This window comes from Lepidochelys olivacea (genome assembly GCF_965140295.1).
Source record: "Lepidochelys olivacea isolate rLepOli2 genome assembly, chromosome: 11".
Classification (NCBI taxonomy): domain Eukaryota; kingdom Metazoa; phylum Chordata; order Testudines; family Cheloniidae; genus Lepidochelys; species Lepidochelys olivacea.
Genome location: NC_140421.1, coordinates 69,169,570 through 69,230,517, shown reverse-complemented (window position 1 = coordinate 69,230,517; position 60,948 = coordinate 69,169,570). Strand labels below are relative to the sequence as shown.

Sequence of the window (60,948 nt, the reverse complement as noted above, 5' to 3'; positions counted from 1 at the left end):
CAGAGCGGGGGATCAGAAATGCGGTTCTGAACACCAGCAATATGCCTCTGGGACATGGGACCACAGACAGGCATTCCCTGTCATCCTGAGCCACATCAGCCCGTCACTTGCAATGGCAAGTATCAGGGCAGGCAAAACTGCCTTGTTACACCCATCTCTGGGGCTTAGCCCTATTCCCCTTGGGGAAGTGATAATGAAAACGCCCTCCCTCACATGGCCTCTGGCTTCAATGCTACAGTTGGGTGGAGATGCCCTGTCCGTGAAAATGAGCCAAGGCGCTCCCACAGCCCACAGATCTATCGCACTGCCCACACCTCACAAACAGCAGCCAGTTCTCAGCACTGGAAGAAGGGAGGAATGTAACATGCTGGGGGCATCTCTTCCAGATTCCTGAAGAGGATTTCAGAACAAGGAGGGAATGCCCAGGTTTTACACAGAGCCCAGAGCATGCAGGGACTGGACTATGGTAATTCAGTGAGCACTAAGCTTATATTCGTACAGAGCAGCCATTGGTAGTAATGCTCAGAGTTCCCCACCTCAGTCTTCAGTCTCCCAGAAAACCTTGATTTAAGGAGCTCCTGGGAACGACAGACATAACAGAGCACCCTATCAATAATCTGTCTGGATGATAGGATGACCATTGTCTATCAACGCTATTATGGACCAGATCTTCACTCAGCTGATGTAAGCCAATGTTGCTCCATGACTTCAATGGAACCACGTTGGTTTGCACCAGATGAGCTTTATGTCTTCTAACAAGGCCTCGCTATTTCTGTCGTTCCTGCAGGTCATCTGGGGTAACGAACACCTGCAAGAGATGGCAGGAGGGCCGAGGGCATTGCTGGGGGAAATCACAGTAGGAATTTGACTGGGGGATAAGGGACCTTTGAAACTTCACACTATCTGTCAGGGGGTGACATTTTCCCTCCCCGTCCCCCAGAATGTGTGATGTTGCAGTCAGTAGAGCGGATTGCTTGGTGGACAGCTCAGTGAATCTGGGCAGTCTTGTCTGCAAAATAAATCGAGACCTCCTCAGACAGGGCTGGCCATCTTCATGATAACAGATCAATTCCAGAAAGGATTCTGGAATACCAGGTCTTCTAAGTCTCTCCCAGTTTTGCTCAGTGAGGTATTGGAGGTGCCATAACCTGCTGGTTAGACCCAGGGGTCTCTAGAAAGGAGATGTTGGGTGCATTGTTCATGTAGATTATCTGCACAGGGTCATATACCATGCTCATCACCGTAGTGCAGGGGTCGGCAACCTATGGCAGGCAGCAGCGAGCCATTAAAAATCCTGCCCGTCCCGGCCCGCTCTTCTCCGCCCTCCCTCCCCTCCCCCGGGGCAGGGTGAAGAAGCTTGGTCCTGCCGGCTGCTGCAGGGCAGGCAAGTTCCTCCCTCCCACCTCTTCCCCCAGTGCGCTGGGTTCCTGCCCCTCCCCCTCTCCCTCCCTGTCGCCAATCAGCTGATGCGCCTTGCACGGGAGCGGGAGAAGCGGAGCCGCAGCGCGCTCGCTGCTCCTGGGAGGAGGCGGAGAAGAGGGGGGGATGGAGCCGTGGGGACGGGGGGGTGGAATCAGGGCATATCCCCTCCAGCCCCCTGCTGTGAGCTGCTCTGGGCAGGGGGCTGGGAGCACCCCCACGACCCCAGCCCACACCCCCAGCCCTCTGCCCTCACACCTGCACCTCCCCACACACCCTCCCAGCCCTCTGCTCTCACTCCTGCATCCTCCCTCACACCCCCCAGCCCTCTGCCCTGACCCCTGCACCCCCCTCACACACCCCCCAGCCTCCTGCCCTGACCCCTGAACCCCCCACGACCCCAGTCCTGACTCCAGCACCCCCCCACATACCCAGCCCCCCACACCCCATGTCCTGACTCTTGCACCTCCTACATTCCCACCCTCATCCCTCGCCCCAAATGGGAGCTGCCCAGGTAAGCACTCCACCCCAAAACCTCCTGCCCCAACCCTGAACCCCCTCCCTCATTCTAGCTCCTGGCCAGACCCTACACCCCAACCCTCAGCCTGCTCCTTCGCCCCCAGCCCTGTGCTCAGTGCACTCCCACCCTCAGCTCAGTGCAGAGAGAGAGGAAGAGACTGGGCTAGAACCAGGGAGAAGGTAGGTACCCACTCTATGTGGGCAGGGCTGGGATCCCAGACCGGCAGCGGGCTGAGCGGGGCCAGCAGCCGGGACCCTGGCTGGCAGGAGCCGGCAGACGGAACCCCAGATCGGTAGCAGGCTGAGCAGCAGCAGGCTGAGCCGCTCAACCCACTGCTGGTCTGGGGTCCTGGCCGCCGGCCCCTTGCCAGCCAGGGCCCTGCTCAGCCTGTTGCCGGCCAAGGTGAAGGGAACCCCAGGCTGGCAGCGGGCTGAGCGGGCCGGCGGCGTAAGATCAGCATTTTAATTTAATTTTAAATGAAGCTTCTTAAACATTTTGAAAAACCTTGTTTGCTTTACATACGACAATAGGTTAGTTATGTAATATATAGACGTAGAGCGAGACCTTCTGAAAAACGTTAAAACGTATCACTGGCATGCGAAATGAAAGTGAATAAATGAAGACTCGGCCCACCACTTCTGAAAGGTTGCCGATCTGCTGTAGTGTCTCTCTCTTAGCGAGAAGAAAGACCCAGTTTCTGATAGAGGAGGGGCTCAGATGGAGTAAAGGACTCACACTTATACCACGTGGCTGACTGAGAGTGCGCACACCGTTTGCTTGCAGCTGGAGAATTACTGTGTGACAGTTTGGGAATCTGTCTGTCTATGTGACCTTATGAATTCCAGATTGATTTAACGAGTTCTCTGTATATTTACACCCTTAGAGGTGTCCTTCACTGTGTCCTTGCATCATCCCACTTGTGTTAAGGTGAGAGGGCTTGGTACCTGAATGGGACAGGTATTGAGGACCATCAACAACTGAATAACCTTGCCCAAGCAGGACAATGGAGACGACCAGCCAAAGGCTACTGACTTGCTCATGGCTGATCTGTCGCAGCACACTGAAGATCAAGGAATGGAAAAAACCTCAGAGGAAGAACAGGAAGAGACAAAGGCTTTAGAATGTGCTATTAGAAGGGGGTTTTCTCTTGCAAAGTAGAGATGAGAGCCACAGAGCAAGACTGGGCCGGTGGAAAGAGAAGTGCGTTTGCAAAGTCTGTGTGTCCCTTGCTTTAATTGTCACGTCATCCCCAAAGGGTGAAACAGTAGCACACAGGGTCCAAGGCTTTGGTGGAACTCTGGGGAACGTGCAGTAGTGACTGGGGAGGTCTGGGAGAGCTGGCACTGGTTTCAGGGCCTAGGCAGAGGCACTGCAGAATCCCATATCTCAGAAAGGGGCTAGACAGAGAATATGCACGCTGGGTACATGAGCCTAAAAGCCCAGAGCTTGCGACAATGAGTGGACTCTACCCAGACCCGGCGCACAGGAGATCGATTGGGTGGATCCAAACAGAGCAGCCTGGGGACTGTCCACTAGGGGGAGCTCAGCCAAGGCTCTCACCTATTGCATTAGAGGGCCATTACTCAAAAGAACAAACAGGATCGATGTTCCAGGTTCTCCTTACCTCCTTGTCCTGGCGAACGGGCATTCGGATACACGGGAGCAGGGTGGGAAGTGACAATTCGCCCTTCGTGGCTGTTTTCATAGTGCTGACTCAGTAACGAACGTAATTCATAGTTCTCCCGGAGCAATCTAACCTGATCTTTCAGGTATTCATTTTCATTCTGAATTGTCTTCATCCACTCATTATCCTCTGTCATTGTCATCCTCCTTGCCCTTGGAGGAGTCAGTTGTAGCAGACAGCCTCAGCGGGGCAAGAGTCACCTGTCCCAGCGCTCGGAAAGGCCCACAGGAAACCATAGAATGTTCCCACACCATTGTGATATCACTTCCTCTTAAAGGAACAGCTGGGATTTTAGCCCTGAAGGTCATTTCGTGGTGCAGGACGTCCCACGGAGCTCATCGCACTGGATGGGGCTGAGCACACGACAGATCACTCACAATGCTGTGCGCTGCAGTAGAGCTCTTTACCCACAGGTTATCTGCAAGTCTTGCTTCAGACAGACAGGCACACGGAGTGCGGCCTGGGCTCCTACTCAGAGATGACCAGTCCACTCACCTTTCTAGGGCATAGATGAGTGGAACAGATGCTCTTGGTACATGGAAATGGTAGAGGAACCTGTTTGTCTGGTCTCAGACCACTAGGGTGTGCTGTGCGGCTGTCGGTGATACCCCAACGACTACACCTCTTCCTCTGGGCACAGAAGAGCCTGCAGAGGAATGGAAGGGAAGGGATAGGACTGGAATTACAGGGGTTGGGGCTCATGAATAGAAGGGGACAGACATTCAAGGGATGTTCATATAGCTAATTTTCCAGCACCCTTCCAGCACAGATGGTGGTTTAGCCAGGGCGGAGAATGCCTCCCCTGTGACACTGCTAAACCCCAGCACCCTCCCCATTTCTGGAAAGCAGAATGGCAGCATTGCTCACACAGAGCCCACACCTGATTGGGGGAGGGGCAGATACTTCTTGCACCCTCAGTGAGTCTTTGGGTACAACCACACACCCCTCTCCCAGAGCACAGGTCAGCTGGATATCCCGTCACTGTCTCACAACATGTAGAACTAACCAAGCCCTGCTGGAAGAATTCCCTGCGTCCTTGCCCTTCTCCCCAGGGCTGTTTCTGTGCTGAGCAGCCATGGGCTGTCACTCGTTTTGAAGATGCCATGGATGGGGTTGTGAGATCTGCGCAGTTTGAAGTGATATCCTGGGGAAAGCCATTCCTCACATTCCTCACAAATAGGTGGGAGAACTGAGGAACTGGCCATATCTCTACTACTGTCTAGAGGAATATTAAAGCATAAATGCCCGTTTTGATTTACCAACCAAGCAATTTAAAAATAAAACTAACTTCTGGTAAAAATTCAAACATGAGCCAAAACACGAGTGAGCTTTTTTCAACATTTTGTTTTTCCAATAATCACAGGCTTATTTGAATATCTCTTCACCCTCAGTACCAATTCCCCTGTCTAACGCATGTGTAGCCTGTGATGTTCTATGGAATATGTGCAATGCTTTACATTATTATTAAACCAATATTGTAAAATTGCAATAAATTGTGCCAAATATGCCTTGTAAGGTGCCAGTGAAAATGTTACGATTTGCCAAGTATGATAATCTTGTTTATATGTTTGTATCACCCTTGTATTAGTTATAGATATGGATGGTATATCTGTATTTCAAACTTGTGCTGTGCATCTGGGTGACACCCCCACATAGATTGGCATCAGCACTGCCTAGCCTGTTCGATGGCCCATCGAGGGTTATCAACCGTACAATGAACCCATTGAAAGGAATCAAGGACTACACCTGATGAGTCAGCAAGACTCCTGGAGTAAGCGAGGGGCCACAGACAGTGAAAAAGACAGCACGGCAGAGTGAATCCCCAGAATGGCCTGGAGGGGGCACCATCTGCAGTGAGTAGAGTGCCCCATCACACTGCCCATAAATGGCACAGTGGGAGTTGAGCACTTCTGAAAATCTGGTCCCAACTGTGGGTGCTGAGCACCTACAAAATCTGGGCATGGCAGAAGCTGGGCATGCCTGCAGAGCAGAGCACCAGCAACATCTGCATGGCTTACATCAGACCAACCTCAAGCCCAAGACAGAAATGAAAATGGGCCAAGAGGATGAAAACAAGAGCCATGAATGGAGCAGAGACTGATTACATCAATCAGGGATAATAGGTCATGTGTCAAAGAACCAGCCTAAACCTTCACAGGCAGGAGATCGGCAGATATGCATCTACAGACACAGGCCCCATGGTACTGGAACCCTGTATGTGGACAATGGAAGGGAAGCTGGCACCTTACAGGGCATTGGTATGGAACAACGCAGGGACCAGAGGTCACTCTGCTGCTGTTATGCACAGAGGGTAGTTTAGGAGGATCCATCTCAGCAGGGACATTCACTAAGAACATAAGAATGGCCATACTGCGGTTCCTGGCCAATGGGAACTGCACAGCTGGTGCTTGACTTGTGGCGGGAGCAGCACACGCAGCCCCTGGCCCCTCCGTGGCCTATGAGCTGCAGGGACACGCGGAGCTGGGTAGGGAGCCCCTGCCAGCCTCACCAACCCTTCCCCTGCAGCACCAGCGGGGTCCCGGGCCATCTCCCCCAGCACCCATGGTGCCCCTGACCATTCCCCGCCAGAGCACCAGTGGCCACCTGCCCAAGTTCTAGTTAGGAGAATATAATAAAAGTCATGGACAGATCAAGGGCCGTGAATTTTTGTTTACTGCCCGTGACCTGTCCATGACTTTTACTAGAAATACCTGTGACTAAAGCATAGCCTTAATGATGAATTAGTTGATGTTCTGCACTGTGGTTCTCAGTCTTGGGATCGGGATCTCAAGGTACATCCTGAAGCTGGCTGAAGTGTTGTGGCCTTAGTCTCTTCCTTCCCCCCACAAATTTTCATTGAACTTGTCTGGCAGCTCATGGTCCAGGTCCAAAACTTGTAATCGCAAGTACTAATAACCTGCTGCCTAGCCTTACAAACGTCAACTATTGTACATTGTTGTACACAATACCACAGTGATACACATCTCTTAATCTATGTGCTATGAACAAAATAGAATTAAGTTTTCTTGAAGGAATAGATCAGATACAATGAACTAAAGACTCACCTGAGAATATCCCTTGCTGAGACTGAGCAGGACACTGTAGTCTCTGAACTCTACTTCATTATTGCAGTAAATATCCTGGTTATCCAAGTCCTGGTATCTCTCCTTCAGGATCTGGAGGCATTTAGTCATGTTCTCAAAACTGATCTTGGCATCAAAGCAGGACATGGGCTCCTCACACAAGCGGTGGGCATAATGGATGTGAAGGCGAGTGCACTTCTCAACCATGGACACAGTCAATCAAACACACTGCTGGGTTATATCCTGGCCAAAACAATCAGCAAAGTGTTAGTTACGTATTTACTGACAGTGCATAAAACAGAACCAGATATAGTGCATTTAAAGGATGTGTGGTCTCCATGCACACTGATGCTGGAAGTGCTGAAGAACCAGGGTGTTTGATGGAAGTAGGTAGGTTGGTTTTTTATGAACGAAAAAAATATCTGAGACTGACACACCACAGCACCATCAAAGACTCTGGAGGGAGGACAAAGCCTCACTAAGCCAGGAAGATGTGAAGCTGAAGAATCATCCTCAATCCCAAAGATTGCCAATGGCATTCAGAAAGCCTAGCTACTTCAGTAGGGTCAAGGTAAAGTGCACCCTGCTAGGACTAATGGCTCAGAGCTATGAGCTGGGGGCCGGTGGGGGTTCCTGCCAGTTCCATATGCAAGAGTGGGTCTCTTTGGTGAATGAGATTTTCTTCAGCTACAAGCAGGTTCAAATAGATGTTTAATGCACAAAAAGGGGGTTATCCTCTCCTTTGCCAACTCTCAATTTTTCTCACAACAACATTTGATGTTCTCCTTAAAGCCGCTGCTCCTGGAAACATGTGATTACATGAGAACTTACTGTACCCCTTTTCTTTGGCAGGGAGAAAGCTTAATGATGGACCCTTGACAAACATAGGTTCCAGTTTTCAGAGTAGCAGCCGTGTTAGTCTGTATTCGCAAAAAGAAAAGGAGTACTTGTGGTACCTTAGAGACTAACCAATTTATTTGAGCATAAGCATAAGGTTCCAGTGTGACACAGAGACCCATTGGTGGTTTACTACTTTGTGTCAACAAATCTTGGCAGGCCTGACATACTCACCAAAAATAACACATGCCACCTGTCCGTATATATCATAACAAAAGTGTAATATATCATTGGAAAATATAACTCCCCAATCTTTAATATTCTTGTGTGATGTATGTATAGGATATGTACTAGAATCATGTTCTTAAAATGTCTTGGTCAAGCAATGCATAAGCCCAGTCCTCCCTAAAGAAAGAATGTGTACTTGCTTGTTGTCAGGCACAGATAATGAAGGCACATTTAAATAAAAGGTAAACCAACCAATCAACCTAATGAGTAAGTGGGGGAGATGTTAGAGAGCTTATTCCTTCACTCTCCCACTTCCCTGGTCCTTCTCACATGAACAGAGAGCAATAATACCCGAAGTCCGAAGGTGCAAACAATTTGATGTTTCTTGGGGTGAACTTCCAGCAAGCTTAAATACAAGTTCCTTTTTCCTTATTTTCAAATCCCAACTTACTTCCTGTTTGCCCCTAATTTATATAGTATTATTCTTAGCTATACCTTAACCAATCATTCTACTGAAATTTAACTAACCAATCCTAACATATTGTAACATGATTAGCTAACCAATTATATCCCACCACCTTAATTAGTTTACACCCAGCAAAATTAATTATACAGCAGACAGAAACAATCACAGAACCAGACAGAGATTATACAGACAAACAATAGCAAAGTGGGAACTATAATGACAAAACAATACAGAAATGAGGATTTCACATCCCAGCTATTGATAAGTGAGTTCTTGCCAGACAGGATGCTATCAAACTAAGTTTCCTTTTACATTTTCTAGGCACTTCCCTTTCTCTGGAGGTGATAGGAATACAATCCTGTCCTGATAATGCCTGACAGCCCAATAGCACCTTATTTCAATGTGACTAGTTTGGAATGTGAGGATGTGACCGTTCGCTTCCCAGCTTATGGCTGCCTCTGCTGCTTAGCCAAAGGCCTTAGCCTAAGAACAGGGCCTCAGACTGTCACAGTAAGAGAAGGCCCTTACACCGGCAGACAGTGATTTTGATTCTTTCTTTTATACCTCTAGAACTAGCCAAGTGATAAGAATACCCCTAAATTCTTAAAGTACAGGCCTTTGCAGACAGGCCTGAATATCTATATCCTAACAGGAGACATCATTTGAGGTTCAGACCTCTGCAAGAGGCTAAGTAATTGAATCAACTGATTGTCTGCAGTATCAAGTAAGGTCATTTATGAAAGGTAACGTCACACTGGTGACAAATATAATTGTAAAATGTATGTATTAACTCTATATGAGGAATTATGAATAATCACGGATGGGCTTTAAAGTCTGTGACCAAACAAAGAGAAAAAGGTTTTATCATAGACAGGAGAGAAGGCAGCTATTTACCTGTCTCCAATTAAATTAAATAAGGTGTGACCAAAACAATGGAAACCTCACTAACATATGAATAATCAGAGGGATGGACAGTCCACAGGAAGGGAAGACTAGCATGAGGTCATCCTGAGTCTGGGGACAAAACAGTAAGTTTGGGAAGATATAAGGAGAGAGGCTGCCATTTTGGCATTTATCACTGGGTGGACACAAGGAAAACTTCATTTTCCTGCTGAAAACTGTTTAGCTGAAATTTTTGCAACCAGCTCTACTCTTATGTTTTGTGAGACAATAATTGTGTTACTAATTATGGTAGTGCAGGCTATGTGCCTAGCACTTCCCAAACACTGAAGGACAGTCCCAGCTTTAGAGGCTCACAGACACATACACAGAGGCTAAGGGAAAGGAGAGAATGACAATATGCAAAATGATTTACAATTTGCATTCGGGTCTGCTCAATTCCCCGTAAGCAGCGCAGCAGAAGTAGGTCTTTGAATGTAGACTGACTAGGAGCTTTGCAGATAAGCTGAAGGAGGTTGTGCCTAGAGTGGGGTGAAGTTTTTCAGCTGATTAGTTTATTCAATGAAAAATGTAGCTTCAGTCAACCTGACGTTAGTCAGAACAGTTTCGGCCACGCAGAAAACGGAGGCGGAAGATGTCGTTGGGGTGCTCCCACTGCCCCGCCCAGTCACCTTTAGCCAGTCGTTAGGGCACCGACTCCTGGTGTGGGATCCTCACTTTTGAATCCCTGCTCTAGAACAGACATTTTTAAATTCACACACACACACAAAACAGATCTGGTTTGACTTTAGCCAAATATTTTTTTCCTGATTGTTTGGAAGTGCCACTGAACAAAAATGAGTTATTCACCCAGCTCTAATCCTACCATGCATAGTGGCTCAACCCAGGAAGGCCCAGAGTTGATTGTGTGAGAAACAGACAATCAGGCAGACAAAGCTGGGAGCTCTGGCAGAACAGAAGGTTTTGGGGGGTGGGGGAGTAAAGCAAAGATCAACAAGGGAGAATATGTAGGAAGAGGCAGAGTTACATGGAGCATTGATAACGGTGACAAGAAGCTTACAATTTTATGCTATGGTGGATGGGGAGTTGATGCCATAGCAAATGGAGGGATGCAGAGGGGAGTTACATGATCAGATCAACAGGCAAGGAAACTGGCTTTAGTGGCTAAATTTTGTAGGGACTGAAAGACAGTGATGCGATAATCAAATTCCTGAGTGGACAAATTGCAAGGCCAAACTTTAGCGCAGAAGGACTTTGATGTTTGTCCGAGAAAACAGGAATGGCAATGACAGTATTGCTATTATAATACACATTAGGGCTTGTCTACACTTAACCGTACAGCCGCTGCACTGGTGCAGCTGAGGCGCTTAGCGAAGATGCTACCTACACCAACGGGAGACCTTCTTCCATTGGCGTAGGTATTCCGCCCCTCTGAGAGGCAGTGACTACGTCAATTGGAGACCTTCTTCCATTGGCGTAGGTATTCCACCCCTCTGAGAGGCAGTGACTACATCAACAGGAGAAGCTCTCTTGTCGACATAGCTCTGTCTACACCGGGAGTTCGGTTGGTATAACTGTCGCTCAAGAGTGTGGATTTTCACAGCCCTGAGCAACGTAGTTATACCAACTTAAGATTGTAGTGCAGACCACGGCTTAGTAAGCATTGTTTGTTCTGAACTGTAAAGGCTCAAATCTAGACCAGGCCTGTTCTAACCAACAAGCCCATGAGGTCTAGGCTCAGGGCACAGTGATTTGGGAGGCAGTAAGATTTTATTTATTATTGGAAAATAAATGAAAAATGGTAGATAAGAATCCTATGAAAATGCAAACCAATCTCAGACAGACATCAGCAGAGTTATTGGCCCACCACTGCCTGTACGTTGTCTCAGCTTTATGCTGTGCTTTAAGAACATAAAGGATGGAGACCAATTATATTTGAGGGCCTGAGGGGTGCTTTAACTCTGCTCCTGATCTTCCACTGTTATCTGTCCACCCATCAGTCACAACATCCCCAGCCAGGTTCCTTTTTCTTATACTTGCCTGCCAGTGGGCTCTTGGCTCTTCTGCTGATCACTTCCTCAAGTCATATAGATCTTCTGTGTCCCTGGGGCCACATCTGCATCTCCATTCTATACTTTTTTACAGTCACTGTTTACTGCTTGAAATGTGAACCTCCCCTCCCATAAAAGTAGGGTCCTGGAGTTAGAACTATGGGATATCGGTGTGTTGCTATGGTCACCTGGGAGAGGGTCAGGAGACTGGTTTTTCCTCCCCATCCACACTAATTTCTGTGGAGGACAGGAAGGGAAGTATCCATAGCCTCCATTTTGAGTTGGTAAGTGTAGCAGTTCAGGCCATCTGGAATTTTCCAGAGCTTGCAGATCTGGCACCACTCAGTCAATTGTGCTAAGTGTCATTTTATCCCAGGAGAAACTGGCAGTTACCTTGCATCCAAAAGTATGAAAAGGGCCCATTTGTACTATCATATACCTTTATCAATTTGAGAATATATGCCATTAAAATCCTACTGCTATTTAGGCTTCCTTTGACCTCCTGCAATGTACATTATGCACACACCATTTGTAGTTATTCCGATAACAGTAAAGACATTTTAAGCGTAATGGTGTCATGTCCATCCAGTCATACTGCTTGAATGGCTCAACATTCCAAGCCCACTAATCGAGAGCTGATGGTGCTTTGTGCAACGGAATGTTAAACCACAATAACGATTTATTCAGAGCCATAGGAAGAGACAGGAAGATGGTCTGCTAGCCAGTCACCTAAAGGCTCTAACCGCACTTCATTGTGGGTTATTCATTATTTATAGAATACACCTTTGAGACGTTAATGGAACACTTTTCTAGAATTTTCTGGTTTTGTCTTGCCCACCAGATACAAATCAAAATTATTCGGATAAATAGGAAATCCTTGACAACAGGAAAAATATCTAACAGCCATGACTCTTATGAAGGCGAACATACCTCTTACTACTCAGGCTGTGGATATTATTAAAGATCTGCAAGGAAAGGAATGTGGATAGCTTTGCTCTTCATTGTGTTGCCTCCATTCACTTTCACGTGCCTTCTTCTGCTTCAGTGAAAATTCTCTCTCATCAGGACCTGAAGCTTATGCCAAGTGAGGTCAAGAACTTGTAGATCCATGACCCACATAGTACTGTCTTGTAATTCACAATGAAATACAAAAATGCCTTTGAAGATCTAGGCCCACATGTTTGCGATTCAGGAAGTATCATGAACACCTGTGGTCTCAGGGTGCAAGACAGGAAAGTTGAGTGGTTCTTTCATAGACTGACTATGAATGGGATACTCTACAGCTAAACTATTAAAATATTTACTAAATTATTTAAATAAAATATTTTCTATTTAAAATATATATATAAAAGTTGAACAATCTATTATCTCTAAAGCATGAAGCTGGTCTCTTCTATAGACAGAAGAGCATTAGAAATTTACACCAAGATCCAGCCACTGACGGCCAGTTTAGTCAGTGCTATATTAGAAAGTGTTATAATCGGTGCTGTATTATAAAGTATTTTGCTCTCATCTGATGGTCAGATAAGATTCAATATTAGAGTTTAACCCTTAAATCTGATCCAAAGTCCAATGAAATCAATTGGAGTCTTCCATTCACTTCATTGTACTTTGGGTCAGGACCTAAGGCAGTTTTGAGGTGAGCAGGGATCACCGCAATAGTTAAACAATATGCTTTTGGGAGGGTACCATTACACTATCATGATGCCCTGATGAGCCGTGTTTGAGCACTTCAGAAGGCTAAGAGTTAGCAGTCACCCTCTGACCAGATACTGTCCATGTGGGCATAGTATGTGCTTGGCTGTTACGATCAAAGAGAGAGAAGAAAATTACACCTCACAGTTTAATATTTCCACTTTTCTTTCTGGAAGACTGCAGGAGTGGGGTGGGTGGGAAGAGAGAGACATTCTTCTTGGCAGGCCAGCAGAGGCCTGAAAGATAGCATGTGATACCAGAGATACCCAACTCATATAATCAATTTGTCCTCCTAATAACCTGCAAGGCCCCTTATATTGACTAACTGCTCAGGCCAAAGCAGCAACAACACGAAAGACTACATAGCATGTAAAATATGAGCAGTTTCATTTCACTGGCTGTACAGCAGGCTCCTGCCTTTTGACAGCTCTCTAGCTGCCACGTTTGCCTAAAGACACATTGATACTTCCCTAAAACCTGATATTTCAAAGTATTCAACACTCTTTATGAACTGCTTTGAAACACGTGTCTGCTTGCTGACTTCACTGATCTCTAGATCGGGTTCTAAATGCATTAAAGCAAGGAAAGTCTTAGCTAAGGCTTTCACAATACCTCACTTCCAGCATCGCTTCCTCGGTGTATTTCAGTACATTAAGCATGATTCACCTGCTGGCTGCCTGATGGAAAATAAGAGACTGTGTGTTCTGCAGTGCTAAGCACAACGGTATTTCAAGAGCGGGGACTCTTATTTTCACTGGCCTTCGCCTACCAAGAAGCAACGAGGCAAAGAGTTCTATGAGTTCTGGAGCGTAAATAACAGAAAGCTGCCCTGTTGGATTGAGTCACAAACTTTCTGAGCTTAAAATGCAAGCAGAAATTGGGACTGTAAAGAAATAAAATCCAAAGTCCAACCTATTCAGACTCCTCAGAGGGGAGGGAGGGGAAGTAAGATAAGTTGCAACACAGAGATTTAATTCTCCTTAGTAGAATGCCCTCCCTTCCTCATTCCACAAAGCCCTCCCAGGGTGCAAAAGTAACAAGCAGTTTCCAACAGGTGGCAGACTTACTTTTTACAGGATAGTCTGTAGGACCCTACAGCGAAACCCAGGGTCTGCCAGTGTAATCAGCTGGTAGTGATGAATAACTGAGTAGGCCAGGCAGTTACTGAATTACACAATTCAGTAACCAATGCCCTAGCCCAGGGGTGGCCAACCTGAGCCTGAGAAGGAGCCAGAATTTACCAATGGACACTGCCAAAGAGCCACAGTAATAGGTCAGCAGCCCCCCATCTGCTCCTTCGCCCCCAGCACCTCCCACTCACCTGATCAGCCCTTCCCCTCCCTCCCTGGACCGCCTGATCAGCTGTTCCCTGGCATGCAGGAGGCTCTGGAGGGCAGGGGGAGGAGCGAGGGCACGGCAGGCTCAGGGGAGGGGGCGGGAAGGGGTGGGTGGGGGCAGGGCCCGTGGCAGAGCCGGGGGTTGAGCCGTGAGCACCCCCCGGCACCTTGGAAAGTTGGCCCCTGTAGCTCCAGCCCTGGAGTCGGTGCCTATGCAAGGAGCTGCAGGGCTCCGGAGCCACGGGTTGGGCACCCCTGAGCTAGCCAGAAACCAGTGAAGAGCAACCAGCTCACTCATACCATATGCCATATCAATGAAATTAGTGAACAGATGGGGAAAGAGAAAGTGTTAGAGATGCTGAGAATGTGTGAAAGCAGAGGCTGGTTTCATACATCTAGGAAGAGGTGCAAAGCGGAGTAGGTACAAAGGGGGCATACCTTGTACCTTGAATACTACCTGTGACTCCAAATCCTCTCTCTTCCCCCCCACGCCTCCCGCTTTCTGGTGGTGTAGGGGGAGCCCTATGCATTCTGTGGGGGCAAAATCTATGCATTGCAAAAAGAAAACAAAAATGTAATTTGTTCTAAGATGGTGGGGGCTTATTAACCTCCTCCGTCTTTCCCTGACTGCGGGGGGACCAGCTCTCACAGCTGCTGTACCTCAAAGAGGATCCATTTCCATTTTTCTCATGGCAACAACAGACAGGGATGGCCACGTGCTCAGAGTTCAGCTGATTGCCATATTTGGGGTTGGGAAGGAATTTTCCTCCAGGGCAGATTGGAAGAGGCCCCGGGGTTTTTTCGCCTTCCTCTTTAGCATGGGGCATGGGTCACTTGCTGGAGGATCCTCTGCACCTTGAAGTCTTTAAACCATGATTTGAGGACTTCAATAGCTCAGACATAGATGAGAGGTTTATGCAGGAGTGGGTGGGTGAGATTCTGTGGCCTGCATTGTGCAGGAGGTCAGACTAGAAGATAATAATGGTCCCTTCTGACCTTAATGTCTATGAGTCTATGAGGAATTACATGGCTGTACAGGCTGCTACAAGACACTGAACAGGGTGGACAAACCCACCAGGAACTTATGCCCTCCCAAAGACTGGCACCAACTGGGGACAATAGGGCAAACACCCAGGAATCTCCTCTCCAGAGACAGCAATTAAACAGGGATGAATTTGTACTCATCCCCCTCCCACAAGAAATGCAGAGACAGGTGGGGACCAAGCTCAGATCCATCTGTCTGACAGGTGGTCTGTGGAGGAGGGGAGAAGAGGGGGGAGTGAATCTGGGAAGAGCCATGCAGTGTGAGACCACTGATCTTGCTCCTAATCCTCATTACTCAGTCACACAGCTGCCTTTGTACTCCTCATTAAGGCAACCCTTGATCTGCCATTGGAAGGGGAAAGGGAGGTGGCTATATAAAAGAAGGAAACCTATTAAGAGAAAAACAAACTCTCTCAATGTTTAGAGGATGCTGGTAACAAGAGCAAATGAGGCCATGCATCTTTCTTTTGGGCAGAAGTGAAGGATTAGCAAATGTAGCAGGTGCAATTACAGATCTTGATTTTAGTATCTGACGCAACTGTTCACAAATATGTATTTTGCAAAGTTAATTCCAGATGGATCTGATACACGCACTGCCATGTAGATTGTAAACTAGCCAATGGCCATAAAGATAAACGGTAGTGCCTCCATTTAGGAGAAATCGTCTAATGGGGTGTCTTAAGACACTGTCTTAAGCCAGTGCATTGGGGTCACTAAGCAGGAATATTCCCTCCCTCCAACATATTCTAATAATTCAGCAGTTCTCAAACGTCATTGCACCATGACCCCCTTCTGATAAAAAAAATTACTACACAACCTCGGGATGGGGAGTGGGGGAGGAACCGAAGACAGAGCCCGCCTGAGCCTTGCCACCCCGGGCGGGGGCGGGGAGGTGTCAAAGCTGAAGCCCAAGGGCTTCTGCTCTGGGCAGGGGAACCTGTAACCTTAAACCTGGCCAGTGGGGCTTGGGCTTCAGCCCTGGGAGGTGGGGCTTGGGCTTCGGCCCTGGGCCCCAGCAAGTCTAACAGCAGCCTTGGGAGTCCTGACCCACAGTTTGAGAACCCCTGTAATAATTAATAGGGGTCCCCCTTGAGTTGCTCAGGGCCCTAAGCAATTGCTCAGGGCCCTAAGCAATTGCTCAGTCTGCTTATGCCTAGCGTCAGCTCTGTCTTAAGAATCAGTGGAAGATTGAAACCTTGTTTAACATCTTCATTATTGATAGAGAAAAAGGGAGGAAGTAGTATATTAACAAAATCTGCAGCTATTAAACAAAGAAGAGCTGTGAAAACTAGTGAGGACAAAGACATAATACAAATGGCCCTAGAGAGAATAGAGATTTGAGTAGGAAGTAAACTGGGATTCAATTTTTTGAAATGCAAGCTATACACATCTAGGGACAACTCGAGTGAAATACTAATATTCAACTGGAAAAGAGAGACTTGGAAAGAAGCAATCTGAAAAGTGACCCAAGGGTGATAGCAGGCAGCAAACTGGATTCAAGTCTGCAATGCGGTACAGCAGTGAAAGAGAGGCCAATTTGAGTTTGTCCTATTTATATCAAGGTATTACATCACTGAGCAGAGTTGATCATTGGTGAGACCTAACCTGGACTACTGCGTTCACTTCCAGGAACCCTGTGGCCAGAAAGGTTGTAGACAAAGGGATGAATGAACACAGAAGAACAATGAATATTAGTAAGGACCTAAAGGAGACTGATTGACAATCTACCATTAAGAGTTAGAGACATATAGCTTAGCTAAGCAACAGCTTGGGGGAGATATGACAGCCATCTACAAATATATGGAGGCTATAAACTCCAAGGATGGAGAGGAATTACTGAGCATCATGCAAGTGTGTATGACTGAGCGTTAAGTACCAAGAGGAAATTTAGAAGAGGAATATTTAGGCTAAATATATAGGAAAATATCTGAAAATCAGATGAAATGGAAGCCTCAATCCAAAAGATGTTCAGCTGGTCTGGTTTAAGACCAGAAGATATATTTTAGGATACGGATAGGGAGATGTATTAAGGGGCTGATCCTGCACCCTCTGAAGGCTTTTCTATTTGTAAACTATGAGCTATTTTGTGCTCATGAGATTGCGGGACAAATAGCACTGATAGGGTCAGGCAAAGTTGAGACCTGAGCTGTGCCAGTTACACACAGCTGTGGCAATACATCTGCATTTGGATCTGTAAACATGTCTGATTTTCCAGTTTTGGGCCTGTCCGAATATGAGACTGACCATTCTGTCATGGTTTGTAACACAAACTTTCTCGTCTGACTAAAATGAGACCACCTTTGCAAACTCATTTGCAGGTACAATCTAGTCAGGCCTGTCAAAAGTGGAAGTTTAGAGCAGTAGACTTTTTTGGTCCTATAATTATACGCAGTAGATATATTTTTGAAGATTCCAGTCTTGAATACTCTCATGGTCCGAGAAGTACACAATTGCCAGAGTTTTTCCCGTGTGTGCAATAAGTCTGCTCCACTTGCCCAAACTTTTCAAGACACTTCTCCAGGATATTCTTCCTGTTCAGGTTGGTGGGAACATTTTTGCATTTGACCATTGTGATTTTTTCTGCAGATAAGCACCAGGCACTCAGGCCCCGATTCAGCAAAGAACATAGCATGTACTTAAATTCATGGGCTACCCTCAAAAAGGAGGTGGAAAAAACAAAACAAGCAGAGCCATGGTTCTACCCCTAAATGCAGGATATGTTGTATCCCCTTAAGAGGGCTGTAGCAAATTACTTCTTCACCACCTCCCCACATAACCAGCAAAATCCAGGAGAAAATGTGCTTCTTGCAAACCAAATGCCTTTTGACGCCTCCCCTTTAGGGCAAAGTTACTCAGCACGGCCACTAATGCAGGGCTGTGGCTAAATGCCACCTTTTAACTTAATATACACAGTGGATATGAATTTCCATTATGCTGATGCAATATTGTGATATATTACATCAAAGATGAGTATTGATTATTTTTAAGTCCAGACCCCACTTTTTACATGGCCTTCGAAGACATTTTAATTGTGTGTGTTTGTGTATGTGTGTGGGTGTCTTTCCTAGAGAGAGAGAGAACTGATTTACATAGTGTGTGTCTTTTAGACTGGACATGGCTATGAATTACAGGATGTTCCTGGACGATACACAGATTTAATGAATATTATGCTCCAAATTCATAATGAATCTAGGAAGCTTTAAGGGAATCTAAGCTGGGATAATATGTGTCCTCCTCTGGCCCCCTCAGTATACAAGATACAGACAAAGCTTAGGGCTTGGCTACACTTGCAAGTTAGAGTGCATTAAAGCAGCCCCAGGCACCCTAACTCACGACCTGTCCACACTGGCAAGGCACTTAGAGTGCCTGGACTCTGCGGCTGGAGCGCTCCTGGTACTCCACCTCCATGAGAAGCATAACGCTTGCTGCACCTTGGCTGAAATGCCCCGGCGTCAGTGTGAACGAGGTGTTGCATGACTGCGCTGTGATCGGCCTCCGGAAACGTCCCATAATCCCCTTAAATCAAGTGGCCACTCTTGTCCTTGTTTTGAACTCAGCTGTAGGAATGTGGCTATGCCCTTTCAAAGCGCCGTTTCTTATCTGCTCCGGGACAAAGCAACAATTCGTGTGGAATGTTGCTGCTGGGAGTGTGTGAGAAAGAGAGGCAGTGGGGAGGGGGAGTCTGCTGCTGTCTGAACTTACAAGACAGCATGCTGACATGTTCTCAGTCCCCCAAAACCCCACTCTCTCTCCCCCCACATACACACAACACACTCCCTGTCACTTCCCACCATTTGAAAAGCACGTTGCAGCCACTTGCATGCTGGGATAGCGACCACAATGCACTGCTCTCTGGGGCGTTGCAAGAGCTGCTAATGTGGCCACGCCAGTGGGCTTGTAGCTATCAGTGTGCACACGCTTTCCCTATTGCGCTCTCCGAGGGCTGGTTTAACTTCCAGCACTCTACATCTGCAAGTGTAGCCATGCCCTTAGACTCAGACTCCCTGAGACCCAGCTGGATTCACAGTTGGCTAGAAATGTGTAATTTGCATTCCCTTACATAGCACCTTGAATTTGGACCACTGTCTCCAGATGGCTCAAAGAGAGTCTATAGCCCAGTCACCATTGCCCTGCACCTTCTGTTGTCAGTTACACCAGTGCAACACTACCATTATGATTTGGTAGCATTTACACCCACTTTGCGCAGGTGTAGATCTCTACTCAAGGTATAGGGCAACAGAGTTCAGAGCAAGCGCTGGTATAACACACATGACAAGGGGCCCACGGAGAGTCCATTTATATAATATAATATAAATTTATATAATAGTGTATATAATAATATTAATAATACCCTGCTCTTACATAGTGTTTTTTACTGGTAGTTCTCAAAGCACTTTACCAAGGAATTCGGTATCAGTATTCCCATTTTACAGATGGTACAGAGCAGAGACGTGACTTGCCCAACATCATCCACCACTCCAGCGGGTCAGTGGCAGAGCTGGGAATAGAATCCAGGTTTCCCGAGTGCCAATCCCCAGTATCTATCCCCCTCAGACAAAAACAGGGCAAATTGCAGCCACGATGTACTCTGCAAGAGCAGTTGAATAGTTTGCCCAGACCTGTGTCTTCACACAGATATCAATGCGTACAAATAAAAAGGAAGCAAAAAGCAATACATGTTACAATCAGGCTCCAGTTAAAACAGCAGCATTTTACTCTAGAAGAGTGTGTCACATATATTGTGATAAGTATAGGATAGTAATTATAGTCCGTGCTTTTTGCCCAATTTAAAGGCCCCATAATAGTCAGTCCTGCCACCAAGAGTTCCCCGGGATTTGCTATCGTGGGAAGATACCTATAACTTTAGACTTTTCATTATTTTAAGTATCTCTGTTATGTCCCCTCTCACCATCCAGCTAATCAATTTCTCCTCATCGGGAAGTACTTCCCTGCCTTTAATGACTTTTGCTATTTTCTGTTTTTTGGAGGTGATGAGATCAGAACATAATGCAGTCAGCAAGTAGAGGGTCAATCATCAATTTATATCATTTCAGTTTTAATTTTACATCTTCCATTTTTACATTAAATATTACAAAAATAGCCCATTTGATAAATATGCACATAAAAATGATAGATACAATAAATAACTTAAATACAAATCAGATTTGTTGAAATAAGGATCGCATCAGATGGCATAACATTATGTCAGCCAGTAAAACAAAAATAGATTCTCGGAATCTGTCTAATACAGCAACACCTTCCATGCATCAACATTATTGCATTTTCCAGCATCTTTCTAAGACAATAATGAAATAGTCACTAGTCCGTAAATCAAACAAACGGTGGGAAAAACTAGACCTTTAAATTAAAATAAATAACAGCAACACAACATACTATTGGCAAATATTTTTGCGTAGCAATCAACCAATACAATAAATAATACTATCCTCTAGGGCCAAATTTTAATCCCACTGAAATCAATGGCCAATCTCCCACTGATTTCTGTGGGAACAGGCCTTACACTTTAGCTGCACTTAAGGAATTGGCCTACAACCAATCAGGTACTGGCAATTGGAGTTGGAGAGATCTCTTCCTGAAGATCAGCTGTATCGGAATCTTTTGTTCAGAGATCATGGGTGATGGGTATCCGTGGTAAGATGCCAAGTCAGAAAGAGCATCGTGCCTCGTTAAAATACAGTATCCTGTAGGAAGGATTCAGGGTTCCCATTCGCTGGGCTCTCCAGTGTCTGATTAGACGCATGAGGTGAGACAGTGTAAAGACTTTGCGTTTAGGTGCAGAACTCCATGTAGGCTGCGCACTTCAAGTCTTCGTTCAGAAGTCGGAAGAGATTGAAGATCACAGATGCTTCCAGGCACCCCGGAGTTTCCTGGGACAGGAGAGAGGGAGTGAACACATTGTAACAGAGAATGGCTGGCTCACACTGGGCGAGGGAAAGCTACTGCACAAAGGCCTGATGGAAGGGGGTGTATATAGATAGGGAGCACAGAGCATGCAGAAAAAGGGTGAACAGAGCAGTGTCTACACAGGGACATCCAGGAAAGCTAATCTGAACAAACTGTGTGAATTTGAAGTGGGTTAGTTAATGGCATTAGATCCCTGTGTGAACACCCTCATTCAAAATTAAAGTGGTCTTAATTTGGTTACTTTACTTCACTTCCAGAGATTGCTTTAACTCTGAATAACAGCATCCATACAGGGATTTAATGCAGTTTAACTAATCCTCTTCAAACTCACATCTTTAGTTAATTCAGATTAGTTTTTCTGGATGTCCCTGCGTAGACAAGACCTTACAAACACTCGAACCTAAGTAAATACTCATTTACACGGTGCTCTAATGTTCTGTAATTCTAAATATATAACAATGCGTGCTGTAGTCTATTACATTAAGCAGTGAGTCTGAATGAAACAAAAGGCACAAAGATCTGGGGTAACAGTCAACTTGATGGGTATTATCTTTGTCTCGATCCGATTCCTAAGAAGGCCTGGGCTTTGGCAGATCTGTACGAATGAATGATCTCTGGGCCTCTTTTCCCATTGCCCAGCCCAGCATCTCCACCTCTTCAAAGCGAACAGGAAGTTGGTGTAAAGCTCTGCCAGCAGTGTGAGGGAGGGGGGATTTCAGAGTCAGCAGCATTTTGCACAAATATAAATGATTCCACAAGGTACAAGGTACAGAGCAATGGAGGATCAGATGCCACATGTTTATTCTGCTATTTGCATCCTATGGGAGGACCCAAACTAGGCCACAAGGTAAAGGGTGTTTTCTGGATGCCTGGTCTGTTACTGTCTGACAGCAGATGTAACAACCCTTCCTGATGTGAGAGATTTACCAGCTTTTTTCTGAACTAATTCAGTCTCAGGACACCTAGACTGCTGAAGGTCCTGGACAATATACAGGACACCATCCTGCACTGGCCCCATGGGAACGGAATGGAGCTGGTGATCCAGTATGGATTTGTTCCACTAACATGTCATGAAAGTTCGTCTTGTGTGTTTGCCAAATGTACTCACCATTTTCTTGGCGGCATGGAATTTTAGGAGCCAGCTAATCAGCATCTGGGAGTGTTGATGGCCGTGAGGCTGATGTCTGGCCTGAAAAGAAAATCAATCCATGAAGCAGACTGGCACATGAGTCGAGATTTCAAGAACAGTGGCTGAGCCTCCTTCCTCTCGGTACAAGCCCAAGGCAGATCTTGGTTTGATTGAGTTTATCTAGTTCTCTACGCTTGTGGATTCCATGTTAACCTTCCATGTTCTATTAATAATACCAAGCATTTGTATGATATTGTTCTACTTCAGAAGTGTTTGAAGCATTAACTCAGGGGTTTACTGACACTGTGGGAATGGCCCTGTGTAGGGGGAGGTATGCCTTGTGCTCCCCAGAGGAGCTCTGGGAGGAACTCCACCTAGTAGAAACTGAATATGCTCTGGAGCTGAGCAGGAGTGCAGCATACTCCCTCAGTGTATGCAGCCACCCATGGGTCTGCCTCCTCCCAGTTCCTCCCCACCTCCACTGCGATGTTCTGGGGGGCACATGGAAACAACAGTAGCTGTGCGAAAGAGATCACAGTGTCTGCAGTAGAACCAAACTATAGCCCAGGAGCCGACGGTGGGGACATAGCTACTTGCACAGTAGAGAGCAGCCAGGCATCATCTGTCCCTAACTAGTTAATCAAGATAATTAGCTAATTAGATCATATATATGAGCAAGGCATACAGCAACTAAGTAATCCGGACACTTTCATTGTTATAAATGGTGGTGGAAACCAAAGTCCACAATTACTGGCAAACAGTACCGGCTCTAGGCACCAGCAAAGCAAGCACGTGCTTGGGGCGGCATTCCAGCCAGTTGCCAGTTGCACTCTCGGAACTTGGGGCAGCAAAAAACCTGGAGCTGGCCCTGCTGGCTCAAGGATTCCTAGATCCTGGATCCACGTAAGAAATTAGTGCTGTTTGGAGTTCAATACACAACTCCCAGACACACTGTGTGAAGAGACATTTGCAATCCAGTACTCACACAGCTCTTCAAGTCCTCTCTGATGTGCCTCAGGATTTCTAATGGCTTCACAAGCTGCTCAGACAGACTGGGATCCCCAAAGTTCTCCAGCACGTCAATAACGAGGTGCAGCTCCGTCTCTACCAGGATCACTCTGTCGTGCACCTAGGGAGAGAATGTGCTGGTAAAACAGTGTGTCCAGGGGAGTTGCAGACAGGGAGATAAGGAATGTCTGTGTTAGCAGCAGGTAGGAGTAGCCTGCTTCAGGAGACTTTCCAAAGGCGTGGCCATTGGGAAGAGACCTAAGACGCAGGGGAGGTGTGAATCCACTCTGTACACAGAGCCTGCTAATCACGAACCTTTGGACTCTGTTGCTTACACCTTCCTTCCTTGGAATCCAACAACATTTTGTGCTTCAGATCAATCTCAAACCTTTTTTACGTTACTACAATCTGAAGACATAGTCGGGCAGTGCAAGTATTTTTTTATTTTTATTTTTGCTGGTGATTTGGGGAACGTTTTCTGGATCTTCAGACTGGCTGTACATTGATGTGGATATGGTTTTAGAGAACTAAAATATTCTCTCGTGGAAAACCAAGATACAGAAACTAAGGATTTCCTGCCACATGACCTGGAGCTGCGTATGTGAGGGAGGTTAACCAAGTTCAGTCTGGAAATAGTTGGTAAAGACAGGTGTGGATGAGTTGGCGGTGACAAAGCCTTTGGTTTTTGAGCACTGAGGATAAGGTTAGTATCATGCCTTGTATTAACAGGGAACAGTGATTTCAATTTGTCAGGGCTAAACTAGAGATGCTGAGATGTAAATTGTTCCCTGGCTCAATTATTTGATGCCATCTGAAGCCAGGCAATATATTGTTCTGTCTCCTGCCCCTGTTTTTCAGTGGCTTGCCTTACCATGTGCTAAATATTCTGCTGCAATATTTAAATTGATCCACAGTCTCAACATTTGTCTGGCTTCCCAGCCCTAAGGATGTACAAAATATAGATATAGAAAAAGGGCCAGATTCCAGCCTCAGATGATACCTGTGTCATTTGGGAATAAATTCCCTCTCCATGTTACTCTACAAAAGGATCACGTGAAATCAGCATCCAGCTTAGAAAGAGACAGTACTGCAACTTTGGAAAGAAGCAAGTGCTGTTTTGTAACTTTGTCTCTCTTGGCAGAGGTCTTTCTTACCGACAGCTCTTTGACTTTCCAGTTCCGGTGGAAAATCTTGGTGTTGCATTTTCGGTCTGACAACAGCATGATGTCCTCCTGGAGGCACAAAATAAGAACACAGGGAAATGTGTAAAGGAAGCAAAGCAGGGGAGAAAGTGCCAAATTCAGCCCTCAGTTACATCATATAACCCCATTCAGCCATGCAAAGGTGCAAAATCCTGGCACAATTTGACTCAACACCTCGATCCCCTAAGAATGCTGCTGTACTAGAGTCCTGGCTCTTCCCGAGAAGGTGCCAAATATGGCACAGAAGTCAACAACACGCGCTTGTCATATTGCTTTGCTGGTTTCAGGTTGTGAACTGCATTTGTGCAGGAGTTTAACTGAGAAGCGGCATCCTTTAACTCTTGACCACTCATCTGAGTGGTGCACTTCCTCCGCTTCAGCATTGGTTAACGTGGAATGTTTGCACAACTGAAAAATAAATGACTTGATCTCTCTAATGCTGCTTGATGGCATGAGATGAATTTGGGTTCCTCAGATTGTCTGTTTAAAGGACTAGACTCAGTTTTCTTTGGAAGGGAAAGATCGCCTATAGTTAAAAACTGGGTCTCATTCTCTAGGTTTGATTGTAACTCAGGACAGAGTTTGAACCCCTGTTAAAACTTTCTGGGATTTAAGATTAAGAACGGTTGACTCTGTAAGAAATCCGAGCTGGCCAGGCCCTAACCTCCTTAGACTGACTCGAATCAGGAACACCCACTTAGACAGGTTGCCCCTTCTTTCTCTCCTAGCTCCTTTCTAATAGTAAGAATGCCATTCTCCCCTTGCTATTGTCTAATCTGTGATTCTGCTTTAGATCAGTTCCCACCTTCCTGCCCTGTCCATGACTCTGCCTCTCTCTGACTCTTGCCGGAGCTGAACATTCTGAGCTTTGCCCTTTCTTAACTAAGACTGGGTGGGGGATCACCAACAAAGAAGATTCAGACAGAGAGACTTCTCTCTATTTCGTCTGCAACCCTACACCCCAAACTTACCGAAGCATATTTCATCTGCCCACAGTAATATGCCGAGAAGGCTGCGGTTGAAACTACAGCCTAGCACCCACATTGCCATTATTGCCCTACTAGTGTGTCTTCTTTGCACTTACAAATCTGTCCTTGACATTCTTGAAGGTCTCCAGTTCCCAGGGTGGCAGGGACTTGTATTTTGAGAGGTGGCATGTCTTCCTCTGAGCCCCTTTGGGAAAGGCCTCCGTAGACATTGTCCATAGGGTCAGGACAAGGAGCAATTTGCAAGCCATCATTTTTTCTAATTGAATCAGAAAGGGGAAATACACACATCACTCCATTTCCAGGTTACAAGGATTATAAACTGTATTTTTGACAGTCTGACAAGGCGGGGAAAAAAGGGGTGCAGGAAGATGAGGGCTACAATCAAATATATACATTGGTGGCTTGACCCCAAAGATCACAGCTGAGCAAACTCAACTCTTCTATTCACAAATGTTTTCAGATCAGGCCCCTTAATTTACGGCCCCCAGCACTAATAATAAAAAATAAACTGGTAAGAGACTTAGAGGGACGGATAATGTTTGATCCTTACTCTTTAGAGTAGATCACAGCAGATCAGTCTAGTAAGCCCATGTGCTAGACAGACACCCCAGACCTCGTGGCACGTACCTTGGAGCATGTTTGCTGGGAAATGGCTTTGGTCTCTTCTTCTTCCTCAGGGTTACTTGGCCTCCCTCTGGTCTGTGAATGTAGCCTCTCTTTTCCATTGCTCTTGCTTTTATACTCTTTAGGAAAAAATAAAATGAAATCTTGTTTTCCTTTTGTCGAAGGAGAAAAACCCACGCTCTAATGCGGCTGGAATCAATGGAAACCGGAAAGTGAAAGTACGGCAGGTGCATCTAGCTCATAACCCTCTGCCCTCCTGAGCTGCGTGTGCCACTACCAGGGATTCCCAGGGGAGGGAAACTCGGCATGACATCATGACCAAACGATGCAAGATTTCCCTGCCTAGAGTAGGCGAGTTCTGTTTCTAATCTTAGCATTGCCCAGTTTCCGGATTTGCTGTGTTACCGTAATGATCCACCGAGCAGCCCTTTCATTCATTTTTTCCCCCGCCCTCAGGAGTGACTCTGCGAGTCATCACTGATGAGCGAAGGGCGAAAGGACAGTGGTCTCAGTACTCTCACAATGGGCAGAGAGGGACTGTTCCCAGAAGGGAGCCTTCCCTCGCAGTCTTGATAACACCCAGGTTAAGGATCCACGTTTGTGATTTACCTGGGAAGCAAGGGCTGGGGGAAGGAAAACCTGGGAAGCACTTTTGGCGATGGTCCAGGGGGGAAGAGCCAGCCACAGGCTGTCTGAGCGCTGGGCCAGGCTGAATGGGAGTGTGGCAGGGGAGCAGGCTGGGGCTGGCAGGAGGTGAGCGGGAGCTGCAGAAATAGTGCGATACAGCCTGGGGGGAACAGCAGAGACTGGAGGGGGGAGGCACGGAGGTAGCAGCTTTCCAAGGTACTCCAGACCCAGGGCACTGGTCTAGAGAAGGACTCCTTTTTGCCGCTGGGGAGGGGCTGTGTGCTCTCAGAGGCACCGACATAAATAAGGACCGTGTGTCAAGAGGGGATTGTAAGCAGGTAGCTTGCAACAGAGGCTCCGACAGGTGGCCAATAGGAAGACAACCCCTCACAGAGACTCCCAGTTAAAGCACCAGCAACAAGCCTGAACTGTGGCCAGTGGGACTGGGACCTAGAAGCCAATATTAATTTCCCTCCAAAAAGGGATGGCTTACCAAGGGCAGGCCGAGGCCTCGGCCTGACTCACCCCTAGGGCAAGGATACTCTGGCATTCAGCATGAGGAGTGGCTGTAGTTAGGAACTAGCACATGTATCTTTGGTTGTAACCGTTCAAACCACTGTGGTGAGGGAACTCGCACCCTTTCCTTCGTCCAGACCTCGTAAGGAATCGTTGCAGCTGAGCTGTGAGTGCATGGGCCTGTTCGGTAGAGAAGCTGGTTGACAAAGACTCTGCAGAATTCTTCTCTCTTCTGCCTTACAGCCTATTCTGTTGTTCTTTCATACCAGTCACATCTCTGACCGTTTCTGGCTGCATCTAGTTGGGGCTGTAGATGAAATGGATCAAAGAGAAATCTAGGAGGCCATCAGATCTGATAACTGGAACGGAGGTTAACAATGAGGTGGGCCTGAGCTCAACCCTGATGCAACCTACGCTTTGATGGCATATGAACTCTGAATCCAAGACTCTGTGTGAACATGGGGCTGGTGGAAGAGTTAGTGATCTTTCCTCCTTTTCTGCCTTTGACTTTTTGTTGTTTTACTAACTCTCCAGCCATCTCTGCTGCTCAGGCAGGTGACCAGCTGTCCCAGTTCTGAGGGCCAGGCTGAGCTGATTCAACTAATACTAGAATTTATGCTGCTGTGACTAGAACCAGCTCGGCCATCTTGTTAGCTTTTTGCTGCTGTCAGTTCCAGCTGGGCCGGTGGGCATGGGCTCTCCTGGCTGGTTCATGGAACCAGGCCTGTGTAAGAGAGTGACTTGCTGGTAGGGTTGCCAACTTTGACTGGACATATTCCCAGAGGATCCATCAGATGACATCATGGGGTTAATTAAAGATTAATCTTTAATTCCTGGAGACTCCAGGAAAATCCTGGAGGGTTGGCAACACTACTTCCTGGCCAGTGTACCCCCCCTACTCATTAGGCATAGCACAGCAAGCTCATCTCTCCTTTGGGCCCCCACTGATAGCAGCTCTGGTGGTGCCATGGTCTGCTGCTTCCTGTGACATGGTCTCTGCCCGGGTAACACAGAGCCCCACCCCTTCTGGAATAAACCAAAGGTCAAACACACACTTCCCTGTCACCCTTACTTTGGGCCTTCGATCCGACGCCAGACTCGTCCATTCCACCTTCCTGAGAGGGCTGCTAGGGGGGCACAGGCCTTCCCTCGCCCTGGGTTCTGCTATCCCTGGATAGGCAGCCAAGGCCTGACTGCGCAGACTCCTTGTGACCTCCCTGGACCGCTTCCTACCTGGCCCTGTCGTGGGCCTTTGACTCAGCCTCTTGCCAGGCTCCCAGTGTCTCAGCTCTGCTCTCTCTAAGCCTCTTCCCTGGGCTCACTGCAGAGCTTCTAAGCACTTCCTGCCACCCGGCTGGTTCTGCTGCAAGGGAATTTTCTCTGTGCCCCTGGCAGGGCAGTCCCTGACCCAGCTGAGTCTTCCTACCCCTGAACCCCTCCACCAGCATAGAGAATCATGGGTGCACTCACTTCCCCCAGATTTCCTTCACTACTGACTTGGGTTATCAAATCCTTCATTGAGTTCTTCTACTTTTCTTCACTAGGCCCACATGGCTGCCATGCTGTGGCTGAGGAGGTTACTGGTCTTTGATCCTTTGATCACATGGACTGTGAATGCATAGCTTTGGTCTTTGTAAGTTATTTCTGTGGCGAACTGGCCCATCCAGTTCTGAATACCTCCAGGGCTAGGTGAGAGCTGTGTCTGGTGACTTTAACTCCGTGAGGGGTTGAAGGTGCTCGTAGGTCCCCTCTGAGATGATTGCAATGTCAGTTCCTGAGTTAATTTTAAAGTCAACAGTCTTGCCATAAATATTCACTTTCACTGTCCAAGCAGGCTCTATATCATCACAAGTGATAGATCCCAGAAAGAATGGCTCTTAATTGTCTGTAATATGAGTCAGCTCCCTGACTGCTTTGGTGCAGCAAACAGGTGCAAAATGTCTATATTTTGTGCATTTAGTACACCGTGTATCTCTGGTTGGACATGCATCATCTCTTGGACTATGACTTTTTCCACACCTTGTTGACGTAGGCTGAATCTGTCAGGAAGCTCTTTGGGAATAACTTTTAATATTCATGCTGCATCTGTTAACAGCTTCTAAGCTAGGTTTTGCTTTTGAAGTTCTGAGAGTTGCTCTTGGTTTCCCTGTCTCACCAGCTCTGATGGCTTTGTTACTTGAATAGCTGTGGCTCAAATTCAATCTTTCAATGGTAGCTGCTGCGAAAGGTTTTTAATCAGTTACTGCAATAACTAGCCTGTCTATTTTCATGTTTTGCATTCCCATAATCATTGTTTTCAGCCAGAGTATGCAGAACTCTTATGAAACAGTCAACATTTTCCCATGGCTCTTGAATTCTCTAGTTTTCATAAACCACTTATCTTTGATGTATAAAGAATGTCTCAAAGCTAGCTAGAACGCTTGCATAGTCATGTTTGTGACTGTCTTCAGTAAAAATGAAAAGGATTTAGAGATATGCTCTGCCTGTGTCTCCACAGCATACATGAAAGAAGATACCTGCATATCTCCAGTTTCTTTATGGACCTTGGTAGCAATGTGAAATCTTGCAAAATATTGTTTCCAGCCTGTCCATTGTGAAGGTTTGTCAAAGCGGATGTTCTCTGGGGCATTGAAGAGTGGCATGTTGATGAGATCCTGCAACCTTTCTTGCTGTGTTCCTTCTGTCTGCAACCTTTCTTGCTGTTTTCCTTCTGTTTCTGTTTTTAGTTTACTCCTGACAACAAGTCATGTTCTCCTGTACCAGCTATGTGGTCAGGACTCCCCAGGGAACATTTGTCTAGCTCTAATGGTAATGCCAAAAGGAAGGAGAAAGACAAGATTCACAGCTCTCTTTGGCCTTTAGTTGCCCGTTTGGAAATGCAGTGAGGGTGATCCAAAAGCAAGCAGCTTTGCAATGCAAGAGGGAGGCAGTGTGGCCTAGAGGCTAGAGTGTAAGACTGGCTCTCAACATCCTTGGCTCTGCCACTGGCCTGCTGAGTGATCTGAACAAGTCACTTTGCCTCTCTGTGCCTTAGTTCCCCATCTGTAAAATCAGGAATAATGAGAAGGACTTCCTTTGTAAAGCACTGTGGGATCTACTGCTGCACAGCACTCTGCAGGAGCTGGGTATTATTACTACAGTGCACCCAATTTTCTGTTAACAAAATGCTTTTAATTGAAAGACAGGAATGCCAAGGCCTGGGAAAACAATTTTATTGGTTCACAATTATAAATAAAAAGGCATAATCTTAGTAATAGATAAATACATAAATAATAAATAGCTGATCCATAATAAAGAACACTTTGGTTCAAGTCTGGAAGTTATACAAATCAATTACCCTTCTTAGTCAGGTTATAATACATAAAGAAGCAGCAAGATAAAAATATACTCTGTATAAATACATCTGCCGAGGATATTTACAGTAAGAATGCATTTCCTGAGGTTGTTTCTAAGAGATCTGAAGCTGTGACTAGTGTGTAAATCCTAGAACTGGAGTGCGTTGTTTTGTTGTTTTAAATTAAAGCTTATGAAATGTTTCCAATATTTTTGGATCTGTTCCCTTGGCTAAAATGCATTCATATAGTGACAATACAATTACATTCAATAAATAATATCCCCAGAGGCCAAATCCTATTGAAATCCTAAATTCCAACTGTGATGAAAAATGGTCCTACAATTAATCTTCTGTAAGGAGTCTAGAGTGCTGCACCAGCTGGAAGTTGGAGCAACCTGGAGGCCAACTGTTGTGTAATTCTTTGGTATAAAAGGATGGAATCAGTTTGCTTGGGGACCTATGATCAGAAGCCAGAGGGAGAAGATGAATGTTCCTGGTTGACACATGTCTTCTCCCAATATGTATGCAGTGCTCTCAGGCTAGGGACTCTCCGGTCTCTAAGTAGATGTGGACACGGGCACTGCAGAGACCAGATGGCTACACACAGAGCTCCCTGTAGGCTGCGCATCTCAAGTCTTCGTTCAGCAGTCGGAAGAGATTGAGGATCACAGATGCTTCCAGGCAGCCAGGTGTTTCCTGGGAAATGAGAGACTATTTACAACAGGAAGTGTGAATGCGGCTAAATTAAAGCCACCATTCTTAAAAACGAAGAGATAATAAGGATAGAAATCTCCCTGCTTCACCCCTCCTCCCGCATTTCCTAAAAAGCCTGATTTATTGCAGAAGGTCAATATCCCTGGTGGTATAATCTTCTTACAGGCGGTGCTCGAAAGAGATAGTCACTGTAGCAGCAGACACAACAGGGTTTTTTTTATTGAGATCTGCTACATTTGTGCACAACTACAGTTCTGGGATTATTGAAACAGGCTGGACAAGGCACCAGAGAATAGATTGTAGAAATCTGCCCTGGCCTCTGGGATGGGAACCTAGTAGGCTTGTTCCTTCTCTAATTTGTATGGAAGTTCCCTTTCCTCATTTTCTCGACTGACTACTCACCGTCTCTTTGCTCTCATGGAAATTTTGGAGCCAATTGTTCAGCCTCCTGGAGTGTCGATGAGAATGAGTTTCTCTGGTCTGAAAACAAAATTGATACAGACTGGTTGGTGCCCAGAGATTTCAGCCGACAGTGGACCAAAGCCCTTTCTCTCCAGGCGCAGAGCAGTTGTTGCCCTGACATAGTCTAGGCGGCTACCCTTGTGCATATCATATCAACTACCCCCCTCTTTCAATGTCCTATGTAAGGATGGGCTCAAAGCAAGGGCCACATGCGAGTATTTGTGGGTACAAGGTAAAGCAACCCATTTGGGAAATTCCTAAGGGTTCTCCTTGAAGAGATTCACATCTGGCACTGAAAGAGAAATCTGTCACTGAATACTCACGCAGCCCCTCAGGTCCCCTCTGATTTGTGTCAGGATTTCTAGAGGCCTTGAGAGCAGCTTGGACAGACTGGTGTCCTCAATGTTCTCCAGCACGTTAATGGTAAAGTCCAGCTCCTTCTCTACCAGGATGACTCTTTCGTGCTCCTGGGGAGAGAAACTCGTAGGTAAGACAGTGTCTGTGGGAGAAATATACACAGCTGTGCAGATACAGGACTAGAAATTCTCATGCGTAGGGGTGGTTAGACTAGGTTGAAACAGGAGATTTTCCGAAGCCACTCAGGGCTTTATTTATTTGTCAGTAAATGAAATATTGAAATCACTCTGGACTGCAAACAGCTTCATCTCCACATGCCTTTCTTGACACCAGTTTATAGCCAGTGAGAAGACACCTGAACTGAAGGTGAGGGGTGACCCTTATTTACACTGAGAAAGAGCCACAGTCAGATCGGACATGCTCCTGACTCAATCAGTGACTTCCAAGTCAATGGTCAGAGTGCCACGTGTCAGATTAGCATAGGGCTAAGTGAGATCAGATTCAGAGGGGGCACATGTGAGGAGAGAAGCATCTGCTAGCATGTGACCTTCTTGTACCCCTTGACTGAGATTTTTCGTACCGACAGCTCTTGGACTTCCCAGTTCCGGTGGAAAATCCTGGTGCTGCATTTTCGGTCTGACAACAGCATCATGTCCTCCTGGAGGCAGAAGGAAAGAACACAGACCCATATGTATGTAGGAGCAGGAACAAACCTGTACTAGTTCTTCCCTCAGTTCTATCCATGCAATCCCAGTGGTGATGCAGGGAGAAGAGATGCTGGCATCAAATGTCTCCCTTGTATCTCTCGGGCTGGTATCCTCAAGGGATATGACAGAGATACTCATGACGAACTTTAAACTGTGTTTTGTCGTCCTACTCCAGTGAGGAGAGGACCTGGGTTCAGCAGACACTGTGCTAGAGCCCTGGAGCTTGCCAGCAGGGTGCTAGAGCTGGGAGAAATGTAAAACCAAATCCTTCTTGATAATTGGTTTTGAGCTTCTTCCCTGAGTCCAAAGGGACACGCAGAGAGGGCTGCTCTTCAGATTACAGCCCAGGGCTCACCGTGCTGTTATTGCCCAGGGTGTGTTCTTCACACTTACAAATTTGTCCTTGGCTTTCTTGAAGGCCTCCAGTTCCCGAGGTGGCAGGGACTTGTATTTTGTGAGGTGGCATTTTGTCCTCTCAGCGCCTTTGGGAAAGGCCTCTGTAGTCATCGTCCAGATGGCCAGAGCAAAGAGAACTTTGTAGCCTACGTTCACCATTTTCCCTAACGGAGACAGAACGGGAGAGATACATGACTGACATGCCAGGTTGCCTGGCTTACCAGCCAGAGGGTTGGATGGTGTCTCATAAACTAGGCCTGCACTGGAGACAAACCTAGCTCTAAATTTTCTTTTTACTGTTTCTTAAAATATTGTTAAAGCTACTGCAGGAGGCAGCTGGGGACACATCAGAATCAGTGAAATGCCCAGCTGAGTTCTGTGGCTTCCTATAGGGGACTGGGAAGTAAAAGAATTGTTACCATTTCTCATGTCTTCCTCAAGCCAACCAGTTCATTTGATTGGCTGTTAAATTAAACAGCTGACAGACGTGACAGTTTTCAGAAAAAGAAGAAAACAGCATATTGAGATTCATCAGAATTATCAGTTCTTTTCAGACCACCCTTCAGACGTCAGCTGTTGTAAATACTTGTACACTGTGTAGTCAAAAAATGAAGTAGCTAGTCAGTGGAGCAGGATACGTCATCCTATAGCATTTGTTACAAATTGATCCTACTTCTTTTAGTACAGCAAAGTGTGAACTAATCCTAATTTTATGCAAATATATATCTGCCACTTGCCAAATAGTTCTGATCAATAATTTTCAGGCTACTGACTGTCTATTTGCAATTTGATAGTCATTGTATATTTTGTTGCTGGGCTCCTAAATCCCCTAAATTCATGACATTGTTTCTGCTCCATAATTTGATGACTGAACTATTTTTAATCCATGCACATTTTTGTATGAAATGTCATTTGTCAAAGTTTTGGCGGTAGGCAAACACTTTTCACGAGTACCCAACAATTCTCCAGACACAAAACGAAAGCATGCTAGAAATCATAGCAACTTGAACTCCCATTTTCTCCAGGAAACTATTCATGAATCAGAGCGGTTTTTGTTTAAATATTCAGCCATTAATAATACATTACAGGTGTAACGCCCTTTGCTTGTACAACATTCATTCCTTGCTGTTTACCATAGAGCACAACAGAAGCCCTCAATAAAGAGAAATTGTGTCGTAAGGAGAGGCTGCAGGCGAGTCACCCTTACCTTGCCGTGTATTTGCTGGGACGTTGCTTTAGTTGCCTCTTGTGTCTCCGGGCTGCTTTGCCTCTCTCTTGGCTCTGAATGTGGTTTTTCTTCTCCATTGCTCTTGCTTTTATACCAAAAGGCTCTTTCTGGTTAAGAAAAATTACATGAAACCTCATTTTGCTTTAGTCTAGGGCAGAAAAACCCAGCTCTGCTGTCACCCAGCAAAGAGCAGCTAAGTGTTTGGAAAGGGAAAGCAAAAGTGAGGCAGTTATTACAGGTGAGCTCGAGTACTGAGGGATTTCCAGGTGAAGAAAACACTGTGACGTCACAAGTGAACTATGCAGGAGTTCCCTGCCTAGAGTAGGTGTGTATGTAGACGTGGCCTTTGCTGAATTGCAAAGCCCTTTGGGGTCCAGCGTAGAGAAGAATCTCAGCCCCTTTTGTTTTTAAAGTCCTCTTCCTTGCAGATATAGCCTCGAAAATGTAAAGTGAGCAGGTGGGTTGGAACCTGCTCACCAATCTCCTGCAGATCCTGGTTACTCACAGCAAACCAGGACTGGCCTTTAATGTCTAGACACATCACAGATGTGCACTGAGGACTACAGTAAAGGCCGACATGCAGTAATTTCGGGCTGGGTGGGTATTCGTTTATCTATCCCATCTGTTTTACTTTTCACCACAAAAGCCAAGAACATACGGTCTCTGTGGAGGTCTTCTGTACTCTAGCATTACCAGTTAGCTGCAGTAGCATTTATTCCACTCGTGCACAGAGGCCCCAGTCAGGATCAGGGCCTTTGTACACAAAATAAAGGCAGTCCCCTCGATAAGTTTACAGTCTAAATGGAGCCTTGGCACAATGGGATTGTTGAACACACGTGAGGGGGAGAGACAAGGATGGCAGTAATAGGAGCAAAGCTTTGCTTGGATTAATGAAGAGTACATGTTTGAGTGTCTCCTTTCCTAGGCGCAGCTCTTTGCAGTCCTCCGCTTCCCCCACCTGCCATCCCTAGACCTCATGCTGTTCTCGTATGTGTGTTATGATCTGTTTCCAGCCTTTTGTTCTGATCTTTCTGCTGTAGAAAATGCCTGTATTCTACTGTCGTTTCCTTGCCTCGGTCAAGGCTGATCTCCATTATTCAGACATAGTCTGAGGAATAGAGCCAGACAACTTTTAAAGTAACAGATCTCATGCTCCCTTGCCTCATTTAAATGTGACCCAAACATGTCTCTGAAATACAAAGCTACACCACATAAAATAAATATATTTTAAATGTTGTTTCCCCTTTGCTTACCTGCCAGTACGTAGAATGGTATGAGTTTCAAGTGTTGCCCAGGCCCGACTATGATTTTTTTAATTGATACAAAAAGAAAAGGAGTACTAGTGGCACCTTATTGGTACCATTATACCAGTTCAACAAAGTGTGGGTGCAGTTATGTCAGCATAACAGTGCCTGATACCGGAATAGTTATGTCTCTCCCTGAACAGGCAGAGCTATTGGCGGTATAAGACATCTGCATTCCTTTTAACCATACCTGTATACCACAATAGTCAAATAAGTACAACGTACTAGTTGTGAAAAGACTTTGATATCAGGGGCTTGCATTTGAGTAGATCAAAGAGCTCTAGTAACACAGGAAGCAGCTCACTCCTTTCTAGGAAACAGACTCTTGAATGACTACACTCAGGTTCTGGAAGGTAGAAAAACCCTTTGATTCACCTTTAAAGGGCCCTGTCTGCCACTACTTAGACAAAACACCCGTTGACTTCAGTGGTATTCAGGCTATGAAAGCACTGCAGACCCAAAGCTAACCAGCTCCACCATGCCTAAGTCTCTGTATACTCTGTCAACTTCCTTTTATTAGCCCTGATTCCTGTTTATCTTTTATGCATTATTCTCTCTCTCTCTCTCTCTCTCTCGTCTGAGAGAATAAGTGTTAAGCATAACCAGGTAACTGGCAGGCGTAGTTATCAGTTATGTCAACACAGGTGTTTAAATTCCTGTTGCTACCTATGCCATTGTAGGATGTGCATGATTTGCACACAAAGTTTCTAATGAATAAAAGGAAACCTGTGTGTATTTGTGCTGCTTGCCATGTATTAGATCAGGGCTTCTTATTCAGAGTAACAGGAAAATCCACAACTATAAGGAAACAATTCTTAGCCCAAATAATTCAAAGATAACTGGGTTCTGCCAGTGGCACCCTTTGAGGTAACTGACAAAAGAGAGATGTTTCCTGATGTTTGAAAAGCAGCTTTCTGACACCGACGAAAGTAAACTGCATTGGACACTATTAGCAGACCAAACAATACACTGCATCCAGTCCGACTGCATGTATCAACACAGGACTCTGACGTATGCCTTGCTACCATCAGGTTAGGAGCTAATGAAGCAAAAATGAAACCGGTTGAGTTACATCAACATATTGCTTCCGAAGTCCAGCTACGCAGGCAACCTATTCAAGAAGGAGAAATGGATTAATGGTATTCAAGAAGTGAAATGTTCAAAAGAAATTTTCAACCCCTTTGTATGCAGCTATTATTTCACAAGACATTTTAAAGAACTTTTTGGGGGTGTTGTTTAATAATTCAGGATTGTTAATTGCCTATTGTGGCTATGATTGCTTTAGAAGCAACTAGCAATAATAGTACCTAGCTCTTATCTAGCACTTTCATCTTTGGATCTCAAAGCGCTAGACAGAGGAGGTCAGGATCATCTCTATGTTACAGATGGGGAAACTGAGGCATGGTGAGGGAATTGATGTGGCTAAGGTCACCCAGCAACCCACTGGCGGAGCTGGGAATTAACCCACATCTCCTGCGTTCTAGTTCAGTTCCCTAATCACTAGGTGACACATGGGAGACGCATGCAGCTGTATAGCAAAGAAGCGGGGGCGGGAGAAGAACACTTCCATTTTAAGGTCACTATAGAACCCTAATACTTTCCATTAAGGGAAAAATTCTGCTCATCTTATGCAAGTCACAACGAAGTCTAGTTGCATGCGTCAGGCCAACTGGATCTGACCCTAAGTGTGGAAAGCATGTTTGCGAGAGAGCCAATACGGGACTCTCAGGGCTTTGCAGCTGAAAGACGGAAAGCTGACAGGCATAATGCGGTCACCGCCAGAACAGAAGCTTCAAAAATGTGAACAAAACCAAACAGGAGGAAATAATGTGCTATGGGATGTGATATGATCCAAAAGGAGAACCCCTAACACTCCAATCATAATGCCTTTATATACATCCATGTTACGCCCACATCTTGAGTACTGTGTGCAGATCTGGTCACCCCATCTCTAAAAAGATATATTGGAATTGGAAAAAGTACAGAAAAGGGCAACAAAAATGACTAGGGGTATAGAACAGCTTTCATCTGAGGAGAAATTAAACAGACTGGGACTTTTCAGCTTGGAAAAGAGAGGACTAAGGGGGGGATATGATAGAGGTCTATAAAATCATGACTAGTGTGGAGAAAGTAAATGAGGAAGTGTTATTTACTCCTTCTCATAACACAAGAACTTGGGGTCACCAAATGAAATAAATAGGCAGCAGGTTTTAAACAAACACAAGGAAGTCTTTTTTCACACAATGCAGAGTCAACCTGTGGAACTCTTTGCCAGAGGATGTTGTGAAGGTCAAGACTATAACAGGGTTTAAAAAAAGAACTAGACAAGTTCATGAAGGATAGATCCGGCAATGGCGTTTAGCCAGGATGGGCAGGCATGGTGTTCCTAACCTCTGCTTGCCAGAAGCTGGGAATTGGTGACATGGGACAAATCACTTGATGATGACCTGTTCTGTTTATTCCCTCTGAAGCACCTGGCACTGGCCACTGTCGAAAGACAGGACACTGGGCTCGATGGACCTTTGGTCTGACCTAGTATGGCTGTTCTTATGTTCTGAACACAGAAAATAAATGACCTGAGGATTGTTCTGTGTCTGTACCACCCATTGTCAGTGCCAGGTCATAGGAAGCCAGACCTAGTGGTCAGAGCCAGGCAATAATAATTGTACCTCTGACTTCAGTGGGATCTGGATCAGCCCCTAAATCAGGAGACTGTCTGCTCAACAACTACAAGGGCAAGTTGATGGAAAATGATAGGCAGGGTGGGTAATAAGCGAAGTGTTGTGCAGATAACCAGGAGGAGGAGTGCATAAATAATTAGCTATGAAAGGTGCTAGGCAGAGTTATTGTAAATGGGTGTGAGAAAACCTGGATTTGTGCTGGAAATGGCCCACCTTGATTATCATGCACATTGTAGGGAGAGTGGTCACTTAGGATGAGCTATTACCAGCAGGATAGTGAGTTTGTGTGTGTGGTTTTTGGGAGGGGGGTGAGGGGCTGAGAGAACCTGGATTTGTGCAGGAAATGGCCCAACTTGATTATCATGCACATTGCGTAAAGAGTTGTCACTTTGGATGGGCTATCACCAGCAGGAGAGTGAATTTGTGTGTGGGGGGGGGGGTGGAGGGTGAGAAAACCTGGATTTGTGCTGGAAATGGCCCAACCTGATGATCACTTTAGATAAGCTATTACCAGCAGGACAGTGGGGTGGGAGGAGGTATTGTTTCATATTCTCTGTGTGTATATAAAGTCTGCTGCAGTTTCCACGGTATGCATCCGATGAAGTGAGCTGTAGCTCACGAAAGCTCATGCTCAAATAAATTGGTTAGTCTCTAAGGTGCCACAAGTACTCCTTTTCTTTTTGCGAATACAGACTAACACGGCTGTTACTCTGAAACCTGTAAATGGATGAGATTTCTCTGTGTATATCTCCTTATTTGCATGCATTGCGCTGCATCTTCTCACATGTGTAGGCAAAACCAAGATTAGCTGGGGAACATTCGGTGAGTTGGAGTTCACCTTGTCAGAAAATAAGATGGAAACAATCAAAGTCATCTTTCATTTCTGAGTACAAACACACTGAAAGTAAAGCCGAGACAAAGTAATAGCAAAAGTCCAAATTTCTCTTCTAGGGCATGCATTTATTAATAATTGGCTGTGTTGCTAAGAAACAGATGAAATGAGCTGAATTTCATCTCCTGGCTGATTTCCATGATTAGGACTCAGCATCTCATCACCATGGCTCTGAACTCACAGACCCTGTTGCATTATGGTTGCTTGGGCTGTAGTATCTCTGAGTTTTGAGTTCTAATTCTCTTCTAATCTTATTAACTAGAAGCTTCAGTTAATTCATTGTATCGAGATCAAAATATAGCATGGTCACCAGAGTTTCAAAGCAACGTCCTTTTCACAGCACCATTATGTCTGTTACCTCTCGGAGTCAAACATTTTCCTTATCTTGGGTCCAATGCTGGCTATTTTACATATGGGGCAGGTGCAGCCAGGAAAACCCCTCTGAGATCCAGCTGGACGGCCCATGGAGAGCCTGTGTTGACTGTGTGGATTTTAGTTGGGCCACCATAGCTGTGCCCCTGTGCTGACCACACTAAAATGCAAAGCAGTCAGTGCTCCATAAGGCCTCCATTTGGATCTCAGAGAGGCCATCTCATACAGAATCAGTATGGGGGCCTGCTCAGCTGAGATCCAGCCCATCTTCCAGCAGCTAGAAGACCACCCCCCTCTGTGGATCACTCTTCTTCCTGGATGATGTAACGTACACACCTGGCTGGGAGAATTTGGGGCAAAATACAGTTGTGAAAACTACATTAGTTTGTGCCTGTCATGACGCTCAGACCCAGGTCCATAGGGTTCACAGGAGCAGCCACACTTCAACTTTCCACTTGGCAGCCTGCTGACAACTGCTGACCCAGGACCCATGAAGCCCAGCCCCAGTTTGAGGCTCCGCCCTTGATGTCCCATTGGTGGAGTCCCAGAGCAGCTGATTGGCCCACTGGCCCTACTTAAGCCAGCAACAGGAAACTTTCTGAACAACTGGGATCCACCCTGCTCTGGACTGTGTTCCTTGTGCTTGCTTCTCCCTGGCTTGATTTCCTGGCATCCTGACCTCTGGTTTGTCTCCTGTGTCTGATCTCCCAGTATCCTGACCCAGCTGACTCTTGGCTCCTGACTGTGGACCCTGGCTCTGACCACTAGGTCTGGCTGCCCATGATCTGACCCTGACAGTGCCCACTGGGGGAAAATCTCAAAGGAAGCCAGAATATGACCCTATATTTCCACATGAGCTTCTTTAATGCTAACAGCATGCTGGATCCTTAACTCTTGACATGAAATTCATAAGTAATACAGCTGACAGTGAGGTTTAAAAGCTCCCACTAGGTTGTGGGAATGACTGGTGGAGGGGGCTGGTGGTTCTTCCAAAGCCCTATGGAAAGGGCTGGGGCTGACCACGTCGACTCTTCCCACTGGCAGCACTGGTCACACTCTCAAAGGTGCAGAGGAAGGCCTCATGGTCTTCTTGTGGGCCCTGTTTCTCAGGATGTCTCAGGAATGATTTCTGCTGCTGGTGTTTGAGCCTCCTTCTTCTTTTGTTGACTGTGCATAAGGGGAGCTGTTGAGCCATCAGCGGGCAGAGAATGCCCTCCATCCTCTCCATTTATTAGGAGTGTGGATGGGGGCCCCAGCAGACACCCAGGGTGCAATCAGTGGCCCATGTTCTCCACCACATGGAAGCTGCTGGGCTCCCACTAGCCAAGGAAGCATCAATATCACCCCAGGGACTGTTTCAGGCTCTTGCCTCAGGGCATAATGTATTGGCTAACCAGAAGTGTTGTCAAAAATGTCAGAACAAAGTAGATCCTCAGCCCAACATGGGCTACAGTTCCCAGAGACAGCCCACCCACCCCCTTGTCCTGAGCCTGGGACTCCTACAACAGCCAGACAGGCTTGCTTGCTTTCCCTTGCTCCTGCAGTCAACTAATCTGCAGTTCTTGCTGGTCCTTATAAGGACCAGGTGCTCTTATGACCCTTAGCCCCTCAGCCTTACCTGTGAGGCAGCTAATTTGTCACAGATGGGGACCATCTCCCCTAAAGGGGTCAATCCCCATGTGATAGAGTAATAAGGACTGAAAGTTTCACAGATAAGTATTTAGTTTCACAGATAAGGATCTTCCACCGGCAAAGTCACTGGGCCCTGCCATGCAGATTTGTGATTCCCACATGTATTGCCTTTGATGAAAGCACATTCAGACATGCCCCGAAGATGCTGAGGAATAACGCTTTGCCATTCCCAGTAGTGAAACCTTTGGGAGAACGTTAGGTATTGTGACAAAGATCCTCCTCTGCCTTGGTGGGTCCTGTGCTTATTGGCGGATTTGCTTACCTCAGCCCTCAGTTTGGCCACTTTTGCTAGTGGCTCAAACCTGCCATTCACTCAGCTAACCTCATCACTAGCCAACATGGGGAAAAGGAAGGAGAACAATCCTCACAGACTCTGCTGATCCACCTAGTGGATCGGGGGACAGGCCAGGGACCTTCCCATCTGGTGGGACCCACAGTCCAGGTCAACTCCTCCTGTATCCAGTTGGGAGGATGGGGGGAACCCAGGCCCACCCTCTACTCCGGGTTCCAGCCCAGGGCCCTGTGGATCACAGCTGTCTACAGTGTTTCATGTAACACCTGCGTGACAGCTACAACTCCCTGGCCTACTTCCCCATGGCCTCCTCCCAACACCTTCTGTATCCTCCCCACAGGACCTTCCTCCTGATGCCAGATAGCGTTTGTACTCCTCAGTCCTCCAGCAGCACGCCCTCTCACTCTCAGCTCCTTGCACACCCCCCACTGACTGAAGTGAGGTCCTTTTTAAACCAGGTGCCCTGATTAGTCTGCCTGTCTTAATTGATTCTAGCAGCTTCTTAATTGGTTCCAGGTGTCCTAATTAAACTCTCTGTCTTAATTGGTTCCAGCAAGTTCCTGATTGTTCTGGAACTGCTCCTGTTACCTTGCTCAGGGAAAAGGGACCTGTTTAGCCTGGGGCTAATATATCTGCCTTCTATCACTCTCCTGTAGCCATCTGGCTGGACCCTGTCACAGTACTTAGGGAATATACCAGGGGAAAAGGTACATGATCTGTAAAACAACAGAGTACATTTGTAAGCATCTTTTTGTGAATCAGCATACTCCCTTTTCACTGTTCACAAAACAACTGCAAGCACCTTCCTCACCTTAATTCCTGGAAATGAAGGTGGTATCTCTGAACGTACAGCTCATGAAAGAGATCTCCAGGGAACAGGGAGACTTATCACTTAAACTGTATTTGTACTCTAAGGAACATTAGATACTGTAGATATAATTCGTTATTTGACTAACACATTTTCCAGGCCCACATTAATGTGTTTTGGCCATAAATAGGTCACTCTTATTTGGCAGGTATTTTGTTTGTGTGTGTTTTAGGTGAGGGATTTTGGGGAAAAAAAACATTCGAACGGGCTTATGTGATTTTGAAGTCTATGCCCATTTTCAAAAATGACTTAAGGCCCAGACAGAAATCATTGGGGGTTCCGGGCCCACATACCTTTCAGGATCTGGGCCTTTGGGGTCCACATTTCCCTGAAAGTCAATTGGAAATAGGCTCCTAAGACACTTATGTGCTTTTATCCCTTGTGTTTGTGAACACATTCATCACTGGCACTGAAACGGGGCACTTGAGAATAGAGATGAGATCTTGCTCCCAGAGGCTAGTCAGGTCAGGGGAAGGGGTATGTACATTTGCTAATAAATTTTTATTCTATTTATAAATGGAAGATAATGCGGTCTGTGAAGCTCCATCTGGGTATCTAAAGGAGACATTTTACTGTAATATTGTCTGTCAAGATAGAATCACAGAAATGTAGGGCTGGAATGAAACTCAAGATGTCACCAAGTCCAGCTCCCTGTGCTCACACAGGATCAAGTAAATATCATCCTGCTGTTCTTAACAAATATAGCATTGGTAAGGCCAGCTGGCATGAGAGTTTCTCCCATACTCTAGGATGTCCAGAGATGATGTTTGCAGAGTTAATTTTGGGTTGTGGGAGTGCCACGGGACGTCTGCTCTGCCTCCACTTTGTGGATGTCCGTTTTCAGACTCACTTTTGTTTGACAGCTAATCACTGTTCTGCTGTGAAGACACAAGGGGAAGATATGGCTCCTGTGACTGGTAATGGGAGAGTTAGCCTTTCATCAGTTACTTGTTTGAATCTAGTCCAGATTCATAGCCACACCTTCGTGCCATCTGATTGCTGGTCAGTGGTAGATTTAAATGAGCTAGACAAGGTGGGTGAGGTAATATCCTGTATTGCAACAATATGGAAGGTACAAGCTTTAGAGCTACACAGAGCTCTTCTTCTGGTCTTCTCTGTAGCTTGAATGCTTGTGCCTTTCACCAGCAGAAGTTGGTCAAATAAAATAAATTACCTCATCACCGTGTCTCTCTAATACCCTGGCTACAACACTGCAAACAATGATGGTAAACAACCTAGTCAGTTTAGCTCAGATCTCCTCAAAGGTATTTTGGTGCCTAACTCCCATTTAAATCAGTTGATGCCTTAGGGGACCTGAGTCTCTCAGTCAAACTCTTACTGGACTATCATTTACATCAAAATCCCCTCTTCTACACCTGCAAATTTCATTTGCAATGTAATTGTAATAGAAACACTCATGTGCATAGCACGCCCAGATATATTTGAAGATAAAAATCAACTTCAGACTCCACTCTACTGGAATCTCTCTCAAGCACTACTTTAATTTGTTCCTTTTCACCAAGAACAATGTACAATATTCTCACGAGACTCCTGCAATAAAGGTATTTAGCCACCTAACTTCCCCTGATTTCAGTGGATGGTACGAGCCTAAATATCTTTGAGAATCTGGGCCCACATTTTAAAGGGGTTTCCAACTGGGCCTCCAACTCAGAGAGTGTAAAAGAGCCCCTGCAGAATACGTATCCTCCAAATATCCTTTTTAATTAAGAACAGTGAAATGTTAACACCATGTAACCTAGCTACTGATTTATAACACAGGGAGACCATTGGCTCATTCTGTGTCCCAATTTCATTACATACTTAATACACTAGCTAACACAAAGAATAACTGTTTGACACAGCGATACAGGTGATTATTATTATAAATGCAGTTGTAACTCAGATTGCTATGGAGTGGTTAACACTGAGCTAAAATATTAGCAAGGGCCTAAGGCAATTATGAATCAATCCTGGGTCCCAAAAGGGGAAAATTCTGTTTGCAAATCCATACAGTAATCATCACCATGTTAAGCTGCATTCTGAAGATACAGTAATTCTGTGAGGAAAGAGAGGGAGGCAAATTCACTGGTATGCACAGCTGCTCAGGCAGCTCACGGCATCAGTAACCCTGGTTAAACTGGCTGGGGAAGTAAGCCGAGTTCCTGGCTGCTTTGAGTCACTGGAGTGGACCCAAGCAGCTAGAAAGTACCAGTGCATCTGGCCCAGTTTAATTTATTGATGTGGGCCCAGCTCCTTAAAGGTATTCAGGCTCCAAACTCCATTGAGAGTTAGGCACCTAAATACCTTTGAGGAGCTGAGCTATGGATACTTTTGTTTCACCCACTAGACATATTTTACCTTACATGAAAGAAACCTAGGATGGATAATTGCTATGGCTGACAGGAAGGGCTACATTAATAGTAGGTGACACACATGTATTTTTGGCTCTAAGATAGCTGAACAGCGGTAACGCTGCCTTAGCCAATGCCATGAGTGGAACTGATTCTGGAGTGGTGCTTTTCACACATTCCCACTTTCCCTTCAAAAGGGATACAGTGAAGGCACTTTTCACAGTGTTGCAACCCCAGGTGTTTAAAAATTATGAGTCAAGCCTTGGAAATCACCAGATTGTCTTAAAAATCATGAGATTAAATGTTGGGTTCTTCGTAGTTGCCTTGAAGAATCGGAGGATTTGGGATGAACATTTTCATGCCTTTCTCTGCCGCCATGAGGGCTCGGAACTTACTTTAAACCATTCAAAGCTGAGATTCTCCGGTAGTAACTTGATTCCAGCAGCTGGGGCTCTAACAAAAACACTGTCTGCTGCAAGACTCCCGAGAAAGTCCTGAGAGTTAGCAATACTGTTTTCGTGGTTCTAAAAATAACCTGTCCGTTCATCAGAACCTTTTTTGAAGGCAAACTCCTAACATTTTGTCTGACAAATGTTTCACTGCATTGTGTATCCACATGCTTCTGCTGCTGTCTGATGGATCAATATCAATTTTTCTTTCATTGAAAAGACAAACATGTTGGAATATGTAGTCAGGGAAGGAGCACTCAAAAAACCCCCTGCCCGTTGGCTTTGCAAAGAGAGGAGAAAAATGGGCTGTGCTAATGTGATAGCAACCATCTTGTTCAACACACCCGGGGTTGAACCAAGCCCCTAGAGACAAAAGCACGAGCTGTTACAGTTTGAGCTGAAAAGTCATGCATCCTTAGCTGCATCTGTAGCAGACCCATGTCTTCTGGATCGGGGACATGTATCACACACTCACCATTGGCTTAGAATCATAGAATATCAGGTTTGGAAGGGACCTCAGGAGGTCATTGTAGCCTATAGGATTAACTTGCCTGCTTGTATATATATATATTTTTTTTTCTTATAGTTTAAGTATTTTGGTTTATTGTAATAGGTTTATATAAATTTATATTAAAATAAGTTTGGCTTTAATGCAAAGGAACCTACAGGCCATATCCTGTATGTTAAGCTAAGGCAAAGTTACCATATCTATATGAAGACCTTTTACCTAGATAAGTACCGACACATATGTCTAAGACCTTTTATCTGGACAGATAGATAATGGAAGAATGGTATAGGGGGTTTCCAAGTTTGTACCCACAGACTTAACAGGTACATCACAAGGAAAGAACTGGCATGACTAAAAAAAACATGTGTGTGTATATACACGTCATCAATTTGCACAAACATACTAGCCTATGGAATAAGCATACCCTAACATTTTATGGGTGAGGAATGAAATTTGGGCATGGGGGAAGGATTTCTGGCACTTGTGCCCTATAAAAGAGGTGACCCACCTCACTAGAGTACTCACTATCTCTATTTCTATTCTATTCTATTCCTCTATCTACTATGACTACTACTATTAGTAGACTGTACTTGTTTTTCTTAACTTTTTAAGTTTCAAGGGGACTAGGTTAAGCTTGGTTTACCTAAGCTTTTGTTCTTAGTTTTGTTTATTAGGTTTTGATTTTAAGTTTAAATTAGTCAAGTAAACTCTAAGTTAGCTTTGATAGCTCTTAGCTCTTATATATCTGTCTCAGTGTGAGCCTCCTGTCATACCCCTGAGGGTCCTTTGTAAATTCTGTGGAGCCTGATTTGGGACAAGAACTTTTATCTTCTGATCAAACAGATTGGCGAGCCTAAAACCCATACTATCCAAATCAATATTATTAACACCATAAATCAGGCAACAGATTGGTGAGCCAGCCAGGAGACTCGAGGAGTGTTTGACAGGAATTTTCAGGGATTCCAGGCATCCTTAGGCCCCTGAGAATCTCACCTGAGGCATAAGTAAAGAGTTAAAGTTACAGAGAGTTAGAGAGCAAGATTGTGTGTCTTAACCCCTCACTCTTAAGAGCACAGGAACCTGATTTCCTGTGGCTGTGGCTTGGCACCAATCCCAGTATTTCCTGTTGTGGTTTAACTTAGAGTTTTAGATTAGAGGTTTTGAAATTTAATCTTGCAAGATCAAGAGTAATAGTGTTATTATTGAAAGCGATACATGCATTTAAGGGGTTTTGTTAAAGGTTGAAGTTATAACGAATGGTACCAATAAGATATTAGCAGTAGTATCGGGCCCGATGATTCACACTAGTGGTGGCGGGGGAGTGGATAAATCTATTTATTAATTGCTGCCAAGAGGCTGCAATAACTCAGAACTTGTATAGTTCTTCAGTCCCCACAACAATTTCACCTGTGGTTAAGTGCAGCATGGCACGGTTACATGGAAGAAGAAACAGATGAGCCACATACGTTAGTTTGTTGGTTAATAACTCTCTTCCCCATTTACGGGAAATGATTAACATGCATATAACTGATGATACTTCTTTAAAGGAGGCATTAGCCTTACTGGCCAAGGCATATTCTCATGGAGGCCCCCAAATAGGTGAGTGTGGAGCCCCCGTTCAAATACTTCAGGAACCATGAGCTAAGCCCACTGTGAGGATTGAGGGACCCCCAGGGTTCAGCTGAGGTGTTCCTAAATTCCCTAGGTACCAAAATGACCCTAACTCACGTAGTTACCTCGGACCTTGAAGTGGGCATGTCTCTCGACAGGGTTATGTGTTTGGATCCCATGTATGGGCCCGGGACCGTTTTCCTTTCTTTTCAAATGCCGCACAGAACAATTCATGCCTGCAGAGACCCAAGTCACCGCCTCCCCACAAAGATGAGGACTCGGTTGTAATGATGTTTAAAACAGTGCAGCAGACGCTTGAGGCTCAACGACAGGATATCCAGGAACTCCAAGCCTGCATGAATGAGCTGATGATAGAAGGCCAAGGTCTAGCACCCTTGAACCATCTGGTGGCCTCGGTTGACCCATTTCATTCTCTCCGGTGGACAGCCTCCGGAGAGATACAGGGAAAACCCATAGATTATTTGTCTGCATACTCTACAAATTACTCATCATGATGCCAGTCGGCCCTGAGCATAGTCATAGCCCCTTTAGGCAGGGATGCAAGCAGGAGACCCACAGTATCTGCTGTGGTAGGGGGCCGCCACAGGAATTTTATTATAGCTACTGGGGCAGCAATTAGCATTATCCATGTCAAGGATCCTAGATCCTCTTCTCTGTCATCAGGGTGTACAAAAACACTTGCAACTTTTGCAAGTAATCAGGTTGTTACCACACTTTCTAAACCCATTGAAGTACAAATAGGTCACCTAAGAAAGGTTCATACCTTTGCATTGATGAAATTAGCAGTCCCAAGGAATAGCCTATTGGGAACTGATTTCCTATACAAACAGGGATGTGTTCTTAATTTGGAAAGCCAATTGTTGTGTCTTACTGTAGAACAGGCAAAGGATAACTCAACAGTGATCCTACATGAGTGTGCCATGGTATCGGACTATAAAAAGTGATATTGAGGAAACTGGTTGATGCCAATGGACGTAACTGGGACACTCTCATGCCTCTAATTTTAATGGCATTGAGAGCAACACTGGCTGCATCTACTGATAAAGCACCCTTTAAAGTGATGACAGGCTGAACGATGAGATTACCAAAACATTTAATTTGGCACACCAGGGGCACTCAATTAGAGGGAATAAAAATGGATACCGACCTGCAGAATCTGCAAAAACATTTAAGTAAAATCCACTTGTGGGTAGCAGCCAAATTGGGAAAATCCAAGGAAAGGCAAAGACTTACTTTGGCAAAAACCAGAGAGAGAATACTTGGAAGGTTAAAGACCAAGTAATGCTGTTATCATATAAAACACCAGAACACGGGTTGTGTGTTATTAACACCCTAAATCAGGCAACAGTCATCTAGTCCAACCCCCTGCTCAAAGCAGGACCAATCTCCAACTAAATCATCCAGCCAGGGCTTTGTCAAGCCTGACCTTAAAAACTTCTAAGGAAGGGGATTCCACCACCTCCCTAGGTAACGCATTCCAGTGCTTCACCACCCTCTTAGTGAAAAAGTTTTTCCTAATATCCAATCTAAACCTCCCCCACTGCAACTTGAGACCATTACTCCTTGTTCTGTCATCTGCCACCACTGAGAACAGTTTAGATTCATCCTCTTTGGAACCCACTTTCAGGTAGTTGAAAGCAGCTATCAAATCCCCCCTCATTCTTCTCTTCCGCAGACTAAATAATCCCAGTTCCCTCAGCCTCACCTCATAAATCACGTGCTCCAGCCCCCTAATCATTTTTGTTGCCCTCTGTTGGACTCTTTCCAATTTTTCCACATCCTTCTTGTAGTGTGGGGCCCAAAACTGGACACAGTACTCCAGATGAAGCCTCCCCAATGCCGAATAGAGGGGAATGATTACATCCCTCGATCTGCTGGCAATGCTCCTACTTACACAGCCAAAATGCCATTAGCCTTCTTGGCAACAAGGGCACACTGTTGACTCATATCCATCTTCTCGTCCACTGTAACCCCTAGGTCCTTTTCTGCAGAACTGCTGCCTAGCCACTCGGTCCCTCGTCTGTAGCTGTGCATGGGATCTTCCGTCCTAAGTGCAGGACTCTGCTCTTGTCCTTGTTGAGCCTCATCAGCTTTCTTTTGGCCCAATCCTCTAATTTGTCTAGGTCCCTCTGTATCCTATCCTACCCTCCAACGTATCTACAACTCCTCCCAGTTTAGTGTCATCTGTAAACGCCATCCTCCAGATCAATAATGAAGATATTGAACAAAACCGGCCCCAGGACCGACCCTTGGGGCACTCCGCTTGATACCGGCTGCCAGTTAGACATGGAGCCATTGATCACTACCTGTTGAACCCGATGATCTAGCCAGCTTTCTATCCACCTTCCAGTCCATTCATCCAGCCCACACTTCTTTAACTTGCTGGCAAGAATACTGTGGGAGACTGTATCAAAAGCTTTGCTAAAGTAAAGGACAAGGTTAGAAGAACCTTGTCATAATTAGAAGAAACGTCCTCCAGAGGAAAACAGTAAAAGCCCTTAATTGTTTGCAATGATCTAACACATTGTGGAACAGATCCTGATTTTGCTTCTACCGATGTAAATGAGATCACGATCCATCCCAGTTTCTGTGTTATTAGAGTAGAGAAGAAGTATGGGACTCTCCGATACTGCTGCTTCCACGGACTCAGGGTGAGTTCACTGAGCTGTAGGAGTGGAAAGTATCTTTGGCCGGTTCTGGTGCAGTTAAAGTCTTCGTGAGCCCCAGGCTGCTCAGAGACTAAGCAGAGCCCAGCAGGTTTGTCAGGCTTCTCTAAAGACTCTGGGCCAAATCTAGACCCAAGTTCAAATTCTGCTGCCGGCCACAGATATCCAACGCCATTGACTGCAGAAGGGCAGCCTGGGTGTAATGGAGCAGAATTTGGCTCTGAGGCGCTATTTCACTGATTCACACCTTGTCTGCACGAAAATGTTGTCCTGGCTTAATTTAGCCAGTGATTTTTAAACCCAAGTGGTGAAGTCAGTGCAGAAGGCTACGTAGACACGTGTAGTTTGTTTAAAGCAGGCCTCGTGCAGTTTAGCTTATGGCAATGGGCAAGGCCTTGGAGCAAACAGGCGTGCTCTGGGGAAGTCGGCGAGGTAGAGAGGGAGGGAATCCCTTCCCCGCTGACCCGTGGCTGTGGAACGGCATCATTGCTGCTCCGACTCCTGCCACTGCAACCAGCCACCCAGCCAGCAGAGCCCCTGTGCCCGGCCCTAGCAGCCATAGTCCAGCGTCTTCCAGACTCTTGAGAGCTGAGCCCCTCTTCAGACAAATGCAACCTGCTGATGCTCCTTTTAACCCTGTCACATGCTATTGAAGGACTATCTTAATGCATACACCTTCCAGGCCCCTCTATGTCAGGAAAGGCGGTACTAGTGGATCCCCCAGCCATTCCCCTGCTCTGCTGGGCCTCCAACCTTTCTGTGTTACCACCAACCCCATGCCCGGGCCCAGCTGAATAAGAACCATTCTGATCCAAGAGGACTCTCTGCACCTGCGGAGGCGGGCTAAGTTATACCCCAAACCTGGCAATGGAATTGTAAATTGGAGTCTCTAGCTGTTTACTCTCACCAGGCTTTAGAATACAGCTGCTTCACCCAGGCCCAAGCATCTAGAAGTGAACAGTTCTAGTCATACATCCAATACAATGCTGCAAAATCATTTCTTTCTTCTTTGCCAGCTGTAAAGAAATACACAAGCACAATGAGCCATGCTTCATCTTTACCGACAGCCGGGTGGCAATGTATTCACATAGTGGCGTCTGTAACAAAGAAGCATGGGAAAGCTACATCGATTTACAGAGTTTATCACATTGCATAAATCTGTCCTTTTCAAACACAAACTATTCAGTAGATCAATAGGCCTGGCATTTTATTCTAAAAATCGATGGCATGTGGCAATTTACAGCACAGGTAAGCAAACAAACTGAATTGCCCTGGCTTTCCCATGTGATTTTGCACGGCATCGCAAGGGGCTCAGAAGAGACACTTTGCTCACAGCACTTCTCCAGCTTATACACTTTATGCTACCCTGTCCGCCAGCCCTGGGGATTTGCACGTCTCCAGCAGTGGCAGAATTAGATCAAGCAGCGAGATAGTCCATTGATCATTTCCAATGTTGGCCTATGATGTTTTACATGCGTATGTATTTAGCCAGTGACTATACACAGACAGCAGAAAAAGCAGACATGTCAGACAGTGCTTTATTATCAGCGAGTAGCAGTTTCCTAGGCATGTCTATTGAGCCCAGGGAGCATTTCTGACCCTGACAGAACTGTGCAGTTTGTCCTGATAAGTCCACAGGCTGTTCCAGCTCACACTTCCACCTTAAAGAGCCATCTCAAAGCCTTGCATGGAGAGGGTTTTGAACCAGCCTGGCTAATGCTGGCAGGGGGTGTGTGTGAAATTGCTCACACTGACGGGGTAGGGGCTGAGCTGAGATCGGGTAGCGCTGGAGGAGCCAAGAAGTAAATAGCCACGAAGATCCTTTCAGCACTTCATATTTACCTGGAGATTTCCCCCTAGGTCCCCACCTCTAACTTGCCCTGATGTTACCCAGGCCTGGCTCAGACATCTAAGACAGGAAGAGGAGCTTCTGCAACCTGCGACAAGACTCTCTCCTTCCCAGGGGCACCCGTGTGTGTGTGTGTAGCTGTCCTGAGCCAGTCTAGTCTGAATACGAACATGGCAGCCAAGCCTGGTACGTAAATTAATGGGAGAGTGTATGACTGACAGCACATCACTGAGTATTTCCATTGACACGTTTTGTGTTGAAGTTGGTTCCTGGGGCTGCAGCCCGCGCCATCTCCTCTCTCTAATGGATTCTACCCTCTAATCTTATCATCCTGGTTAGAGGCCACTGAAGTCAACAGAGTGAGCCTGCCTTGCACTTGCTGGGGATCTGACCCTACTTTCTTTAATTACATCCTCTTCCATAAACTCACTAAGCGTCAAGAAAACATATCCTTTCTCCATTAGCCCGCCTCCAAGACAGGCTGCGTACTGCATGGCTCCAGGCACAATTATGCTGACCAGGGTCACTGCTGGCACCTTTAAATTCGGGGGTAAAAGTGCAGTGTGCCTGGCACATAAATGTGGAGTGTTTGACGCTTACTTCCAATTAGCATATTCAGTTCTAATTTATTACAGCGTGATCTAATCTATCCTTGTCAGAGCCATAAAGGATAATTGAGCAATTTCGTCTTAACGGCAGACTTTCTCAAAGGAAACCTGTTTCCAGCCACCTGTTCAAAAAACATTTTGATTTCGGCGCAGGGCTGTTTCTTCTTTGGGAGCAAGAGTGGGAGGGTTTAAAAATATAGTCTAACATGGGAGCCAGCGTGAGTGGGGGTAGGGAAGGTATTGCAAAATCAGAAGTCTAGAGCTGTTCCAATAAGGATACCCCCCTCCCCAAGGGAGAGGGGATGGTCCCAAGCATTCAGTGATGTAGGAGCAGGGCACTATGGCATCTCCCCATGTTTCTCCATTAGCCAAACAGTAATTCCACGTGCTATATATGCTCTCTGGAGCAGGCACCGTATGTTTGTTCTGCATTTATACAGCAGTTAACACAGTGGGGGCCTGGTCAGTGAATGGGTCTTATAGGTGCTATGTAATACACATCATTTATAACAATCAATGGAGCAAGTCCAGCCTGTTCCAGCTGAGCACCTGGCCCCTGATTTTCAGTCATAAACTTCATTAGATTCAATCATCTTTTTAAAAAAATTTGATCTGCAGCCTCACAGAGTCCAATTCACCGATTCTTTTACAGATGTTTAGGCTCTTCTGCTTCCCATTCCAACTGAGCTCTTCCACTGTAATTCTCAAATGTTCTTGATGTCTGCGAGGGAGGCTAGTTGCAGGCTAGGATAATAGATAAATGCCATAGAATATAGTGGAATATACCAGATCCTCAAAGGTATCTAGGCATCACTATATTCAGGTGTACGTGAATTCTTGCTATGGGTACATCCAGAGGGGAAAACAGTTCAGGGACAAACAAACTAATCTTAGTGCTATATAGTTGAGTGATCCATAAGTTACTTGGTCTGCTATACACTAGAATTATTGCTTTTTCCTTCATGTCAAGTGAAGGTTTCTAGACTCCAATAAAAAGAATACAGCTTTTCATCTGGGAAAAAATGAGTCTGTACATTAGTGCCCCTAAATCATAGAACATCAGCTGAACAGATCCATTTAGAGAAAAACCTCTGAGGCTGAGAAAATGCAAGAATTAAGAGGGTCACTTCTGAAAACAGAAGTCCCCCACCCAGGGGACTGTCATGGTAATCAGGGCTTTGGCATCCTACCCCAGTGTGAACCTAACTATGGGGAAATAGATAAAAGTTTTAGAGGCCACAATAATCTGAAACAATAAATATTGATTGGAAAAGGAGACAGAAAAGCTGCATTTGACCAAACCAAAAGGCTGACTGATATGACTCAAGGCCTGTGTTAAGATCAGGCCTGGGAAACAAGAGAAGTGTAGGACTGGGAATCAGTGAACCAAAACTGGTGTCTCAGAAATTAGGCCTAATTGGTGGATAGAATAATGAGAGTTTGGGGAATTCTATCCAGCACTCTCTTTTGGAGTCCCCTGGAGAGATGCTGGCTGAGTGAAAGATGGGAGAAAGGAAAGGGTAAGCTTCACCATCCTGGCTGCCACCCCTACTATCTTCTGGGACCCCCAGTATCCACTGGGACACCATTCTCCTTCTCTGTCCTGATCCTGAGAGATGTCCTGACCAGACCAAAAGAGGGACCCAGCTGACATTGTCACCAAACCCAGCCCCACCTAAATCGCCCAAACCATCTGGGCTGTGAGACTTTGTCACTCCCATCCCTGTTGTGTGTCCTTTTCTTCCCCATTTCTCTCTTTTTGCCATCTGTTTAATAAGAGCCTGGCTTAGCCAATCAAGACTGGATATTTTGCAACATACATACAGCCTGATGCTGATACAGGGCTCAAAGTGGCTGATTAGACCATTGGCTGTGCCGGTATTTCTCCAGCAGCGATCCTGCAAGGGAGAGTCAATACCAGAGACAGAAGCTGCATTTTCCATTTTGGCTGTTTCAGTTCTCCCTGCCCTCCCACCCCACACCTTTTGTGTGTGTGTTTTGTTTTGTCTTCAAGGAAGCCGGCTCAATCTTAGTAGCTATAACAACGGCTCCAGCCCATTTCAACTAAATTCTCTTCCCCCCCAAATTGGACAGTTGTTCCCATCTTTAATACTAGTGAAAAGACTGTCCAATGTGGGGGGGGAGGGAGGGGAGAGGGGAGAGACAGAAGTCCTTCTAAAGACTCTCTCCAGCTAATGGGAAAGGGAACAAGGGATGTTGCAACACTGAATGCCACACGTAATACTTTATATTTCAAATGCTTTCACTGTTTTCCCTTCTCTTCTGTGTCTTTAATACAAGGTTCAAAAGGATGGTGTGTTTCCCAGGGTGCTAAGCAGGCTGAGGGCTCTGTATACACACCTTGAATGCTTCACATGATTGTACACAGCGACAGGGTCATGTTAACATCTTTGACTCTTTGGGCCCATTTGTTCTGTTGAAATTCATCCCACAGGCCTTGGCTTCCAGTTGGTTCCAGCAAGTGAAGTGGGAACCCTTGCCAACCCCTGTTACTCACTGTCACCAGCGGGGCACCACCACAAGGGGTTTGTTACATCACATGGGGCTGCACTAAGACTGACAGGTAGAGCCCTGTGGTATAGTAACGCTCCGAGCACGCGCATGCCTGGCGACATTAAGCCAAATTCCTCTCTGGTGTAACTCAGCTGGCTTGAATAGAACATACACTAGTGATGCAGTTGGCCCAGGGAGTCTGCATAGAGCGGGGGTCAGTATAACACCTGCTGGGACCCTGAGGACAGTGTGCTCACTGATGGCCCCGTTACACCTTTTAGCGAGGTGTAGAATGCACTCCCCTCCTCCGTAGCCACTCAGGCAGTCCCCCCAGCCCAGAAACCCCCCCTCGGAGCTATTCTGTGCTGCCAGAAGTGCAAATACCCTCTGGCTTCCCCTCCCTTTTGCACGCAGGCCGCACATGCCGCCCAGTTACAGTCACCAGCTGCGTGGAAGGGCGATGAGGAGGTGGGACATGGCTCCCATCACCTAACTGGAGCAGCCATAATACAACTGTGTGAATGAACATTAGAGTAATAAGGACCAGGTTCTCTATACCTTTGAGGAACTGGGCCTAAGACACTATGGCTGGGTGTCTGTGGATATCTTTATAGTTTCCAGCATCCTCCAGTTTGGTGTTAGACAGCCACTAGGGTAGCATTTACTACAGTGAAGCTAGAAACCCCACCCCAGGATTGCACATAAGTGGTTGGACTCAGTGCCTCCTAGTGCCAGAGCTTCTCATTGCAAGGGCTAACATCCAAAGTTTCTCAACAACTCAGCCTGTCCTCTGTGCTCCATCCTCATTCCCCTTCATAGGTGCTGACTCCATGGGTGCTCCAGCCCTGGAGCACCCATGGTAAAAATTTAGTGGGTGCTTAGCACCCACAGGCAGCCAGCTCCTTCCCTCTCCCCCAGCGCCTCCTGTCAGCTGGCGGCCCGGCCGATGAACTCCTCCCAGTGCCTCCCGCCCGCCGTGATCACCAGTTCAGCAGCATGCAGGAGGCACGGGGGGAGAAGGAGAAGCAGGGACAGGGCACGTGCGGAAGAGGAGGTGGAACTGAGCAGAAAGAGGTGGGGTGGGGGCTTGAGGGAAGGGGTCAAATGAGGGCGGGCGTGGGGTGGAATGGGGGCTTGAGCACGCCAGGGGCCCAGAAGAAGCCGGTGCCTGTGTTTCCCTTTCTGGGCTACTCTCTGCCTTTTTTGAGGCCCAGCTTTCCAGTAAGTTATCACCCGACATCTGAGTCTCACCCCTGCTGGCTGAGAAGCAACTAATTTATTCCAGCACATCTGTGGTAACTGTGACGAATGTGCTTTTAACTCTTTTAGACCGGTTTCACCCCACCACACTGCATCCTGCCATTCTTCCTCCCTGTGGCATGACAGGCTGCAAACACACTCAGGCTGGAGTCTGGAGACTCAGCTAATCCACACATCATACAACTCACAACAACCGACCATCTCTCCCCACTGCTCCGCAAAGAGTTCACCACAGAAGGCTGGCGCAAGCTCGCATCCAACGCCCACTAGCTACACAGCTGTGCATTTACTTGTAACTTGTGAAGCATTATAAATAATTCAAACTAAATGACCGTGGTGGAAATAAATGAGCCAAGTCCATTATGTGATGCACTAACCTGGCTTGTTAAAACTGGGTTTATTCATTTACAGTGAGATTCACCCCTGCACAGAAGAGTAGCACGTGGCCTGCGTATCATTTATATCCCACTAAAGGCTAGTTTCAAGGACAAAAATGGTGCATAAGCCTTGAGCTGTCTGTCTGTACAGGGCTGAATTTCACCCTTAATGATCTGAAGTAGTTCTCTCTGCTCAGCCAAATTATGTTCAAGTAATATTGGCACAAATAACCATATTAGCAACAGAATTCTCTTTGAGATGTTAGTTTTGTACCCCTGGAATGCTGTCTGGAGACAATCTGTGGTTATCTCCCCGCCTAAAGGGTTGTTTACACAGAAACTCAGGAAAACCAATACAAATTAGCTCAAGGTGTGAATTTAAAGTGGATCAATTAAATTGCATTAAAACACTGTATGGATGCTCTCATTAAGTGGCTTTAGTTTTGTTTAATTTAATTCATTCCCAAAATGCAAATTGAATGCAGTTTTGCTAATCCACTTCAAAAATTAATTCCAATTAATTTTCCTGAGAGATTCCATGTGTAGACAAGACCTAATGGTCAAATCCATCATCCTTCTGGGCTACTATTAATAAAAGCAATTTGGATTTCAATCGTCAACACCTCTGTGCCATATTCATGTTGCACCAGACCCTCATTTTAATGTGGGTGCACCTTTCCAAGGAAGATGGGTTGGGGTTGGTAACACAAGTTCTTTCTCTTGGCCTTGTCTTTTAATCTCGTTTGCTTTTATGGACTTTTTACCTCAAGATGTTCAAGGATAAAGGGACTATGCAAAAGCAGGTGATGAATGATTTAGTAACTGTTTCAGAGTCCTGTGCACTCAGTCCCCGGGGAGGGATCTGCTAGAACACTCACAGTTATTTGTATGTCACATCGTTCGTTGAAAGAGGTATTTGTAAGGGGTTCATTCACTAGAGGAGCACCTCCTCCTGGCCAGGTGTGGGGTAGTGGCTCTCTGCCCATAGGACACCCCCTGACAACAGTTGCTCCATCACTGTGGTGGTCTCTCTTTCTGCAACTGGGCCCTCCGGCCAGGTCATGCTTTAGTCCATCCCTTCTGAGGTAACATAGTCCAATGACTTTACAGCAGGTCTTCCATTGGTTTCTGGAGTCTGTGGTCCGTGCACCCTTTACCTCAGGGGTTTCATCCCACCTTCCTTGGTGGCTGATAGGGGAAGCCTGGGTCTCCCTCTACTCTGGGCTCCAGCTCCGAGACCCTGTAGGCAGTAGCCAAGGTCTAAACTCTCAGACTCCTTATGGTCTCCCTGTACCGTTTCCTATCTTTTTTGTTCCCCAGAGAATGACTACAGACTCTCTCCCTGCAGCCCCCTTTCTTCTTTTTCCTCTTCTTGGGTTTTGTGGCATAGCAGACTTGATTCTGGAGTCAGGAAAGACGCATTGACTCATGTATTTGCTATATTTGCCAAATAGGATTATCTGATTTCTGTGCATGTACCATTTTTTTAATCTGAAGTTATGAATATTGACTATGGATCCGTATTTGAAATGTGCTTACTCTGGGTTACACCCACAACCAGCCTTTCAGGAACAAGGAAGAAGCAAAGGCAATGGACCATGGAAGAGCTTAGCCTGCCTGTGAACATTTCAGCCAGCCTATGAGTAATGGCTGCTAGGGCTCAACAAGGGCATGTGACCAGACTACATGACACTGAACTCCATTTTAGTACCTGTATTTTTCCACAAGCTGGGCTGGGGACTTAGCTGGAAACAAAGGGCTCCCACCCTGCTTATCTAAAGTGGGGAGTGACATCATGATTGGTCTTCACTCCCCCACAGCTCAACACCTGAAAGAAGCAGTGAAAGACAAAGGACTCGGGATGGGAGAGGTGAGCCCAAGCTGCAAAGCAAGTGCAGCTTGTGCCTTAAGAATCTGCAAGCCTGCTTGCAATATCAGTCAGGGTAAGAGATTACAGATTCAAATCCTATCTAGTACTTTAGGCTTAGTTTGCGGTTTTGTTTATTTATTAGGTAATCTGCGTTGATTTGTTTGCTATCACTTAAAAAAAAAATCTTTCTGCAGATAGCAAACTTGTTTTATGCTTTCTCTTAACCAGTGAAGTGTCTAGGGAAAAAAATCTCAGCTCTGTGAACAAAGGCTGTTGCATATCTTTCCCACCTTGAGAGGGAAGCAAATATATAAATGATCTGACATTATACAGATCCCTGTGCAGTGCAAGACAGTATCATTCTGGGTTTATACTCCAGCAAGGGGGCAAGGCTGGGGAGCTGGGAATTTGGCTGTTGTACCCTGTCTGTCCTCGAGAGGCTTAGGCAATGCACTCAGGTAACTCCGTTGATGCGGCGCCACCTACTGGCATGTTGGGTGATAACAGGGTCTGGAGAGCGGCTGAATCTCCTGCAAAGCAGCATGAGAGAGGCCTGCCCAGCTGGGTTAGAGGGCACAGCGGTTCCCCCGGCTCCCAGACCGCACCCCGGCGGTGACAACCCATCACAATTCCCTTGCCCACCTTGTGTCTCTAACATCCTGGGACCGAGACAGCTACAACTCTGCCCTGAATTTGGCAGTCACGGTCATGAGCCACTCCAGACAGCGTGACAGTTTTACCTCTACATGCTGGGAGGGCAATTGGTCCGTACGCTTCAAGTCTTGAGCACGATTTACCCATTTTCCCCACTGGGACAATCATTGAATGTTTCCATTCCTTGGGCATTTCACCTTTTCTCCTGTTATATGATTTCAGTATGGCCCTCTGATGGGGTCCCCTCACTTCATGGGAGCGCCCCTACCAACCAGGCGTACCTGCACCTGTGCTCCCTCTGCGTAGTGCTGCGCGCAGTGACCCCTGCTGGCCATTAAATGTCTCTGGTGGCTCTCCAGTGACTCAGCCCTCCAGCCAAGTCACACACAGTCCACAGGTAAAACGCACACGCAAAACAGACCCCTTCCAGGGTCAACAGTCCAACAAGGCCTATCACAGTACCCTGGTTATTGCCCCTCCTGGCCTAGCTTTCAAAGTGTCTCAGCCCCTTCTGGTTCACTCAAGTATCATCCCCTGCTCTGATATGCAGCAGTGCCCAGTGATGTTGGAGTGATTTTTATATTGGGGGTGCTGAGAACCATTGAACCAAACTGCAAACCCTGTATATGACAGAAGCCACATCAAGTCAGGGGGTGCTGCGACACCCCCAGCACCCCTGGCAGCGCCCCCAGGGCTTCTTCCCTGGAGACTCTTCACCTGGCGTCCCCGCTCTCCAGCTGAGTCACTGTTTATAGTTCAGCCCCCTTCTGGTGAGGTGGGGAGGGGGTGGTAATTAAGTTCCATAATTACTCACCCTCTTTCGCTTCTTCAGCCCCCTCTCTGAGCTACTCCCCCCCTCAGGGTTTTAGCCACCCCAACTGTGGCTGGTGGGGGAAGACCCAGGCCCACCCACTACTCCAGGCCTACCCACTACTCCATTTTGCTCCTTTATCACTTTGGGGAGTTCTCTCATACTAACTTTTTCATTTAAAATAGCCACATCCTCATCCCACCTCTTCATCATCTCATAATTATCCTGAATGCATCTTCTTTTCCTCTCCCTAATTTCTATCCTCTGAGTTCATCATTACTGACTTTCACAAGTCTTGGTATTATATGGCTCTTATTCTTCATTCCATTCATTTCCCTAATTTGTTCATATACCTCTGCTGTATTGGTATCTTTATTTACTTTACCACAGTATGGTCTCCAGCTTTCTCTTCTTGCCCTTTGTCCAACTGCCTTTTCTTTTTTACATTATTTTTTCATCTTTCTTCTATTTAATGAATTCTTTGCTGTCACATATGCCTTCTTCCTTCCCCTAATTGCCATTTCACATGCCTTGTTCCACCACAGTACACTGTTCCTATCTTTATGTAGCCTTGGTATCCTAGAAATAGCTAGGCTAGCCATCTTTAGGATTCCCCTAGTAACATTGCAAGAGAATTCCTCAATATCTTCATTTATACAGTGCTCATTCACATGTTCCTCACTTTTGTTTCTAACGAGTTTTCAATTTGCTTTGTTTAGATTTCAAGTGGGGATATTTTCCTTGTCTTCAGTATTTCCTTGCTATGTAATTGAGGTTGGAAAATGGTCGCTACCCATTCCCTCCTCTCTCTACATT

The 60,948-nt window shown here is 46.0% G+C and overlaps 2 protein-coding genes across 2 annotated transcripts; both read right to left on the bottom strand.

Moving 5' to 3' along the window:
* Nucleotides 1-20,424: 20,424 nt before the first annotated feature.
* On the bottom strand, nucleotides 20,425-25,726 carry LOC311528572 (interferon lambda-3-like; the record flags this gene model as incomplete). Its single annotated transcript, XM_084643783.1, has 5 exons — nucleotides 20,425-21,152; nucleotides 22,298-22,378; nucleotides 23,304-23,447; nucleotides 24,481-24,558; nucleotides 25,613-25,726. 5 exons carry the CDS (start codon nucleotides 25,724-25,726, stop codon nucleotides 21,054-21,056), a joined length of 516 nt encoding a protein of 171 aa, XP_084499909.1. The 3' UTR covers nucleotides 20,425-21,053.
* Nucleotides 25,727-31,215: 5,489 nt separating this feature from the next.
* Nucleotides 31,216-34,546, bottom strand: LOC311528715 (interferon lambda-3-like; the record flags this gene model as incomplete). Its single annotated transcript, XM_084644056.1, has 6 exons — nucleotides 34,462-34,546; nucleotides 33,252-33,418; nucleotides 32,732-32,809; nucleotides 32,118-32,261; nucleotides 31,735-31,812; nucleotides 31,216-31,314 (listed from the first exon to the last, which is right to left on the bottom strand). Exons 2-6 carry the CDS (start codon nucleotides 33,411-33,413, stop codon nucleotides 31,216-31,218), a joined length of 561 nt encoding a protein of 186 aa, XP_084500182.1. The 5' UTR covers nucleotides 33,414-33,418; nucleotides 34,462-34,546.
* Between the last annotated feature and the right edge of the window lie 26,402 nt (nucleotides 34,547-60,948).